The sequence below is a fragment of the Melospiza georgiana genome, chromosome 22 (genome assembly GCF_028018845.1).
Source record: "Melospiza georgiana isolate bMelGeo1 chromosome 22, bMelGeo1.pri, whole genome shotgun sequence".
NCBI classification, from domain to species: domain Eukaryota; kingdom Metazoa; phylum Chordata; class Aves; order Passeriformes; family Passerellidae; genus Melospiza; species Melospiza georgiana.
In genome coordinates, this window is record NC_080451.1 from 10,528,808 (window position 1) to 10,591,701 (window position 62,894).

Sequence of the window (62,894 nt, forward strand, 5' to 3'; positions counted from 1 at the left end):
ATCTAATTCAGCTCTCAGGTTTATATATTTCTTCTTGTTTTCATTTGAATACATGGTGGGAGAAGTGACCAGACATTCAACCTATGCCCAGCCTGCCTGGAGCAGCCTTCCCCCTGGAAAAAGAACCCTGCACCCAGTGGACCAGAGGAGGCTTTGGTAAGAGGAATTAGAGTTTAAAAAATTGAGGAATTGGAGTTTAAAAATTGAGGAATTAGAGTTAAAAATGTTCCTGCAGGTGTTCCCCCTGGTGATGTAAGGATGCTGCTGCTGCACCTCCACAGGGGAAGCAGCTGAGGTGCAGGATTCTCTCCTTGTCTGCAGTATTGCAGTGCACTCCTGGGGAGCTGTAAATGCACCTCCCAGGGGTGATAAATGCATCTCCCAGAGGTGATAAATGCACCTCCCAGGGGTGATAAATGCACCTCCCAGGGGTGATAAATGCACCTCCCAGGTGTTTTCTGTTAGGGTTGGGCTGGGGGGAAGGTGTGGGAGCACCTGAGGGTGATAAAGGTAAAATTGGGTGGGTCTGGCCTTGGAAGAAAGGAGAGAGGCATGTTCAGGGGCTCTCCAGAGATCCCTCAGAGCCCTGATGAAGGAGGAGGATGAGTCTAGCAAGGTAACAAAGGGTTTGTGGCAGGAAAATCTCTGCTGTGGATCAGCCTGGCAGCATCCTGTGTCCCAGCAGAGGATCTGGGGGCCGGGGCAGGAACATCCTGACTTGGATAAACTTGTTTGTCCAGGCCCACCTTGGGTGTAAGCCCCAAATTCCTGTTTGGGCTGACAGGCTGGAGCAGAGATGGGATGCTGAGAGCCCAGCCTGGCTGCTGGGCTCAACCTGGCTCCTAAACCCAGCCCAAGCTGGCTGCTGAGCCCAACCTGGCTGCTGAACCCAGCCCAACCTGGCTGCTGAGCCTAACCTGGCTCCTAAACCCAGCCCAACCTGGCTGCTGAGCCCAACCTGGCTCCTAAACCCAGCCCAAGCTGGCTGCTGAGCCCAACCTGGCTGCTGAACCCAGCCCAACCTGGCTGCTGAGCCCAGCCCCAGTGCGCAGTGCTGGGTTAGTGAGTCACCCTGGCTCTCCCTGGCTGCAGCAGCCTGGACTCTGCCCAGGCTGTTGGAGCTCCTGAGTCAGCAGAATGGCCCAGCCTGCTGTCCTCAGGCTGTCCTGGCTCTGCAGAGCAGGGCTGGCAGGAGCAGGGGCAGCCTTGCTTGCAGGAGCATCCCTGCATCCAGCCTGGCCTGGGCTCTGCTCACACCCAGGGCTGCAGGGTGATGCCGTCTGCACCACAATTCACAGCTCTGGCAATTCACAGCTCTGCTCAGCTGCTGGTGGAGCTGGGAGCTCCCCAAATACCCTCAACAGGGCAGTGTGGGCAGCGCTGGTGCCTGACAGGGGAGCACAGAGCAGCTCTGGCAGAACATTTTGGCTCCTGCTCGAACCTTTGGGCTCAGCCTGCTTTATCTGAGCAGGCTGAGAGCCAGGGAGGGAGTGGTGTAAAGGGAAGGGATCATGCTCCAAGCCCGTGCACCAAGGTGTGAAACACGTTCTGGGCATGTGAAACACGTTCTGGGTGGCACAAAGGTGCTCTCGTGGCCACTGGGACGAGATTTTCACAAAGAGATGTCTGCGACACACCAGCTCTGTGTTTGATCTCTGTGGAAACACCTGCTCCCAGATCCTGCCCATGGGAGAGCCTGGATGTGGGGTTTGACACCTGCCCTGCAGCCTGAGTGCTGAGCCCTGAGGATGGCAAGGTTTGATACCCTGGTGCAGAGGAAATTTAATTTCACTGTGAGCAAATGAGAGCCCAGAGTCCCAGCTCCCTCTGCCTTGAGTGCCAGCTCCCTCTGCCTTGCGATCTGCACACAGAGCAGACTCTGGGGCCTTTGGAGTTTGGAACTGGGTGCTCTGGGAGGGGGATGGAGGCTGTGCAGCCCGAGGATCCCAGGTGAGCTGTGCTGGGGCTGCTCCTTTGCTCTCAGGTGTTGCACAAGAGGCCCTTGGGCAATCCCTGGCTGCTCCTGAGCCTGTGGGGAGAGGGGAAGCAGCTCCTCTGTCCTGCAGGCTGTCTTCTGACATGGTGCTGTGCTTCCAGGAGCTGAGGAATGCTGGATCACCCGGAGCCTGTGCAGTGTGTGACACAAAGTGCCCTGGACAGGTGAGCATTGGTGCCTCTCTCCTCGGTGCCCCGGTGAATTCTCTTTCTGTGCCCCCTGTGCAGTGCACTGAGCACTCCAACGCTCCAAACAGGTTTGTATATCTTGAACTATTATTCAGCATTTGGGAACACTTTATTGTTCCACTGTCTTGCCTGAATGGTGGTGTGGGAGACCTGGAGCTCATTGAGACAAATACAGATTACAGACGAGCCAGCTGTCCTTATCTTGTTAACATTGGTCATTTTTAGAGGCCCTAACCAAGGTTTGGGGGTGAGGGACAGGACAACTGTTGATTTATGAGTTTCTTCTCCCTTTAAAGCTTTTCCTTCAGCACTGCTGCAGCTGCTCCCCTGACTGTGTGCTTGTCCCCAGCCCCTGGCCCTGTGTGAGTGAGGAGAGAGGAGGATTCACCCCTGTGCCAGCTGTGAGTGTTTCTTTGGCAGTGTCTTAGCTGGTTGTTGTGAGCAATAGTCGAGGAAGCAATCAGCAAGTATACTGCCCTAGAAGTGCTGCACATTGTTGGGCTTGGGCAGGAGCTGCAGCGGTGCCACGGGATGCCAGTGCCCCACAGAGGAGAGGAGGAGCAGGAGAAGACGAACTGCAAGTTTTGGTCTTTATTTGTCCTTCCCGAGTGCCTCTGGAGGGCTCTGCTGCACCTTTCCTATGCAGAGCTCTCCTTTTGCTGCCCCTTTCCTGTGCAGAGCTCTCCTTTTGCTGCACCTTTCCCTGCATCGGGGCTGTCCCATTCCTGCCCCTTTCCTGTGCAGAGCTCTCCTTTTGCTGCCCCTTTCCCTGCATCAGGGCTGTCCTGTTCCTGCCCCTTTCCTGTGCAGAGCTCTCCTTTTCCTGCACCTTTCCCTGCATCAGGGCTGTCCTATTCCTGCACCTTTCCCTGCATCAGGGCTGTCCCTTTCCTGCCCCTTTCCCTGCATCAGGGCTGTCCCATTCCTGCCCCTTTCCTGTGCAGAGCTCTCCTTTTCCTGCCCCTTTCCTGTGCAGAGCTCTCCTTTTCCTGCCCCTTTCCTGTGCAGAGCTCTCCTTTTCCTGCACCTTTCCCTGCATCGGGGCTGTCCTATTCCTGCCCCTTTCCCTGCATCAGGGCTGTCCTATTCCTGCCCCTTTCCCTGCATCAGGGCTGTCCTATTCCTGCACCTTTCCTGTGCAGAGCTGTCCTTTTGCTGCCCTGCCCTTGTTCTGTTCCAAATCCCTTGCATGAAGCACCTGCAGTGGTTTATCACGACCTTCCTCCACCCTTTGGCTCTCGTTCTCAGCTTTTCTGTCTCACCTGTGCTGAAACCACACCTGTGGGCAGCCCCGTCCCTTGCACAGGGGATTGGGCTGGCACTAAATCTGTACCCCAAAATTCCTAACATTTGGCCTGTTTTCTAACTACTGAATGGAAGAGGTGCAGTCCATACCTTGCTGTTATAGATAATGAGAATGTTGGAGAAATATCGTTGAAAATTGCACAGAGATCAGAGCAAGGGCACCTCTTTGCATTCTGTGTGAATGCCCTCTGCCACCCCTCCCTCCATGCATGGCCAGGTCCTAAATGTCACTTTTGCTGTTTGTTGGTGGCGTGCTCTGTTTCGTTGTGGAATGCACAATATTAATGTCTTAATTTTTCTCCACACAGCCGCAGCGTGAAGTAATATCTCATATTAATCCCCCTAATTTAAATTTGAAATTAATGACTATCACAACACTCTGAGCATCCTTTAATCCATTGATTGCTGCTGGCTGGGTTCCAGCAGTGCCACTAATTACATTCTGCCTGGAAAAAAAAAAAAAATTCTCATTGCTGGTGGCTTTTCTTCTGAGGGCTGCTGGCTGGAATTCCTGTGCCACCTCTGCAGCCCGAGACACTTTTTGATGGTCCAATCACAGACACACTTGATGCATTCTACAGCAGCGGATAACTATTACTTACATTTTGGTTTCCTTCTCCTCAGAAGGAAAAAATCCCAAGAGAGGATTTTTAGTGAAAGGATGGCTGCGACACGGGGGCTGGGGATGGGACAGCAATCCCTGTGCCAGCAGTGACCTCTGCTGGGGCTGGGCTGCCTGGGGACACTGGGAGTGCTGTGCTGATATGCAGAGGTGCTGTGGGCTCTCAGCGTTTTAAAATTTTCATTTAAAAGCCCCAATGCATATGACCAGGTTCCCAGTTAATGGAGAACTCTGCCTCAGCCCAGCTTCCTACCCAGCTGCAAAGTAAAACCTTGTTAAAAAAAATAAATTAAAAGGTTATATCAGTACATTCTGCCTCACTGAGGAGGTAAATTTGTGTAGTTACAGCTCACCCAGTGCTTTATAAGATGCAGAGTGCAGCCTGTGTGTCAGAAAGGTCTTTTAGTAGTTGGTGGGGTGAATTCCAGTCATTAAAAAAGATTTTTCTGTGTCTTCTCACCAAATACCATGTTGCTTCATCTCCCTGTGCTGTAAAAAGCAAATGAAGGCGAAATTCTGAAAGGAGAATTTTCATTGTGTGCACTGCTGTGTGACAAACCACTTCCTCAGATTTTTTGTTCCCCAGCTGTAGACAATGCTGCCTTTGAACTGAGATGTGTCTTTGGGCCCTTCCCAGATATTCCTGGGCAGCTGCAGATTCCTCGGGGCTGGAGGAGGAATTGAGAGGAGGATTTGCTCGGGCAGAGGCAGCTGCTGCCCTGCAGGGAGCAAGGAGGGGACAGCAGTGCCACAGAGATGCTGCATGTGGAGCTGCTGGGAGAATGGGAGGCCACGGGGACCTTTAGTGAGAGTTGTTTGCCTTTTGTCACTCAGTTTAAAGCACAAACTCGGAGTATGGCCTGCTGCAGAGCGGTGACTTCTGTGTGCAAACTCCCCATACTCCTATTTTAGAGAACAGGGAGAGACCTGGCAGAAAATCCTCTGCTCTCCTATTTCTGATTGTTCAGGCAAAGATCCATTTCTCTGGGTTTTAGTTCAACAGCTTATGATGCCCTGGCAAGCCACTTTTTAAAGAATATTTTAGAATATCTGAATCACAGCCACAAGTCGGTGGAAATGCAAGTTCTGGATTTATCTTGGTTCTCTATCTGGCAAGACTTAATTAAGCTGTGTTCTGGAGCCTCATCCATCACCCAAAATAAAAGCAGCACTCACCAGGCAGGGTGTTTGCTGATGTGGTTTGTCTGGATGTCTGTGGTAGGTTGGGCTTGTGCTATAAAAGTGGGGAAAAGGGAAACCAGGAGGAAGCCAAGAATGTGTGAGAGCAACAACTGGGAATGCAGCCCTGACAAGGCTTTGAGGGTGATTTTTTTGAGGGGTCAGATGGTTGCTAAAGAAAGCCTGCAATAGTGATAAAGTTAAAAGAGCTGTTGGTGTCAGATTGTGTGCAGGGCAAATGCAAACTGCTGCAGCTTCCTTTTTCTATAAAGAACATGCAGGGGGCATCGCGCTCCGAAATAAATTCCTAAAAGAGTAAAGGCTGCTTGACTGAAGTTTAACCGAGTGGTAATTAATGTGTGTTGGAAGAAGGTCTTGTTTCCAAAGGCAGCAGTTTGTGTGTAAATCAGTGAACAAATCCCGGTGGCTCCGGCTCAGCAAGGAGAGCTGTGCGCTGTCCTTGGGCAGGAGGCGTCCGTGGCAAAGGAAGGGGACAGCAGCAGCAGCCCGGGGCTTTGTTCCTTGTGCTCCCGGGGCCGGGGCGGCAGTTTTGATTGAAAGAAGAAAAAAGGGGAAAAAAAAAAAGGGGGAAAGGGTTTTCTGCGCTGCGGGGCTGCGGTGGGGGCGCTCCGTGCGCCCCGGCGGGAGCGGCTCCCGATCCTTGTCCCGATCCCCGTCCCCGTCGTTATTCCGATCCCGGTCCTTGTCCCATTCTCGGTCCTTGTCCCGGTCCCGCTCCCGGTCCTTGTCCCGCTCCCCGTCCCGCTCCCGGCGGGGATTCCCTCGGCCCCGCGGGGGCCGGGCCGCTCTCACATGACGGCGGGGGCGGGCCGGGTCCCGCCGCTCCCGGGGCTCCCCTGCGGCTGCCGCGCCGCCTCCGCGGCCGGTGCGGGCTCCGGGAGAGGGCTCCGGTCACGGCGGACACAGCGCTGCCTTCCCGGCCGGTGCGGGCTCCGGGAGAGCGCTCCGGTCACCGCGGACACAGCGCTGCCTTCCCGGCCGGTGCGGGCTCCGGGAGAGCGCTCCGGTCACTGCGGACACAGCGCTGCCCTCCCGGCCGGTACCGGCTCCGGTCACCGCGGACACAGCGCTGCCCTCCCGGCCGGTGCCGGCTCCGGTCACTGCGGACACAGCGCTGCCTTCCCGGCCGGTGCCGGCTCCGGTCACTGCGGACACAGCGCTGCGGCCGGACCGGACCGGACACTCCGGCAGAGCGCGCCCGACCCGCGGGGCTGCATCGGACTGAACCCCCGCTGTCCCCTCGCTCCATCCCGCTGTCCCCTTGCTCCCTTCGCGGTGCCCTCGCTCCTCTCCTCTGTCCGCTCTGTCCCCGCTGTCCCCTCGCTCCATCCCTCTCCATCCCGCTGTCCCTCGCTCCTCTCCTCTGTTCCCCCCGCTGTCCCCCCGCTGTCCCGGCCATGCCGTCCCCGCTGCCGCCCACCCGGGTGCCGCTGGCGGAGCGTGTCCCGGTGCTGCTGTCGTGCGCGCTGTCGTGCGCGGGCTCCGCGCTCCTGCTCTGCTCCCAGGCGCTCTGGCCCGAGCTGCGGACGCGCCCGCGGCAGCTGCTGCTGCACCTGAGCCTGGCCGACCTGCTCTCCGCCCTCTCCTACTTCTACGGCGTGCTCAGGGACTTCCAGGGCACCTCGTGGGACTGCGTCCTGCAGGGAGCCCTGTCCACCTTCGCCAACACCAGCTCCTTCTTCTGGACCATGGCCATCGCGCTCTACCTGTACCTGAGCATCGTCAGGGCCTCCCCCGCGGGCCAGGGCTTGCTCTGGGGCTTCCACGCCGTCAGGTGGGTGCTGTGTGCTGTGCTGGGCGTCCCCTGAGTCTCTGTCCTTTCCTTCTCCTCCTCTTCCCCTCAGATTCCTTTTGAACAGGGATTTTGGTGTCTTTAAGCTAACCGACCCTGCTTGTTTCCCCTTTCCCTTCCCAAGTGAGCAGTTGGAGACGTGGAAAAGCTGGAGGTTTTTTTTTTGTTCAAGGTCACTTAGGAAAATCTCTGGCAAGTTCTGATGACTGGAAATCCTGGCTTGGCTTTCCCTGCGCTCTGATGTTGTAGAAATAACATAACAAACCCTGTGTCCGTGATACCTGCCTGCTGCTGCCCAAGCTTCTGTGTTTGGGATCTGTTTCCACAGGTCCCCAGCTCCCCTGTCAGCCTGGTGTGCGGATCCTCCCCTCTGCCCAGGCAGGTTGCTGTAATACCACACTCACAGGAAAATGTTCCTCACATGTGGGGAAACTGCCGGGGAAGCGCTCTGAAGCTTGTTTTGGCATGTTTGATTGAAAGCAAGACAAACCAGTCCACAGCGTAGCTTTATGTCTCAGTTTCTGCTATTTAGGGCACTGGTTTTCCACATCATGTTTAGTAAAAGCTTTCATTATGCAATTGGAGCTTGTGGAATCATGTGCTGTGTCCACGCTGAGCAAAACAGTGATCCCTTAGTCCCCCGTGCTGCCAAGCTTCTGTAATAAATTATAAGAGCAGTGATCTGCTTTAAAAGGGAATAAATAAAAAAAAAAAAAAGCCCTCAGGACAAGTAGAGAATTTTCTTTGGTTTCTTAGTCAAATATTTGACACTTTTTAGTTTCAAACAGTAGAGCTGAGTCCAGGTGAGGATGGGCAGGGAGGCTTTGAGGCTGAGGGTGAGCCAGGGCAGGGAATTTCAGTCCTGGGATTGCTGCTGGTGAGGGGCTGGGGGGCTGCACAGGGCCCTGGGCTGTTGCTGGAGCTGGGCAAGGTGCCCTGCAGGAGAATTAATAACGGGATAGTAATGAGAATTAATAATGATGTTATCCCATCTCCAGCAAAGCAGAGTTGCACTCTGAGAGCTGTGATGAGGATGGGGTGCTGCTAAAGAGCCACGTGTTGCTAAATGGATGTAAAACCCAAGTCTGGCTCCTTCCTGGGCATCCTGGCTCCATCAGGCACATCAAAGGGCTCAGGCAAATCTGGCCTCGTTGTAATTTTCCTGTCTGCTAATTGCCTGTGTGGCTTTTGTCTGCGCTTCAGTTTCTCCATCTGGTTTAGTGCTCCTCAGCCTTGTCAGCTACCGAGTGTGGAGAGAAACAGAGGCACTGAAACAGAGCTGGCTGCAGTCTGTGCACTCCCAGAAAACTGGAAAAGTCCTGGGAGGGAGAGAGATTGCTCTACCCCGGCACAGAGGGAGAGATGCTCTGGGGGGGTTTGTTCAGTTTATTTTCAGTTCTTCACAATGAAAATGAAATGCCATCTTCAGTCCTTGCTATTGATCAGCACCATCTGCTCTGTTTAAAGGCTGTTGGGCACCTGTGATCAGGTTCTGCTTTGCAAATGCCTGTTGTGTGCAGAGCCAGTGTTTAAAGGTGTTTCTGCTTTATGATGTGTCTGAGAAGCCAGAGACAACAAGTGAGGACGTGTTCTGTGCCCATCCCCTCGTGACACATCACCCTGCCTTCCTTCCCCGCGCCTTTGTAGCTACCAGAGAAATTAAATTCTGAATATAATCCTTGGGGATGGAGCTGGCTAAATACACGTTGGAAGCCAGGACCTGGAATTTTCCTGAGGGAATCAGGGTGTCTCAGCGGCTCAGACCCGTCAGGCAGGTTTGTGCCACAGGGATTCCTGTGGGAGCACCTCCACCGATGCCAGCCTGCAGAGCTGCACCTCTGCCGTGCTTCTAAACCTGCTGAGCTCGGAGAGCGAGCCTGCAGCCAGCTCTGGCAGCCCTTAGGCAGCTGCAGAATGTCAGCTCTGGCAGTGCCAGTGGCCAGGCTGCCTCACTGCTGGAAAACATCACCTTTGTTGGGAGAGAAATTCATCCAAACTCGGGGTGAGGAATGCAGCAGGCAGAGCCCACCTTGGGGTTGTTTCCTGCTTGGCTTTTGGTGCCAATTGCTGACAATGTTTTGAAGGGTTTTCATTTAATGATCAGGCTGTGCAGATCATTTTAGCCATAAATATATTACTTTTAAAAATCTATAACATATGCATGCTTATATATTAAAATATATTAAATACATATATATGCATGGTTATAAATGTGCGTATATATATTCATGTTATATATTAAAATATGTTTTCTATATATATACACATTTATAACTATCTATAAATGTATCTATTCTATCTATAATGCACATCTATTCATGTTATATATTAAAATTATGTTATATATATAAATACACATTTATAACCATGCATATCTATTCATGTTATATATTAAAATATATGTTTTATATATATATATATGTGTATATATATATATATATATATAACATGAATAGATGTTCCTCCTGGACTGCCTGGGACGTGCAGGATTTTTCCCTCCTCACAAATTCCTGTCCCAGAAGGAGCTGCCTGCAGGCAGGATGGCTCCTTGGCTAACCTGTGCAGGCAGGTGACAGCAGCTCACCTGCTTGTCAGAGCCCTCAGGGGGGAAAAGCAGTGCAGCACAAATCAAAATGTGCTTATTGGGCAATCTGACCCCAGAGAACCAGGGCAAGTCCAGCTGAACGCTGCTGGAGCTGAAGGGGCCTCGCCTTGCCTTGCTTTGGTGTGGCTGTGCAGAGATCTTCTGGGCTGGAGGATGTTTTTATTCACAGATCACCAGGAGCTGTGTTGGAGGAATAAATGCTGCTGTGTCCGCCTTGCAGGCTGGGTTTCCAGCTTTGCACAGGAATGGGGAGTCACCTTCCCTTCTCTGCCAGTGTTTGCAGCCAGGTGTGCTGTGGAGAGGCCCAGCTACAGAACTGCTCTTTGGGGTTTAGGGGGATATTTCTGCTCTCTGTTATCTGGGATCCCTTTTATTCCAGTGCTCACCCACACCGTGGATGACGATCTGTCCTGGTTCAGTTCCTGCCCTCCCAGCTTAGTGAAAGCCCTGACATTTGGCAGCCCTCCTGAATCTGTGGAGCTCCTGAGAACAACCAAACCTCCACTCTCGGTTCTCCTTTCCAGCTGCTGACATGGAGCTGAATTCACAGAAATGTCTGATTCCTTCCTAGCTCCTCTCTGATTTCCCTTTGTTGGTAATACTTCTGCCTGGTGTCAGTGTTAAATATCCATCTGATCCCAGAATATTCCAGTGAAATTAACTCCTGTTAATGCAGCAGTTTTGTTCTTCCTCTCCCCAGTTTTCTCCTGAAGGTTTTTAAGTCCCTTTCTCAGTGGTGAGTTGTTTCCTCTGTGTCTGTGCTTACCCTGTCCTGCCTTACATCCACACTCCATCATTTCACCTGGTTTTATCATCATTCTTTTGCAGTTTCAGCTCACTGATGAGATCATTATTTGTAAAATCGTGTAAAATTAGTTTCTCCATTCACTTCCTTTTTCTTGCTGCCTTTGTGCCTTTCCATGGTTTCTTTTAGGAAGTGCCATTTCTCTGTAATTCTCTACCTTAGTGCAGCAGAATGAGAGCGGAATGCCTTTGCATTTGCAGTTGTTTTCTGAGAAACCCCCAGTTTCACCAAAAGGGCTCCTGGGCTGTGTGGAAACTTTCCTGGTGGTGGTGGTGACGTTTGGGATGTTTTTAGAAGCCTGCTCTGATAACAGAGTGGGGAGGGCTTCCTGCAGCACCCCTGTCCTTAAATAACAGCCCTGGCTTGGAATAGCACTGCCTGTTCTGAGCTGGGCCTGAGACAAAATGTTCCACACGGGCTGCACAGTTGACTCTGAAGGTTTTTACAGCCTTATATTTATATTTGCTTGTTTTGTCAGTAGGTGAATCCAGACATTATTTCAGGGTAGGAAATGGGGTATTTTTGAAAGCTAATACCATGGGATTATCTCTGGTGCTGCAGTTGGAGTTTCAGATAATCTGGTCAAGGCAGCTGCTCTTTGCCCACCTGGTCTGGAATCTGATTTTTGGGGGCAAGATCCTCCCCATGCTCCCTGCAGCTGCTCCAGGCTGTCAGGGGAGGGCTGTTTGAGAGGAAGGCAGTCATGGGTTTGTTTTCTGTGCACCTGGGAGAGAGGAGGGCAGTGCTGGAAGCTGGGGTGGCACGGGGCACACTCAGATGCAGGTCACACACTCAGCTGGGTGCAGGGGACACACTCAGATGGATTCAGGGGGCACACTCAGCTGGGTGCAGGGGACACACTCAGATGGATTCAGGGGGCACACTCGGATGGGTGCAGGTGACACACTCGGATGGGTGCAGGTGACACACTCGGATGGATGCAGGTGACACACTCAGCTGGGTGCAGCTCACACACTTGGATGCAGGGGGCACACTCAGCTGGATGCAGGGGGCACACTCAGCTGGGTGCAGGTGACACACTCAGCTGGGTGCAGGGGACACACTCAGATGGATTCAGGGGGCACACTCGGATGGGTGCAGGTGACACACTCGGATGGGTGCAGGTGACACACTCGGATGGATGCAGGTGACACACTCAGCTGGGTGCAGCTCACACACTTGGATGCAGGGGGCACACTCAGCTGGATGCAGGGGGCACACTCAGCTGGGTGCAGGTGACACACTCAGCTGGGTGCAGGGGGCACACTCAGCTGGGTGCAGGGGGCACACTCAGCTGGGTGCAGGTCACACACTTGGATTCAGGGGACACACTCAGCTGGATTCAGGGGGCACACTCAGACGGATTCAGGAGGCACACTCAGATGGATGCAGGGGACACACTCGGATGGATGCAGGGGACACACTCAGCTGGGTGCAGGGGGCACACTCAGCTGGGTGCAGGTCGCACACTCAGACGGATGCAGGTGACACACTCAGATGGATGCAGGTCACACACTCAAATGGATTCAGGGGACACACTCAGATGGATGCAGGGCACTCCTGTGGTGGAATTTCAGTTTGGGCTGCTGGGATTCCTCTGCCCTTCCTCACGGTTTCTTGAGGGCAGCCCAAGCTGCTGAGTGACTTCATTCCAGTGTGTCACCACAGTTATTTTTTTTCTAAATGCTTCCCTGTATTTGCCTCTGCCATCAAGTGAGAAGCCAAAGTCACAGCTCCAAGTTTTGAGGATGTGGCTCCTCTTTGCTTTCTTAGCTTTTTACTGTTGCTCCCAGTACTTTTCCCTGCCTCTTTGTCCTTCAGAAATCGTATTTTTGCTCCCAAAATACTGACTCCATCTCCACTTAAAAGCAAAGCAAGAAAACACACCACTGGCAGAATGAAGTTGTGGATTTCTTTGAGTGCAGAATTTTGAAATGGGAAGGTGAGACTTGGCTGCTTGTGCTCTGAAAGCTCAGGATCAGCTGGCTGCAGGAAAATCACATTTTACAGTGCCCTGGCCTGTGATTGTGTTCACAGGGGTTTTTGGATGAGGAAAGAGATGGAGATCTGACTCCATGTTTCAGAAGGCTTGATTTATTATTTTATGATATATATTACATTAAAACTATGCTAAAAGAATAGAAGAAAGGATTTCATCAGGAGGCTGGCTAAGAATAGAAAAAGAAGGAATGGTAATAGAGGTTTGTGGCTTGGACAGAGAGTCTGAGCCAGCTGTGACTGGCCATTAATTAGAAACAAGCACACCAGACCAATCACAGATGCACCTGTTGCATCCCACAGCAGCAGATAACCAATGTTTACATTTTGTTCCTGAGGCCTCCCAGCTTCTCCTAAGGAAAGGATGTTCCATAAAGCGTGTCTGTGTGACAGCCCCTGCCTCTGGCACCATTTCCTGGGGTCTGGGGGCTCCTCCCTGGCTCAGCCCCCTCTCTGTGTGTCCCCCCAGCTGGGGCGTCCCCCTGGCCATCACCGTGGCTGCTGTGGCCCTCAGGAAGATTGGCTACGACGCCTCCAACGTCTCCGTGGGCTGGTGCTGGGTCAACCTGGACGCCGAGGACCGGCTGCTGTGGATGCTGCTGGCAGGAAAGCTCTGGGAGATCCTGGCCTATGTCACCCTGCCCGTGCTCTACCTCCTCATCAGGAAGCACATCAACAGAGCTGTGAGTATTTCTCCTCAGGAAGCACACTAACAGAGCTGTGAGTATTTACTGGGTGGTCCTGTCCCCCCACACTCTGCATTTCTTGCTCCTTGCCCAGGCAGGAGGGGTTCACAGCTCTGAAACGTCCCTGATCCAGCAGCACCATCACACAGTGACTTAGCACAAGCTAAGAATGCAAAAGCCCTTTGAAAACGAGCAGGGGGTGTGGGATGCTCATGAGGGAAACGCTACAGTAAGAATTGAAACAGAATGTGAAGGACAAACTCAGCTTTAATCAGTTTTCTGCAGTTCCACTTGTACCAAGGTTGGAATTCTCAAGCCTCAGTGCTTTCAGTGTCTGCAGTGGTAGTTTGTGTTTGTGGATGTTATTTTGTCCTGCATTTGGGAGCCCAGGCACTGGATGGCTCTGGGCTCCACACAGGAGACTCGCTGTCCTGGCAGGGTTTGGAGTTCAGAGTTCAGTTGCTCTGTTCCTTGAGAACACAGAATCCAGGCATCTAGGGCAGCATTTGCATTACACACAGATCCAGATGAGAGTGGCAGAGGGAGCTGCACCCAGACATTCCTTCTCTCTCAGCTGGGTTAGGGAAAGGCCCACGTGTGGGTGGGTGTCCTTCTGGAAATTCTGTGTCTGCTTGCGGTGGTGGTGGGGATGAGCCCAGCCCTGGTTAGGGCAGGATCCTGCAGATGATTTGGGAGGATGAGGTGATTTTCAGCAGCCCTGAGCGCCCAGGGAAGGGAAGGGAAGCTGGGGAGGGTTTGCTGGTGCCTGTCAGCATCACCTGGCGTGCAGCAGGCAGGACACGGCGTCCCAGGCTGGGCACAGACAGCAGCGTGAGCTGCTGGAAACCTGAGCGGGCTCCTGCCCCTGCCAGGACTGCTGGGGATGGGCTGGGACAGTGCTGGGCACGCTGCTGTCCCTGAGCAGGGCTGGGACAGTGCTGGGCACGCTGCTGTCCCTCCTGTCCCTCCCCGGTGCTGGGGACATTGCTGTCCCTGAGCAGGGCTGGGACAGGGCTGGGCACGCTGCTGTCCCTGAGCAGTGCTGGGCACGCTGCTGTCCCTCCTGTCCCTCCCCGGTGCTGGGCACATTGCTGGGGCAGCTGGCCCCGCTGTCACCGGGGATCAGAGCGGCACAGGGAGCTGTCACTGCTCGCCTTCAGCAGCAATGCCGCTGTCCCCAAGGGCAGACTGTGCGCCCTTCAGTGCAGCCCTGCTCTCCTCCTGAGGGTTCCGTGGCTCCGGGCAGGGCCCTGGGGCTGTGCCGCATCTACAGCTCCTGCTCACCGCTGTCGCTGTCGCTGTCCCTGTCGCACAGCACGCTGCCCTCTCCGAGTACCGCCCCATCCTGCCCGCAGCCCCGGCCCTGCGGCCCCGCGCCAGCCTGGCGGACAAGAAGCTCATCCTCATCCCGCTCATCTTCATCTTCCTCCGCATCTGGAGCACGGTGCGCTTCGTGCTGACCCTGTGTGACTCCCCAGCCGTGCAGAACCCCGTCCTGGTCGTGCTGCATGTGAGTGTTTGCTGGGAATGCGCCCCTGGGCAGGTGTGGTGCCCACCTGGGCACCTGGCTGGGCACGTTTGGCGCATCCCCGGCTGGGGCAGGGCAGGGTGGGAGCTCCCAGCGCGGCTCCTCTCGGTGGCACCGAGTGTGGCAGGAGCAGCTGCTGCCCCCAGGCGATGCCGGGCTGCAGCAGAGGCAGCAATGCAGCGGGAGCTGCTGCAGCAGCATCTAGTGGCTGCAGAGGAAAGCTGCACCGGCGGGGATGGACAGGGGGATGTTGGACGTCTGTCCTCCAGCCGGGCTCAGCCTGTGCCTGCCCTACACCGGTGCCGCCACACAACGGCTCCCGGTCTGCTCTTGGGTGCTTTTTGGGGAAAAATCCCTAATTTCTGAGTTCCTTGTCCTCAGAGGGGGTGGCCGCGGCCCTGCATCAGCTGTGGCAGGCGTGAGCTGTTCTCTGGGGTGCCCCGGGGGCATCCCTGCTCATTGCTGCGCTCCTGCCCTCGCAGGGCATCGGGAACACGTTCCAAGGAGGAGCCAACTGCATCCTGTTCGTGCTGTGCACCCGGGCGGTGCGGGCGCGCCTGCTGGCCCTGCTGTGCTGCAGCCCCTCTGCACGGCTGCCCTGGCCTGGGCAGGGCCCCCCCGGGCCCTGGCAGCGCCCCCAGACCCGCGGGGACGGCGACAGCGACGGGGACAAGGACAAGGACCTGGATGTGCCAAAGCCGCTGCTGCCCAGCACCTGAGCCGGCCCTGCTGCTGCTGCTGATTCCTGCTGCCACGGTAATTGCTGTGAGCCTTTCTTCATCCCAGGGCAATTGCTGTGAGCCTCTCTTCATCCCAGGGCAATTGCTGTGAGCCTCTCTTCATCCCAGGGCAATTGCTGTGAGCCTCTCTTCATCCCAGGGCAATTGCTGTGAGCCTTTCTTCATCCCAGGGCAATTCCAGTGTGAGCCTCTCTTCATCTCAGGGTGATTGCTGTGAGCATCTCTTCATCCCAGGGTAATTGCTGTGAGCCTCTCTTCATCTCAGGGCAATTCCAGTGAGTCTTTCCTCCTCCCATGGTAATTCCAGTGAGCCTTCCTTCATCTCAGGGCAATTCCAGTGTGAGCCTCTCTTCATCTCAGGGCAATTCCAGTGTGAGCCTCTCTTCATCTCAGGGCAATTCCAGTGAGCCTTTCTTCATCTCAGGGCAATTCCAGTGAGCCTTTCTTCATCTCAGGGCAATTCCAGTGTGAGCCTTTCTTCATCTCAGGGCAATTCCAGTGTGAGCCTTTCTTCATCTCAGGGCAATTCCAGTGTGAGCCTTTCTTCATCTCAGGGCAATTCCAGTGAGCCTTTCTTCATCTCAGGGCAATTCCAGTGTGAGCCTCTCTTCATCTCAGGGCAATTCCAGTGTGAGCCTCTCTTCATCTCAGGGCAATTCCAGTGAGCCTCTCTTCATCTCAGGGCAATTCCAGTGAGCCTTTCTTCATCTCAGGGCAATTCCAGTGTGAGCCTTTCTTCATCTCAGGGCAATTCCAGTGTGAGCCTTTCTTCATCTCAGGGCAATTCCAGTGTGAGCCTTTCTTCATCTCAGGGCAATTCCAGTGAGCCTTTCTTCATCTCAGGGCAATTCCAGTGTGAGCCTCTCTTCATCTCAGGGCAATTCCAGTGTGAGCCTCTCTTCATCTCAGGGCAATTCCAGTGTGAGCCTCTCTTCATCTCAGGGCAATTCCAGTGAGCCTTTCTTCATCTCAGGGCAATTCCAGTGAGCCTTTCCTCTTGCCATGGTAATTCCAGTGAGCCTTTCCTCTTGCCATGGTAATTCCAGTGAGCCTTTCCTCCTGCCATGGTAATTCCAGTGAGCCTTTCCTCTTGCCATGGTAATTCCTGTGTGAGCCTTTCCTCCTCCCATGGTAATTCCAGTGTGAGCCTTTCCTCCTGCCATGGTAATTCCAGTGTGGGCCTTTCCTCCTGCCATGGTAATTCCAGTGTGAGCCTTTCCTCCTGCCATGGTAACTCCAGTGAGCCTTTCCTCCTGCCATGGTAACTCCAGTGAGCCCGTGGAAGGAGGATGGAAGCAGGAGCTGAGCTGCAGGGCTGTCTGCCCCACGGGAATGGGGCACCAGGCAGAGCTGAGGAGGAGTTGGTGGCTGTTTATAATGGGAAATGCCACGTGCACGCTCATCCCATCAGTGCTGCACAGGTTGGGTGTTTGGTGCCCCCAGTTCTCCCCACCAGGGGATACCTCTGTGGGCAGAGGTGACTCCTGTTCTCCCCTGGAGCCTTGGCATTCACTCCATAATTATATCAGTATATTTATATAATTATATCCGTCTATTTATATAATTATATCAGTATATTTAAACCCTGTGCAAACACCCCTGAGCCCATTCCATGGGGCTGCTGCATGGCTCTGCTCCTCCCTGGAGTCCCTGAAAGGCAGATGGAAGCGTCTCATCTGTGCCATGGATGACTCCAAGAGTTGTTTTTTCTCCCTTCAAAAGGCTTTTATAAACTTCTGAAAGCCAAATAGCAACCTTGATGGCTCAACCTCCTGTGAGTCCCACAAGGCTTGCAAAGAGGAGATGTGTGAAACTTCTTGCAGAAAGGTAGGATAGGAATGTTTAAATTTTATGAGATTCAGTATCGTGCTGTGCTCCGTTTGTTGGAGCCAGCCCTGAAGAGAGAAAGAATTGTCACCAGCTTGGCTTAGGGGAAAACAAAACAGCAGAAAAAACAACACCAGAAAGAATCCAAACAGGTTCCATGTCCTCAGTTCGCCTTTTCCCATCACAGAGCTGTGAGAAATGCTGTGGGAGGAATGGGCCAGGGTCACAATTCCAGCTCAGGAGTGTGACTGCCACTGTCCCTGCAGGTTTGGGGTGCTGGCAGTGACTGTCACTGTCCTGCCACTGTCCCTGCAGGTTTGGGTGCTGGCAGTGCCCTGCAGTGACTGCCACTGTCCCCGGGGTGCTGTGACAGCCCTGCAGTGACTGTCACTGTCCTGCCACTGTCCCTGCAGGTTTGGGTGCTGGCAGTGCCCTGCAGTGACTGTCACTGTCCTGTCACTGTCCCTGCAGGTTTGGGTGCTGGCAGTGCCCTGCAGTGACTGTCACTGTTCTGTCACTGTCCCTGCAGGTTTGGGGTGGTGGCAGTGCCCTGCAGTGACTGTCACTGTCCTGTCGCTGTCCCCGGGGTGCTGTGACAGCCCTGCAGTGACTCTCACCGTCCTGTCGCTGTCCCTGTCCCTGCAGGGTGCTGTGACAGCCCCCCAGAGGGAGCTGCAGCCCGGGGAAAGCGGCGCTGGAGATGCTGAGCCCTGCCCGGCTGTGTCAGGATGCTCTGGAGCACGCTGCCCTCCCGCTTGTCTGCCCTCCTCCCCAGCGGGAAGCTGAACCCTCGGTTGGGGTGTTGTTTTCTGCCTGCCCAGGCTGGTGTGGTGAGTTCTGAGGTGAACAGAGCCCGGCCAGGAGGCTCCAGGAGCTGCCGAAGGACTGACCTGGGCAGGGCCCTCAGTGATGGTGAGAGCCCCGGCCTGGCTCTGCTCTGCTCTTGGACTGGGACAGGACAGGGATTATTCTGTGGTGCTGCTGGATGGCGCCTCTGGATGCTGAACCTGCTCCCTGGTGTTTGTTTGGGGATGCTGATCCCTCTCCCTGGTGTTTGTTTGGGGGCTGTCACCATTGGGGTTTTGGGGATGCTGATCTCTCCTCCCTGGTGTTTGGGGCTGTCACCATTGGGGTTTGGGGATGCTGATCCCTCTCGCTGGTGTTTGGGGCTGTCACCATTGGGGTTTGGGGATGCTGATCTCTCCTCCCTGGTGTTTGGGGCTGTCACCATTGGGGTTTTGGGGCTCTCCTGAGGGAACCAGAGCCCTGTGGCTCCCCAGGGATTGGGGATGTGCTCAGGCTCCAGCAGGGACAGCCCTGCCCACAGCAGGGCAGTGCCTGGCTCACAGCTCAGCTCCTGGGCTCGGTCTGTGCCTTGGATCACACTGGGCAGGGGCTGGGGCTGTGTGTGCCATTTGGAGATGATGTTTTACCTCATTCACAGCTCTTTGCTTGTGTTTTTAGAGTATTTTCTCCGAGTTTTACAAAATAAAGGTCAGTTTCTTTACCAGGACAGTGCCCAGAGTTGCATTTGTGCAGCACAAACAGGATCTGCTCTGGTTCTGGCTCCAGAGCCCAGCTCTGCTGCTGTTCCCTGCACAGCCTTCTCCGGCACTTTTACTGTCCTGCAAACTGAGTTTGCCTCTTAATCATTTTTTTCCCCCCAAAGACATCAGGGTTTCATCGGACCCAGCCTTGAGCACACATGGTGTGGATAAATAAATCATCAGGTGAGGGTAAATAAATCATCAGGTGAGGGTAAATAAATCATCAGGTGAGGGTGAATAAATCCCTGCACACCAGGAGCTGGGTGAGGGCAGGGGAGTCATGGGGAGCATTGAACATCTCCAGGCACACAGGGGTGGGGAGCAGATGTAAAACCTTGGGGTGTGCTGCAGCTGAGATGGAAAACGTGCTTGTAAATGCTGTAAAATCAGCTCTTTGCTGGTTCCTGGCCCTGCCCTTTGCCAAGTCCAACAGGATCCCAGCTGCTGGAGGTGTCACAGCCCTGCAGTGCTTTGAAAATCCAAGAGTTTGATTTACTGCCCTGTCTCCCCTCACCAAGCTCCTCCAGGATCATCCCCGTGCCAATGACAGCCACAGAGATGTTCCTGCCACGCTCCTGCTGTGTTCAGAAAATGTTCCAACTCTTCTGCTGCCACAAGCAAATACTTGCTGTGATGAGGGGGTTCTGATGACAAACACATGTGATCTCTTTGATTCCTGCATGTTTTCAAGATTATTTCTTCAAGTTCAGGAGCAGAGCTTAAAGACCATGATAGAGAATTCTCCTTCCCTGCATTTACTGAGTGTCAGAGCAGCTGTCAGAGCTCCCAGAGGGTGATACTGCCTTTGAAGGAGTGGAAATTTGCCCTTTTTGCAGTTTCCCCTGTTCTGGGGCAGAATTTTCCCTCTTGGCTGCAGACCTGTGAAGGTGAGGGCAGCAGGAGCAATGTATATATTGCAATGCCCTGCCATGGCAAGCTGTATACATTCATGAATGAGACAGGGCAAATCTGAACCAGTGTCGTGAGCTGTTTATTCAGCACCTGTTAGGACAATGGAGACAGGACGTTAACAGCTCTCTGATCTAAAGGGAATGCCAAGGGGGTGTTGCATTACAGCATAGCATAAAGCCATCTCAGCCTAGGTTTCAGCCAATCACACACAGAGCAAAACATATTGACAAAAATTCTATCTAATCATATGAAACACACGTCATGATAGGTAACACAGTGGCTCGTTCATGAGAGACAAAGCACAGAGACTCATTCACACTGACCTTCTGAAGATGTACATTAAATAACCTTGTTGCAATCTACGAAGACGCGTTACAAAAGTCTATTGTGCTGTTTCTCACGTCTGCTCCACTGCTCACAAAACTTTTCGCTGCATTAGCAATGCTCACAAATCTGCCGTCAGAAGCCTGCCTTTTTAACCACCTTCTCAAAACCCTCGGACTTTATGAATCCCAGCAGTCCCCATCAGGACACCTGGGAACAGCAACCTCAGGCTCTGAGAAGGAAGGCGAGGAAAGAGAAGACCAGCGGGGCTGGATTTTGCGGAATTGCTGCTCGGTGGGAATTGCAGCAGGCCCTGCCCTGTCCGTGCCATGCTGGTGCCACGTGGAGCAGGAGGTGCTGCAGCCAGCCAGGGGCCGTGCAGGGCACGTGGGGCGCAGGAGGAGCTGCTCAGGAGGCGCCTTTTTCTGACTGCCCAACAGGAACGGGCAGAGCAGCAACGCAGCGGGTCCTGTTCTGTTCGTCCTGCTGCTGGGAACGCCTGCGAGCCTTCCCCTGATAAACTCTGGGCTGCAGTGGATGATTAACCGGGCTCCAAAGCCGTCCCACAACAGAGGAGAGGCAGCAGCACGTGCTGCACCCTGCCCGCAGAGGGGAAGGAGCTGCTGTGGAGGAGAGAGCCAAGGAGCAGCTCTGGGAGGATGAGCCCTGGGGGCTGCAGCGCTGCCTGAGCCAGCTGGGCTGCGAGGTAGGGCAGGGGCAGCGTTTGGGGCACATTTGTGCAGTGCATGGGCTCGGTGGGGCTCAGCTGCAGCTCCCTGGGCTCCAAGGTAGGGCAGGGGCAGCATTTGGGGCACATTTGTGCAGTGCATGGGCTCGGTGGGGCTCAGCTGCAGCTCCCTGGGCTGCAAGGTAGGGCAGGAGCAGCATTTGGGGCAGATTTGTGCAGTGCACGGGCTCGGTGGGGTTCAGCTGCAGCTCCCTGGGCTCCAAGGTAGGGCAGGGGCAGCGTTTGGGGCACATTTGTGCAGTTTGTGTGCACGGGCTCGGTGGGGCTCAGCTGCAGCTCCCTGGGCTCCAAGGTAGGGCAGGGGCAGCATTTGGGGCACATTTGTGCAGTTTGTGTGCACGGGCTCGGTGGGGTTCAGCTGCAGCTCCCTGGGCTGCGAGGTAGGAGAGGAGCAGCATTTGGGGCACATTTGTGCAGTTTGTGTGCACGGGCTCGGTGGGGCTCAGCTGCAGCTCCCTGGGCTGCGAGGTAGGGCAGGGGCAGCATTTGGGGCACATTTGTGCAGCTTGTGTGCACGGGCTCGGTGGGGCTCAGCTGCAGCTCCCTGGTGCCACAACTGCTGGGCACCACTCTGGCTGTGCCACCCCAGGAGCTGCAGCTCCGTGGGCTCTGCTTGTCCATGCACAGATGTGGGGGAAATTGGCTCATTGTATCAGCTTTGGGGAAGGTCTGCCCCTTCTCCCTGCAGAGATGAGCCCGTGCCCCTCTCACTGGGCAGCACCTCTGGTGGAAGAACATCTGTCACTGGTACCAGAGCTGGGCGAAAGTGAAATTGCAGCCACGGGAGAGTCAGGCAGGGAAGGGGATGGTCAGTCACAGCCTTACCCCGGCTGACAGAGCCTGGCAGGGTTTGGAGGTGTCTGGGAGAGTCACGGGAGGGGTTTCTCTGTGCAGGGCAGTCCCATTTCCCCGTGGCTGCTGGGAGAAGCCGTGCTCAGCATCTGTGATCCGCACACCCAGCAGCATGAAAGGAGGGCAGCGGGACAGCTCCGAGGGCACCCAGGGTGCCAGGGGGGTGAGTATGGTGCCCGCCTGCCCCCGGGGACACGGGGGCACCTGGGGGCACCTGTGACGAGAGCAAAGACCCTGATTTTGGGCTGAGATGTTTCTGTTCTTGAGCCCAGTTTGTGTCTGTCTGCAGTGCTGCACCGAGTGATTGATCGCAGCTCTGCCACCCCGTAACTTCTGTGGGACTTTTCCTTCTGTGGAATTTTCCTCCTGTGCCACTTTCTCCTTCTGTGGGACTTTCCCCCTCTGTGTGTGAGTTTTCTTCCCTATTTTCCAGTCGGTTTTTGCTGCAGGTGCTCCTGGACGGGGCTGCCTTTCCCAAAGAGGAGCCTTGCCCAAAGCACAGCTGGGGAACGCCAGAGGTTTATTGGGAGTGCTGGGTGTCAATGATTTACACCAGCGGCTCTTGTGAGCTCCTGGGATCTGGTTAATGGCAGCAAGGAGCTGCTTTTCTTCACCCACGAGGGAATGTCAGCAGCCTCCTCCCAGAAAATGGACCTGGAAGCCTGAGCCGCCTTCCAAACCTGAATTTTGACACCTTAAACCCTGCAGGTCCCTGGAGCTGGGCTGCCAGGGATGCTGAGGGACAGAAAGGAGCACCAGCAGCTATTTGGACAAATGTTCAATTAGGGCAGGGACGGAGAACTCGTGTGGGACCTGAGCTGAGAGCTGGGACAGAAATCCTGGCAGCCATCAAGGCCATTAGGGCTGGAGAGGGTGGCAGCAAAGGAGATTAAAATGAAAAATGGCTTTATTGATGTAGCAGCAGCGAGGTGCATTAGTGAGCCGTAAAACCCAGCCAAAGAAAACCCCAACAACCCAGCTCTGTCAACACAGCCCGGGGCTGAGCTGCAGCTGGACTGCCGGGAAAAGGGAATTGTTCTGGAGGTTTGTGAGCCTGGGGAACGTGTGCCCACGCCGGGGCGCTGATCCTGCTCAGATGGCAATTCCCTCCCCTGGCCCAGGGCAAAGTGCAGCTCCTGTGCCCCCAGCCAAGCCTGGGGCTTGCCTGGATAAATTCTGATTGGCTTCAGTGGCAATCAGTTGGATCCATAAATAGCTCCATCCCAAAGCGCAGAGGAAGAAAAAACCAACAGGAAAGGGATTTGGCCACTTAATGCAAAAATCACTTCTTTTTAAGGCTTTCCTGTGCCAATATCCTGCATTATCGCACTGCCCAATTTGCACGTTGGAAAAGGATAATTGCACACAACCTTTTTCCCTGCAGGGTGGTGTTTTAAGAATGGTAACTTGGAAAAAAAATTAATCATCCAAATGATTCATCAATAGCAGCAAAGCAGAGCGAGTTACTCTAATGGCTGTGGGCATATCAAGCAGAACAAAGTGAGCTGTAATGGAAACAACCCATTGGGCTTTAAATGCAGCAAAATGAAGGGAAAACACAGAAAGCAAGGCTTGGTGTGTTTCATTGTTTTCACTGGATGTTGTTAATGCCTAAGAGCCACTGCCAAGGGGGTGCTGATGGTTTTTCTCTCCCTCTGCAGAAGATGACGCTGCCCCTGGCCCTGGTGGCTCTGATTTCTGCCTTTGGCTCTTCCTTCCAGTACGGCTACAACGTGTCTGTGATCAACTCCCCTGCCCCGGTGAGTGGCCGAGGGCCCCACGCAGGGCTGGGGTTATGCAAATTCAATGCATTGGATTATTTGAAAAATAATTATGAAAAATTATCTGTGGGGGTTTGTGGGGGGCTTGTGCTCTCTCTGTGCGCCTGGGACACAGCTCTGGGAACCAGGCACATCCTACAGGGCAGGACAGCCTGCAGGAGCACAGCTTTTCATCTTCCTCCTCCATCCTCCTCCTCCTCCCCAGGCTTCTCCATCCTCATCCTCCTCCTTCATCCCAGGCTTCGCCATCCTCCTCCTCCTTCATCCCAGGCTTCTCCATCCTCCTTTTCCTTCATCCCAGGCTTCTCCATCCTCCTCCTCCTCCTTCATCCCAGGCTTCTCCATCCTCCTCCTCCTCCTTCATCCCAGGCTTCTCCATCCTCCTCCTCCTTCATCCCAGGCTTCTCCATCCTCCTCCTCCTCCTTCATCCCAGGCTTCTCCATCCTTCTCCTCCTTCATCCCAGGCTTCTCCATCCTCATCCTCCTCCTTCATCCCAGGCTTCTCCATCCTCATCCTCCTCCTTCATCCCAGGCTTCTCCGTCCTCCTCTTCCTTCATCCCAGGCTTCTCCATCCTTCTCCTCCTCCTTCATCCCAGGCTTCTCCATCCTCCTCCTCCTTCATCCCAGGCTTCTCCATCCTTCTCCTCCTTCATCCCAGGCTTCTCCATCCTTCTTCTCCTTCATCCCAGGCTTCTCCATCCTTCTCCTCCTTCATCCCAGGCTTCTCCATCCTTCTCCTCCTTCATCCCAGGCTTCTCCATCCTCCTCCTCCTTCATCTCAGGCTTCTCCATCCTCCTCTTCCTTCTCCCAGGCTCCTCCATCCTTCTCCTCCTTCATCCCAGGCTCCTCCATCCTCCTCCCCAGGCTCCTCCATCCTCCTTCATCCCAGGCTTTCCATCCTCCTCCTCCCCAGGCTCCTCCATCCCTCCCTTGCACTCATTCCCAGCTCAGCCATCCCATTTTTCCTCAGGACAGTTGTTTTATGGCAGGGTTTTATGGCAGAGCTTTATGGCCCCGAGCTGCTGTTATCTAACCCTCCCAGCACGGGGATTGTCCCTCTGTGCCAAATCTGCTCTGTGCTTCCTTGCAGCACATGCAGGACTTCTACAACAGCACCTACCTGGAGAGGACAGGGGTGCCCATGGACAGGGGCTTCCAGACCCTGCTCTGGTCGCTCACAGTGTCCATGTTCCCCCTGGGTGGCCTCTTTGGGTCACTCCTGGTGTGGCCCATGGTCAACAGCTGTGGCAGGTGGGTGAGAGGCCCTGTCCCCCTTTGGGAGAGACAGCATTGAGCTGGTGGGGACCCCACCGTGCCCAGCCCTTCAGCTGCCTGAAATTCCCTCTCACACCTTGGGGCAGGTGGAGAGCAGCTGGGCTCAGCCCCAAGGGTTGTGTCCCACAGGGAAGGGATTTATGGGGTTCTGGTGTGGGTTGGGCTCAGCCCCAAGGGTTGTGTCCCATTGGGAATGGATTTATGGGGTTCTGGTGTGGGCTGGGCTCAGCCCCAAGGGTTGTGTGCCACAGGGAAGGGATTTATGGGGTTCTGGTGTGGGTTGGGCTCAGCCCCAAGGGTTGTGTCCCATTGGGAAGGGATTTATGGGGTTCTGGTATGGGTTGGGCTCAGCCCCAAGGGTTATCTCCCCATAGGGAAGGGATTTATGGGGTTCTGATGTGGGTTGGGCTCAGCCCCAAGGGTTATCTCCCATTGGGAAGGGATTTATGGGGTTCTGGTGTGGGCTGGGCTCAGCCCCAAGGGTTATCTCCCATAGGGAAGGGATTTATGGGGTTCTGGTATGGGTTGGGCTCAGCCCCAAGGGTTGTGTCCCATAGGGAAGGGATTTATGGGGTTCTGGTGTGAGCTGGGCTCAGCCCCAAGGGTTATCTCCCATTGGGAAGAGATTTATGGGGTTCTGGTATGGGTTGGGCTCAGCCCCAAGGGTTATCTCCCATAGGGAAGGGATTTATGGGGTTCTGGTGTGGGCAGGGCATGGAGCCAGGGGGGGAAATAAAGTCCTGGGGTCAGATCAGGCCCAGCTTCTGCTGCTCAGGCTTCCTGAGAAACTTCACTTTGTTCTGGAGGCCTTCATTGCCTGCAGGGAAAACGTGGCCGTTGCCATTTCCTCCCTGAGCAGTGTTTGGCACGATGATTAATTGATTTTTGGACAGAGGGGATCTCTCTGCAACTCAGCAATGCCCAGCTGAATGCTCTCTCCTGCTGCTCCCTTGCAGAAAGGGCACTTTGCTGATAAATAACCTCTTCTCCATCGCTGCTGCAATCCTCATGGGGACCTCAGAGCTGGCAAAAAGCTTTGAAGTGATCATCCTTTCCCGCGTTCTCGTGGGAATATTTGCTGGTAAGTGGGTGGTAAAGGGGGAGCAGTAAATATTTCCTTGGCTGTGTAAAGGTGTTTTATTCCCCCAGCAGATGCTCTCACAGGTATCTCACTTTGGGATCTGCATGACAAGGCTGCACTTTAGCCTGGTGCAGAAGGACTGAAGATCTTTGGGAGATAATGGGGCTGGAATTTGAGCTGCAGGGAGGAGATGAGTGTCTGTAAATGCAGCAATAAACATCTGCTGGGCACTGCAGCACCAAACCTGCTGAGGACAATCTGTCTGCCCAGACACCTTGAAGCAGATAGTCTGCTCCTTTCCTTTTTAACAGAACCGGAATAATCCATCAAAAGCACTGCCAGATCCAATAATCCAGTCCTGGAACTGGCTGTTCTTCCTGCAGCAGAAAAGAAATGTTAAAAGGGAGAGCAAAGGGCTCCGAGCCCCTGGGTTCCTGCAGAGGGGGGGAATCCAGGATATCTGTGTGTTCCTGCTGGATTGGCAGTGCTGCAGCTGCAGGAACAGAACAGACCATGCTGGGTGCCCCGAGCTCAACCAGGCCTCCAAGGGTCCTAAGAGCATTTAGACTCAATTAATTGGCTTTGGGCTGGTGAGACTGGCACACTCCATGGTTTGTTAATGAGCTGGGCTGGCTTGTAAAAGCAATTTCCTGCCTTAGCTGGCCAATTGTAATTGCTGCATGCACAGATCAATTGCTTTCCTCAGCCAGTTTCTTGTTTTCCTTTTTTTTTTTTTTTTTTAATCCAAAGGTTTTACCCTGGCTTTTGACTCCCCCAAACCTGGCAGCTGCCCTCAGCACGGAGCTTGGGGTAAATGCTAAGGGTCCCGTTGAATGTGATCCCTCTCTGCAGTTATTTATAACCCACAAATCCAGCCTGGCTGCCCTGGCTCGTCCTTCTCAGGCTGGCCTGGCCTGAACTGGGGCTGGGGAGGACCCAGGGCTGGCACCCCCTGGCACTGGTGGCTCTGGTTGCTGTGCCTTTTAGGTGTGACAGTGGTCACAGGGTGAGGGGAGAGACGAGAATGTTGACTCTGTGCTTTAGAAGGTTTGATTTATTGTTTTATGATATATATATATATATATATTACATTATAACTATAGTAAAAAGAATGGAAGGGAAAAGTTCACCTCAGAAGGCTGGCTAAGAATGGAGTGGAGTGGAATGGAGTGGAGTGGAATTGAGTGGAATGGAATGGAATGGAATGGAATGGAATAGAATAGAATAGAATAGAATAGAATAGAATAGAATAGAATAGAATAGAATAGAATAGAATAGAATAATAACAAAAGCAGCTGGCTCAGACAGAGAGAGCCAGCTCTGCCGTGACTGGTCACTAAATTTAAGCATTTACACAAGAGCAATCACAGATTTACCTGTTGCATTCCACAGCAGCAGGTAACCATTGTTTGCATTTTGTTCTTGGAGCTTCTCAGCTTCTCAAGAAGAAAAAATCCTAAGAAAGGATATTCATAAAAAGATGTCTGCGACATTTAGGCCTTTGAGCTTTCAAATATCAGCCTGATCACCTTTGGCTCCTGCAGCCCAGGGGCTCTGGAAAGGTCAGACGAGAGTTGCCTGTGGTCATTTGATTCCAGGAGTTTGGGAGCTGCAGGATTGGCAGCACAGGGGCTGGCTGGGGTCACTGTGGGCAGCCCTGAATGTTCCTGAAAATAAAAATAAAAGTTCCCGTGTCCCTGGTGCCCTTATGAGAGCATGAGCACCCATTGCAGCCAGGCCCTCAGCAGGGAGGTTCTAAATCCAACACAGAGCCATTTCCTTCCACTTTCGCAGCAGCGTGTCTGGGTACTGACTTCTCCTCTCGCTTTAGAGGAAGCAAAAGGTTCCTCTCTTGTGTCTGCAGTTAGTTTCCAAACCTGGAGCAGCACAGCTGTTCTTTGTGTGCCTTGTGCTGCTCCTGGCAGAGCCTGCTGGGGAAAGCTGCGTTCAGGGGGGTGAACACTGAACACTCAAAGCAAGAAACCCCCAAATATCTGCTGGCAAGGCAGGCAAGGCAGGCTCCTGCTCGCCCTGTCACACTGCACAAGGGCTTTGCTGCCCAGAGCTGATAACCCAGGCACTCCAAGCAGAAGGGTTTGGCTGTGGAGCTTGCACCTTGTGGTTCTTCAGGGGTCTCTTTTGTGGCCTGTGGGCAATCAGCAGCTGGCTGAAGGCTGAGCTGCATGTCTGACACTGCTCCCAATTTGTCTAGGTAGTGGCAAAGAAGCCAAGAAAATAGGAAAGAAACAAAAAGAGAGCAAAAGAGTCAGCTTCAGTGTGCAAGCTCGTTCTAGAAGTAGTCTGCTGGGAAAGGAACCCCCGGTTGAATTTCCAATGTGTTCATGCACTTGATTCAGTAACTGGCCAATGTAAAAACCAATCCTTTTGTACAACTCTTAACTTCTAGGCCTGGCTTCCAACGTGGTTCCCATGTTCCTGGGAGAAATGTCCCCCAAGAACCTGAGAGGAGCTGTGGGGGTGGTGCCCCAGCTCTTCATCACCATCGGCATCCTTGCGGCTCAGATCCTGGGGCTGCAGGGCATCCTTGGCAATGCCAGAGGTAAAGCCGTGGCCCGGGGCCTCTCCGGGCTGCCCAGGGTGAGCATTTCCCTCTCTGATTGCTGTCACCTTGCTGCAGGGTGGCCCGTGCTGCTGGGGCTCACCGGGATCCCGTCCCTGCTGCAGCTCCTGGCGCTGCCCTTCTTCCCCGAGAGCCCCAGGTACCTGCTCATCCAGAGGGGCTCCGAGGAGCAGGCACGGACAGGTACAGCCCCACCTGTGCCCTGCTGCCAGGGCAGGGGCTGCCAGGGCACGGGGCTGCCATGCCAGGGGGCTGCCAGGGCACGGGGCTGCCAGGGCAGGGGGCTGCCAGGGCAGGGGGCTGCCAGGGCATGGGGCTGCCAGGGCGTGAGGCTGCCAGGGCGTGGGGCTGCCAGGGCACGGGGCTGCCAGGGCATGGGGCTGCCAGGGCAGGGGGCTGCCAGGGCAGGGGGCTGCCAGGGCACGGGGCTGCCAGGGCAGGGGCTGCCAGGGCACGGGGCTGCCAGGGCAGGGGCTGCCAGGGCACGGGGCTGCGAGGACGTGGGGCTGCCAGGGCGTGGGGCTGCCAGGGCAGGGGGCTGGCTGTGGGATGGAAAAGGGAGCTGGGAGGGGATGGGGCTGGCTGTGGGATGGGGATGGATCTGGCAGTGGGACAGGCTGGCAGCACCACAGGGATGGAAAAGGGAGCTGGGAGGGGATGGATCTGGCGGTGGGACAGGCTTGGCAGCACCACGAGGGTGGGAAATTCTCCACTGATGGGGGTGGAATTCTCAGGACACCACTCCTCTCCCTGGGCGTGGGGACGCCCAGGTGCCCAGCACGCTGCCCGGGTGCCCACCCTGCTGCGTCCTGCTCTGAAGCAGCACAGCTCTGCCACCCTGGGGCTGTCCTTGTGCTCTCCCCACCAGCTCTGCAGAGGCTGAGGGGCTGGCAGGACGTGGACGAGGAGATCCAGGAGATGTACCAGGAGGATCGCTCCGAGAAGGAGGAGGGGCAGTTCTCTGTGCTCAGCCTGTTCACCTTCAGGGGCCTCAGGTGGCAGCTCATCTCCATCATCGTCATGATGGCAGGGCAGCAGCTCTCGGGGGTCAACGGGGTGAGTGGGGGGCACAGACAGGGGCTGGGGGCACAAACAGGGCCGGAACTTCAGAGGGGTCCTGGGGGCAGTGCTGGCACAGGGCAGTGCTGGCACAGGGCAGTGCTGGGGGCAGTGCTGGGGGCAGTGCTGGCACAGGGCAGACCCCTGTTCCAAGAGCCCCTTCACCCAGGGCTGGGCCAGTTCCAAACACAGGACAAGGTGCAGGCTCAGTGCCCTGTTAATGATCACTGGAGTGTTTCTGGAGCAAAGGGCCCACATCCCAGCCAGTGTCTCCAGAGATGGACAGATTCCATCCTGGGGCTTCAGTGCACCAGTGCCAGCATTTCAAGCAGTCCCCATGCCCTGCCTCAGGCCATGCAGCACCTGTGCTGTGGTTCTGCTGCAGGTTTTCTACTATGCAGACAGGATCTTCGAGTCAGCAGGGGTGCACAGCAGCAGCATCCAGTACGTCACCGTGTCAATAGGTGCCATCAACGTGGTCATGACTCTGCTGGCTGTAAGTCTGTGCTGGGGCTCTCTGAGCTCTCCCCTGCCCCTGTTTAAATTAGGTTGTGCTCGTGGAATCCTGCAGTCACAGAATGTTTGGGTTGGAAGGGACCTTAGAGGTCATCTCATCCCACAAACCTTCCACTGGAGTGTTGTTTGCACACTCTGGGAGGTGTTTTCCACGACAGATGCCCTGCGGTGTCCCTTGGACAAAAGCATCTGCAGCAATTGCTGAGCCCCTGGGGTCTGCCCCTCTCGTGTCTCTCCCAGGTTTTCATTGTGGAGTCCCTGGGGAGGAGGATCCTTCTCCTGGCTGGCTTCGTGCTGTGCTCTGCCTCCTGTGCAGTGCTAACCCTGGCCCTCAACCTCCAGGTGTGTATGATGGCTCAGCTGGTCCCCCCATGATTTCTGTGCCTGATCCTGGCGCTGAAGGGTGACCCTGCCCTGGAACCCACCCAGACCTCACTGTGAGCAGCTCCCTGAGCGTGCAGGGCACGTTCAGCCACCCCTCAGCTGTGCTTCCATCCTCACAGAGCTCTGTGTCCTGGATGTCCTACCTCAGCATAGTCTGTGTCATTGCCTACATCATTGGGCACGCCATCGGACCCAGTAAGTGCCCACAGCCTCCCTGGCAGCTGGGTAAAGCCAGGTGCTGCCCTCAATGTCCAGCCAAAACCTTTGTGGGGCTCATCCAGGGGGGCTCAATGTCACCCCTGTGTGGCCGTGCCCTGCGCAAGCCATTTAATTGCCCCGTTTTTTCCTTTAAATTGAATCCTTGTTTGATTTGCTGATGGCTGAAAGCACTGAGGTGAGCGGTGTAGTGAGGAGCTCAGGGTGAGGGGGGCTCCCTGAGGGGTGCCCTCAGCTGCAGCTGCCCTGCAGGTCCCATTCCTGCTGTGATGATCACCGAGATGTTCCTGCAGTCGTCCCGGCCCGCGGCCTTCATGGTGGGCGGCTCTGTGCACTGGCTGAGCAACTTCACCGTGGGGCTGCTCTTCCTCTACATGGAGGTAAGGAGGACAGGACGTGGGCCTCTCCACCCCTGTGTGCTTGCAGAGAGGCTCTGGGGAGTGTGGATGCATCTGCTGGTTCCCAAATCCCCTGGGTGGGATGTGTCGTGGGCAGGAGGCTGATGCTGCTCAGCACTGTCTCATCACACCTGCCTGTTGCACGGGCTTTAAAAGAAAGCAGTTTGATTGCCAGGCCTCATCCTGAGCTCAGGAGCTTGGAAAAGATGGCAAATTCCCCATCTTCCCCTGCAGGATGTGCCTTGAAGGGACAGTTTTAGGTTCTGAAATCTGGATGTCCAGTTAAACTGCCCCCAGCAGCAGGGACCACAAAGTGCTGCAGCCCTGACTTCACCCTGGGCAGAGGCAGCTGCTGAGTTCTGTGTGAGTTACAGAGCAGACCCTCAGCCTCCTTTCCCAGTGAGTTTCCAATGAACCCCTGGTGCTGGTTGGAGAATACAGAATCTAAAAGCTCCCCAGCTTTGAGTCGTTCAGGCTGAACCACGAGCACCTCACCGTGGCAGCATTTCCACAGGCAGGGCAGGCCCAGAGCAGGCGTTCCCAGCTGGAATGTGCCCTGAGCCCTGCTCTCTCCTGTCCCTGCCCTAGGCTGGGCTGGGGCCCTACAGCTTCCTCATCTTCTGTGCCATCTGCGTGGCCACCCTGCTCTACATCTTCTTCATCGTTCCCGAGACCAAGAATAAAACCTTCATGGAAATCAACAGGATCATGGCCAAGAGGAACAAAGTGGAGGTGCAGGAAAGCCAAGAGCCTAAAGATTCCTACCCCCTGAGCAGGCAGGAAGAGAAGAAATCACTCTCCAGCACTGAGATGTGAGCCAGCTGCGTTTGGCCTGACAGGATCTGTTCAGCAGGAAAACAAATCCAGGGATTCCTCCTTTGATGCTGATCTGACAATCACAGAACTGTTAAGGCTGGAAAAGATATTTAACATCAAATCCAAAGCTAATGCTGCCAAATCCTCCTCTTGTTCCAAGGAAAAGGAAATGTCCTCAGCCAGCTCAGTGTGTGACCAAGGAGCTGGTGAGTGTCCCTGGTGTCCTGGTGGCACATCCAGGGGACACACGGCAGCCCTTGGGCTGGCTGTGGGGCAGTTGTGTGCAAGGAGTGCCCCAAACTCCTCTGAGAACTGTCACTTGTGTGCTTGAGGGTCCAGCAAGGGAAATTAAATTCCATTTGGTATGTCAGTGTGTGCCCTCTGTTCTGACAAAAGCAGAACTGTTGAGCAGCTTGGCATGGATCTTGTGCAGTAGATGGAGAATCCCTCACTGATTTACTTTAACCTTAGCAAATCAGTTTATATATTTAACAATCAGTTTATATACACAATACACCTGTGCTCAAGCTTGTGATATATGAGTGTTGGAAAAGCAGCTGTTTCCATGCTCTGTGTCTGCATCCACTACAGAAAAGAAGCAAAGTTGTGCCACAGGCCAGGGCACAGGGAGTGCACAGGACCTGTCCTGGGAGCTGCCCTGCCACAGCTCCACATCTGCTCCTGTGGGACACGACTGCAAGGGAAGGGAGGTGAGCTGGTGCTGACATACAGGACGAGAGACAAGCAGGGAGGATGGAGAGAAACTGAGACTGGGAAATGAATGGGAGAGAAATTTTATTTGAGAAAGCAGCTCCTTTGAGCAGAGAGCAGCTCTTTGGCATGAAAAAACAAATCTGTGTATGGGGATCTAAATCAACCCCCTGGACTGTGCCAGATTCTGCAGTTCATTGCTTTTATCTCACGGATGGAGGTTTTGGTCTCTTGGAAAAACGCCCTGGAGCACCAGGAGGTGCATAGCCAGCCTACAAAGCAGGAGGAGCAACAAGCAAACCAGCTCAGCTTTTCTGATTTTCCCAGGCCACAGCTGGGGCTGTGCTCACTGGCAGCTGGTGTCAGGCTGCAGCAGGACCCCCCCGAGCAGGGCCATGGGGGTCTGTCCCCAGGCTATGACATCCCCCGTGGGCTGCCCTGCCCTGCACAGCGCCAGCGCCCGCACCTCGGCGGCGCTGAGCACCCTGCTCCACAGGCTCAGCCGGCTCAGCCAGCCCGCCAGGCCGTTGGAGAACGTGCCCAGCAGAGGGTCCCTGGCCTTGCCGAGCAGCAGCGAGCCCCCGGCCCGGGTCACGTAGCCCTTCTGGATGCTCCTGGCTTTGCCAGCGGCCCCGTTGAGCCAGAGCGTGGCCGTTCCCTCCGGGGCTGCCCAGGTGACGCAGAGGTGCAGCCAGCCCTGTGCCCCGTGCTGCAGGGGGAAGCTGAGGAAGTGCCCTCCCAGCCAGAGCCCCAGCTCTGCGCCCACGGTCACCTCCAGCTCGTGCTCGCTCTCCCCGGTGGAGTAGGACAGGACGGTCTGGCTGCCCTGGCGCTGGGCTCTGCTCCAGAAGCACAGCGTGAGGGCTTGCAGGGACACGGCACGGAGGGGATGCACCTCCACACAGCTCTCAACCTTTTCCACGGGGAAGTAGAAAGCTGGAAAGGTGCTGGAGTTGGTATCTGAAATAACCCAAAACCAGCAGTTACATTTCCTGTGAACCAGCCAAATCCTGGAGGCCGGCACCCACAGAGCTGGTGGGGCTGTGCAGTCTGAGCTCCCAGCTATGCTGTGTGTTGTGCCAGCAGGGAAGGGCTTTGGAATGATGAAAAGCTGAGCTGAGCTCCTCCACAGAAACATTTGGGCAAAAAATGGTTTTCCCTCTTTCCTCCCTTTTCTCATGCTGTATAAAATAGAGGTGAGGGTTATTTATCCTGGGGGAACTGAGCTGAGCATTTTTACCGTTTGTAAAAATGTGCTCCCATGTGGCAGGAGAGAGCTGCCGCTGCTGTGGGAGTAGCTGGCTTAGGGCTGGCCTTGATGATGGTGAAGGATTTCCATCAGCAGGCCCAGATATGGCACAGAATTCTACCTGTGTGTGCCAGTGCCAAAGCTGTCACTGGTTTGGGCCACCAAGCTCAGCAGGGCTCTCCATCCTCACAAGGTGAGGGGACTCAACCTGTGTCTTACCTGTGTGGCTCAGTCCATTCAGCAACTCTCTCTTCATGTCCTGGAGCTGCATCTGGATTTGGTCCAGCCTGAGGGTGAATTCCTCTGGATCACACTGTGCTGGAGCAATCAGAGAGCTGCACTTACAGAGGGCTGGCACCCGCACAAGCTGCGTTTTCCAACTGGAGCAGAAGCTGTTTCAGACTGCAGCTCCTCTCCTCAGTGTGGCTGCCCAGCCAGAGCTGTTCCTGCAGCTCCATGCACCAGACACAGCTGAGCTGAGGCTCCTGACGTGGTGCCAGGTGGCACCAGCTGCCCCGGAGGTGTGACACCGCCAGGGCAGGGCCGGCACACACCTTGAACCAGGGGAGGCGCAGGGACAGCTCCGCCCGAGCAGGGACACTGCCCTCCCAGCCAGGCACTCCAGCCTGTCCCAGCACAGGGCCTGGCAGTGTCACAGCCTCCCCCAGGGTCCCCTGGCCCTACCCTGGCCCCGCCGGGCTCGGAAGGATGCCTCCACCACGCGGCCCCGCAGCGGCTGCGCGTGCCGGTAATCGTTGCGCAGGGTGCGGTTGTGCCAGTCCAGCAGCGTGTTCTCCAGCAGCTGCACCTGCCATGGCACAGGGACAGGGGACAGGGACATTGCTCAGGGCATGGGGACATCACACAGGGCACAACGACACAGGGACATCACACAGGGCATGGGGACAGCAGCTGTGCCCAGACCTGCAGTGCAGAATGGGACAGGGACATCACAAAGGGCACAGGGACATCACAAAAGGCACAGGGACATTACAGAGGGCAGAGGGACAGCAGCTGTGCCCAGACCCGCAGTGCACACCCTGCAGCTGGGGATTGCACTGAGGATCACACAGGAATCCTCAGGGTCTCTTGCTGAGCAGCAGCTGGGGAAGGAACAGGACTGAGGGCCCTTATCAGCCAATTCCTGATAAGAGCTGGGGGAGTTCTGAGCTCCTGCCTGAGGACAGCAGGGATGGAGATTCTGCTGCTATTCAGTGCTTTTCTCACAAGTGCCCTCCAGCCTTTCCCCTGCCAAAAAGAGTATTTCTATTTCAAAGAGAGCACACTGTGATCTCCCACTACTGTGGTCTCGGTTTTATCTTTTTCTTCTCCTGGAAGAAAATGTTTCTGATGCTTCTTTATTATTTATTAACTTTAAAGCATTACTTTCAGTGTGAGTCTAGACACAGAAAAACCCTGAAATACCTTCTAAAATCGGCGAGTTATTCTGTAATTATGTTAATGTTATGAATGGCTCTTTTTTGGTGGGTTGTTTTTTTGGCTTGGTTTTTTTTTTCAGGGGGATTCTCTTGCAGTAGTTTTTGCCTTGTTAATCTCATGGGTCTCTTCCTTTTTTATAGTGCTGAGCTTTGCTGAGCAGAGTTTTGTGACCAGTCACCAGAGCTGGGTGACAGCTGCACAGCCCGGCCCTGCTGCCATGCAGAACAACAGGCACCTGGAACTCCAGGAATCCACCCCAAATCTCTGTGGGAGAGGTGCCCCAAGAGCTCTGAGTTCCCTGGAGGGCAGAAAGGGAACAGCCAGAGGGAGGAGGAGCTGGGGAGAGGCAGCACTGACCTGGGTGTGGGACAGGACAATGGGCGAGTGGAAGATGGTCCAGATGACGCTCTCGGAGCACGGAGGGGTGGTCAGGGAGCCCTGGTACCTGTAGAAGTGGGAGAGGTTTTCTGGCAGCATGGCTTGGATGTCCAGGGAGCTGAGAGTTGTGGAGTGACCTCCAAAGGAAGCAGAGATGGTATCAGCAGTTAATGGGGAAGTGCTCTTGGAGCTGGGGCTGGCAAAGCCCTCTGGCCCATCAGAACGGTGGTGGAGCTGGGAGGGGATGGAGAGGCACGAGAGGCCCTTTCTGGGCCTGTGCTCTGTCAGACAGACATGTCTGGGTCCTGGGGGTGCTGGGCAGCGCTCTCAGTGCTCTGCCAGTGCCTGGGGTGCTGTGCAGGCTGCAGGAAGCTGCCATTTGTGCTGCACACACCTCCAGGAGTGCATTTATTGCAGCCCTGAGCACCCTCCCCGCAGCTCTGGGGTGAAACTGTGCTGGGCTGAGGATGCTCTGCAGCACAGCAGCAGGAAAAGGGCAGTTCCCAGAGTGTGCACACACAGGCTGGGAGCTATCAGGGACAGAGGAAGGCACTGCCAGGTCTTACCTGCAAACCTGATCCTCGCCAGTTTGGAGATGAATTCGCTGTAGTAGGTGTTCTCAAAGTGCCCATCCTAAACACAGCACAGACACTTGATCAATGGTGTGACCTGCCTGTCCTTCTCACTGCTGAGCACTTGGGGGGAGACAAAGAGAACAAACACCACCACAGGTCTCCTGATGGGCTGGACAATGGTCAGTTTGTACAGCTTGGGCAGAACAGTGAACAGGATTCTTTTTTACTACTGTAAAATCCAAGTGTTCCCACTGGCAAAGCAGAGCAAGGCTAGGAGGCACAGCAGGGAAATCCCACCTGATATTCTCATATATGGGAGATATATATATATAAAATACTACTTAAGGGGCAGTTTTCTGGGGCTCCCAAGGGGTTTTGGCTGGTGCTGTGTGAAGCCCAGATGGCCCAGGGGAAGCAGCACAGCCCCTAAAGAGGTGCCAGAGCCCATCTCCTGGGCCAGCTGTGCAAACCTCGTGTCTCAGGGAGGTTTTGCCCAGGCAGTGCCCCTGCCCCAGCCTGGCTCTCACCTACCGTGTACAGGAAGGCCAGCACAGCCAGCCCCTGGGGCTTGTCCTTGGCTTCCTCAAAGCTGGAGTAGTTAGCAGCGTCGTAGTGGACAATGTGCAGCTGCCAGGAGAGAGAGGGGGTCATTCAGCAAGGAGTGATGAGTGGCTCCTGCATGCTTAGAGGGACACACTGGCGGGACAGACACCCTCCCAGTTTGTGCTGTTTGTGCCTCAGAGCAGGCCAAAAAGTTTAACAGGTTTGTGGTGACTGTGGGGGAACACCTCTGAAGGACACGAGTGCTCTCACCATGGCTTTTCCTGGAGTTTTCTGTGCCAGCACTGTCAGACTCAGCCCTGGCATTGCCCTGCTTTCCCCGTTATCTCCCTGCAGGCTCTGTGGGGTGCAGCCCCCTTTCCCATTGCCCTGCTTTCCCCTTCCCTCCCTGCAGGCTGTGTGGGGTGCAGCCCCCCTTTCCCATTGCCCTGCTTTCCCCTTCCCTCCCTGCAGGCTCTATGGGGTGCAGCCCCCCTTTCCCTCCCTGCAGGCTCTGTGGGGTGCAGCCATCCTCCTCATTTCCCTGCTTTCCCCCTTCCCTCCCTGCAGGCTCTGTGGGGTGCAGCCCCCTTTCCCATTTCCCTGCTTTCCCCCTTATCTCCCTGCAGCCTCTATGGGGTGCAGCCCCCCTTTCCCATCTCCCTGCTTTCCCCCTGGCCTCCCTGCAGGCTGTGTGGGGTGCAGCCCCCTTTCCCATTACCCTGCTTTCCCTTTCCCTCCCTGCAGGCTCTGTGGGGTGCAGCCCCCTTTCCCATTGCCCTGCTTTCCCTTTCCCTCCCTGCAGGCTGTGTGGGGTGCAGCCCCCCTTTCCCATTGCCCTGCTTTCCCCTTCACTCCCTGCAGGCTCTGTGGGGTGCAGCCCCCCTTTCCCATTGCCCTGCTTTCCCCCTTATCTCCCTGCAGGCTGTGTGGGGTGCAGCCCCCTTTCCCATTGCCCTGCTTTCCCCCTGGTCTCCCTGCAGGCTCTGTGGGGTGCAGCCCCCCTTTCCCATTGCCCTGCTTTCCCCCTTATCTCCCTGCAGGCTCTATGGGGTGCAGCCCCCTTTCCCATTGCCCTGCTTTCCCCCTTATCTCCCTGCAGGCTCTATGGGGTGCAGCCCCCCTTTCCCATTGCCCTGCTTTCCCCCTGGCCTCCCTGCAGGCTGTGTGGGGTGCAGCCCCCTTTCCCAGTGAGCCCCAGACCCCTGATCCCCACGAACCTCAGCGAAGTAGCGCATGCCGTCGATGGTGTGCTCCGAGCCGCTGCTCTCCAGGTCCAGCCCTCCCCAGTGCAGGTGCATCTGCACAGCTGTGTACACACCTGGCAGCCCTCGGGAGATGTTCATGGTGGGTGGCAAGTCGATCTGAACTGAGGGAGGACAGGGTTGGAGGCAGCAGGGGGGGCAGCCTTGCCCATCCCTGTGGTGGCACCTCCTGGAAGGAGCAGGCACCGTCACCACCCCGGTGTGGGAGGGAAAACGGTGAAATTTAAAACTTTGTGTGCTTAAAACCTTTCCTGGGCTCAGGCTGGGGCAGGCACAAGCAGGGCTGGGCATCCCCAGCTGTGCCTGCAGACCCCTTCTCCCCCTGAGAGCTCTGGCATTGGCAGCGGGCACTAATGAAAGCTTCAATGCTCGGCTCACCCAGCTCAGCACATCTGGCACAGGTCTGTTAACCACTTCCTATCCAAAGCAGAAAAGGGGAATGGGAATCAACACAGGCTGTGGCCTCATCTGTTACCACAATTCCCAGCGAGGCCCAGCCATTCTGGGAACGCCCTGCAGGTTTGAAAAGGCTGTGTCACTGCTGAAGGATTTGTGGAGACAAACCTCTTTTCTTCTCCTTGCCAAGGAGAAGTCACAAACCCTTTGTCTTCCTGCTGATTCCCTGCCAGAAATCATAGATTATGTTAATATATCTAGGAGTGGAAGTGGAGAATTGCCTCATCTAAATGAAAGCCCCCAGCATGTTACAAAAACTAGCAACTATCCTTGCAAAATGCAGCACAACATATTATTAATTAGTCATTGTTTGGGTTTCTGAGGAGTTTCTTTTGTTTGCGAACTGTTTATAGACAGACAAGACGAAAGCATGTTTCCTTTTAATATCCCAAAGGCTCTAGAGCGGGAGGGATAACACAATCTACCTTTTTCACGAGTTCCCTGCTGACTGCCTGCCATAACGAGGGCTATTTACTTCAAGCACCTCACCAGGATTTCTACTTTCTACAAAACACAGCCAGGGAATTGTGCTGTGAGTTTGTTACAAGCTTGAGGCTCCTCTAAGACATTCCAGGCAAATATTTGCTGCGAGCAAAAGGCAGGGAGCAGCCTGGCCTGCTTCTGCTTTTCCCCCACGTGGAGTGTGAGTGGGGAGTGTGAGTGGGGAGTGTGAGTGCTCCATGGAGTGTGAGTGCTCCATGGAGTGTGAGTGGGGAGTGTGAGTGGGGAGTGTGAGTGCTCCATGAGTGTGAGTGGGGAGTGTGAGTGCTCCATGGAGTGTGAGTGCTCCATGGAGTGTGAGTGGGGAGTGTGAGTGGGGAGTGTGAGTGCTCCATGGAGTGTGAGTGCTCCATGGAGTGTGAGTGGGGAGTGTGAGTGCTCCATGGAGTGTGAGTGCTCCATGAGTGTGAGTGCTCCATGGAGTGTGAGTGGGGAGTGTGAGTGGAGAGTGTGAGTGGGGAGTGTGAGTGCTCCATGGAGTGTGAGTGGGGAGTGTGAGTGCTCCATGGAGTGTGAATGGGGAGTGTGAGTGGGGAGTGTGAGTGGGGAGTGTGAGTGCTCCATGAGTGTGAGTGGGGAGTGTGAGTGCTCCATGGAGTGTGAGTGGGGAGTGTGAGTGCTCCATGAGTGTGAATGGGGAGTGTGAGTGCTCCATGGAGTGTGAGTGGGGAGTGTGAGTGGGGAGTGTGAGTGCTCCTGCTCTGCCAGGCGGTGCAGAATCAGCTGGGCTGAGCAGGGAGAGTGCAGCTGAGCCTTCCCCAGCACTGCTGCTCTGCAGCTTGGCCCCTGGCCATGCCTGCCTGCAGGGACAGCAGCACAGCCACCCTGCCTGCCCAGCCCTGGCCATTTGGGGTTTGGCTCTGAGAGCCTGTAAGGAGAGTCCTGCTGTAAATCCCCCTGCTGTCCCTTTCAGATCTGCTGAGTGCTTTCCCTGAGAGATTCTGCTGCCCTGTCCCATCTCACTGAAGCCAGTAGAAAAGGCCAGCCTGACTCACAGGAGCTGTCAATAGCACAGCCGTTTGTCTTTGTGCTTTAGGAAACTGCCCCGCATCAGAAAAGCATTGTTGGGAAGTTAACAAAAGAACGGGCAAATACACACATGTGGTCAAAAAAGCTAAACCTGCAAGAATTAATGTCTAGGCAGGCAGGGCAGTAGTGCTGACAGAGAGCTCCGGGCTGAACGCTGACTTGGTGCGGCCACACAAAAGGAGTTTCAGTGTTCAGGGGCACAATCACAGCAGTCTTCCCCTGCCGGCACTCCCCTCCCTGCCCTCACCCCGGGTTTCTCTCCTTGTTGCAGGCAGGAAGGAAGAGCTGCTGTGCAGGACTCGGGAGCTGACAGCTTCATGCTGCCATCACCTTCCCCAAGCACTCATCCTCTCTCCCCTGCAGCCATTAGGAAATTCTCTCACTGCTCATCTGTAGTCCAAAGGCGTTATCCCAACAGCACCAGCTGATGAATTATTTAGGCAATGAATTACAGATTGCAGCAGGGGGATCTGGGATCTCCTAAATGATAAGCATTGCCCTGAAACTGGGTAGCCAAAGGCTGGGTTTGTAACATGTGCTGTGCTTCAGTATCCTTTCCTGAGCCCCAAAACACCAATCCTCTGGTGAGGGAGGGATCCCCCTCTGTCTTGTACTCAGGGTGACCTATATCCAATGAAACCTGGGATGCAAAGGTTCCATTCCTGTCACAGGATTCATGCACAGGCCAAAAGATGCATTTTTCTGAAAGCAGAGGAGTCAGTCTGAATGCAGTGTGCCCCAATACCACCCACTGCTGAACCCCTGTTGTCTTGCAGCACATTAGAGGAGAGGATCAATCTGGAATTCTCCAGCTGCATTTTATTCCCTTTTCATGTCCAACAGAGAAAATACCTTGCAGAAACCTAACTGCCTTTTATTTGCCTGGTTTATTTATGTATTTCTGGAGAGCTTTCCTGCCTGACTGAGGAAAACAGCAAACCTAAGGGAGCAGAATGAGGTGAGAAGGCAAAGCAAGGTGAGTTCAGAACAAGGGCATTGTCTGGGGATGCATTTCCAAGCTGAAACACAAGATGTGTTCCTGCAGTGCCCCAGCCTTACCAGAGTGGCCATTGTTGGTCATCCTGAGCTGCCCCTGCAGGGGCTCATCGTAGCCACCGAGCTCCAGCTGCAGCGAGGGGTTGTACCTCACCTTCCTCCTCTGGATGTCAATGGGGGACTGCTGCTGGCCAGCACAGTCGGGGAAGTGCTGTGCCCAGTGCTCCTCGTCCAGCTCCCCCTCTCCTGCAGGGGGGAAGGAGGGTGACAGGGATGTGCTGTCAGTCAGCAGCCAGAGCACTCTCCTCATGTGCCAGCAGGAAACGCCACTCTAATAATTATGGGAACGCCAGGAGCTGCAGCCATTACGGGTTGCTGTGCCTTCCCCAGAGTGGAAATGCACATTATCGTGTCTGCAGGACAGCTGTGCTGCAAAGTGGGAAACCTGCATTGCAGCAGAGGCTCGGGGATGGCTGGAGGCTGAGCCCCCACCAAAGGACGAGGGTGTTCACATGGAAATGGGGATTTAAATGGGTCCCAGCTGCCAGAGGTGTGGAACTGGCTTCTTAACCAGTGCGAGTGAATAGGATCAGGGCAATGGGCAGGAAGGCTCAGCTTGGGATCAGGAACTGACAGCAATTAGCTATTTTTAACTAGGGAGAGAGCAATTGCAATATTGCAACTCTTCAATATCCTTTGTTTTAACGTAGCCCGCTGAAGATCATAAAAGGATTACCACTTACTTCAGTGAGCTCTGCAAACAAACCCCTGACACTAATGAAATTTAGATAAAATTTCACCAAAAAAAAGAGTATAAATACCAAAATAAGTACTTAGTGCTCTGTACTGCCTGGGATATGACAATAAAACAAGAAGCAGGCAGTATTTAAAGCTTTTCCTTGCAGGATCATCCAAAGGGCAGCTTTTCTTCTAACACATTCTAAAGGTTTCCCCAATTGTTTGAACCTCGTTGTGCTGCCAACCCTGACAATGTGTCCTAACCACACAAAGGAGTAAAAGGAGGTGACATTGAGGAGAATCACTTTCAAGACATGGAGGCATCGCTGAAGTGGAATAAATTGGCTGCTCTGTGATCTCTCACTAAGGGACAGCCGGGAAGGGAAGGGAAGGGAAGGGAAGGGAAGGGAAGGGAAGGGAAGGGAAGGGAAGGGAAGGGAAGGGAAGGGAAGGGAAGGGAAGGGAAGGGAAGGGAAGGGAAGGGAAGGGAAGGGAAGGGAAGGGAAGGGAGCCTGCAGCCCCAGAGCAGCCCCGTTTTTACCTTTGTATGTCCAGGACACCTCGTGGCAGTGGCTGAGGAGCACCAGGAGCAGGGGGAGCAGGAACACTGCCATCAGCATGTCTGTGTTGTACCTGCAGCACAGCCGAGGGGGAGATTGGTTAAAAACCCCTCAGAAACCCCAAACTCTGGCTTTCTCCAGGCCTGGCCTTTCCAGCAGCCCTCCTGCCCTCCTCCTCACCCCCAGCAGGACAATGGGTTTGGCCAGTCAGCTCTGCTGGCCTTTGGCTGAGCTGTCCCCACAGAGGGGACAGGTGCCCCGATGGCCAGAGCTGATGGCCCCGGGTCTGTCTGACCCCTGCACAGCTTTTCCTGTGCATTCATTGCTGATGAATGGGTTGAAAAGCTCCTCGCTGCAAGTATGGGCACAGCAGAGCTTTGTAAGCAGAAACAGGCAGCCCGGACCTCAGGGCTGCTCCCCTTTGCACAGCAAGGACCAAGGCACAAGGCATTCACTGGCTTTCAAAAGTGCAGAGCGTTCACAATCCTGCTAGAAATCAAAACTGCAGACACTTGGCTCCTCTGAAAATTAGAGACTGGGTCTAAAAGCACTCCACAGCCCTGAGCCTTAGCATTCAAAGCATTTTGCTTTCAACACCTTCCCTCATCACTGGAAATCTAGTTTTGAATGGGAGAGATTTGAAACCTTTGAAAAATTCAGAGCTCTCAAAAACTACTTAGAGTTGAAAGGTGCAGGAGACTGCAACCCTGATGGCTTTTCAAAAAACATGCAGGAATTCAAATAAAAACTAGCAGGTGACAGGTGTCTAAATGCTCCTGTGGACTTCTCTGTCTCTTCACACACTTGATTTCCTTAAAAATGTGTCCCAAGCAAAGACTTGTGTATGGTCCAGTAAAAGTCATTTGGCAGAAGAGGGAACAGACCAGGGATTCTCTCCCTGCCTTTTTGTATCCTGTCACCAGGCAAATGCCATTCCCTTTGAAAATCCTCCTCCTCCTCCCTCGGGAATGACACTGCTGGCAGCCCTTTCTTCCCAGCTCCTAAACCCGCGGTTTCAAAACAAAAGGGGAGCAGAAATCTCCCCAGGAGTGGAACTTTTACCTTCTGTGGAAAAGAACTAGAGATTGCAACAAAAGCAGCATAGCTGGGCTGTTGGTTTCAGGTGACAGGCAGCAACATTAACCACGAGGCAAGAAAACTCAGATCAGTGAAATCTCAGCACTCCGTGCCCAGCGTCCCTGCCCCTTGTGATAAAATTGGCAATTATTTTCAGGAGCAAGGTGATTTTCAGCCACCCAGCAAGGTGGCAGCAGCTGAGGTGAGTCTGGGGGTGAGGGTCAGGCTGAGCTGCACACAGGCAGGACCTGGTGGGGCAGTTTGGGGCAGTTTGGGTGGCAGTTTGAGACAGTTTGGGGGGCAGTTTGAGGCAGTTTGGGGGGCAGTTTGGGCAGGACATGCCCCAGGATTCTGCAGCACAGGCCGTCGTGCTCATTCTGTGATTCTATGAATAATAACAGCAATTCACCAGTAAGAGGCACAGGTGAGCTACAGGTGCCATGGGAAGTCAGGTTTCTGTGCTGAAGAAGTTACGGGTATTTTGCTCAAAATCTTATTCTCTGCAAGTGAATTGTCAATGTAAAAAGGCCTTTCCTGGGTTGCTGGTTTGTGCAGTGCATGTTTAATCTTTGGGAACTGCTGTAATATTGAGCTGATTAACCAAATGTGTTTTTTCCCTCTCTCCTCTGAAGAAGTCATTTATTCTGACGGTTGCACTGAACTGTGTAAGGACCAAACCAAGCAAACCTGCCCTGCAATGCACTTCTTAATCCTTGTGTATCCAGTTGTGTAAATAGGCTTTGAAATTAGCTGAGGGCGAAATCTTGAGGGTTTATACCTCTTTGCACTTGAGGATTCCACACAGCAGCTCAGGAGGGTGTGAAGAAGAGTCAGGCACAGGGGATCACCTCTGCACTGGAGAGCTGCACTGGAATTCATTTTTAATGGAGCTTTTGCAGCATTTGTGACATTTCATTGATATCAGCAGGGGCTGTGGGTGCTCAGCCCAAACCCCACATCTGTGTTAGCTCAAATTCTTGTCATTATTGTCCCTTCTAACCCAAACCATTCTGTGAGGACACAGCAATCTGTGGAAAGGATTTACTAATTGCACAAAGCATGAATTTCTTTTGGAGTTAGGACAGAACAATAATTTCAATTAAGTTCTTTAAACGTATTTGGAAATTGAGCTTCTAACTAGGAGCTGAATGTTATGGAAGTCCTCCTGTATTAGTATTGCCCACATCAACCACTGGTTACTGGTTCCTGGGGCTTTTTTAGTGTATGGTATTAAACCTGGCTGGCCTGAGGCTTGTCTTGGTCAGCTTTTTTGCTGCCTGGATGCAATTTCAGGAGAATAATTTTCTCCATAATAATTTTCTGGAGAGAAGAATGGACAAAGTGCCTGGGCAGCATGGCAGCACTGTGCCTGAGGTGAGCTGGGGGTTCTCTCACAGGTGGAGACTGGAGCAGGACTCATCTCTGCCCCGAGATTCAGCCAGTGAGAAATTCTGATGTTGTGTGTGTCAGCCATGGATATTCTTGGCATGATTTCTTCCCAGCAGCAGGGAAGTTTCACACAGACCTCGGCCTTGCCCCTCCTGCCTCCACTGCAGTAGGAAATAAGCCTTTTATCCCACATCGTTGGCTTCCATGCTCTTCACTTTTATCTCTACAGTTTCCCCTGACTCTTTGCCATCTTTTAAATCCTGCTTCTCCCAGGCTATTCTCTCTGTCCTCGCCGGCCTAAAGCTCAGCTCAAGTCTGACATTCTGAGAATTGGTGGCCACATTAAAACCTTGATGTGGCATTGAAGTGGCTGGCTCAAACCTCAGTCCTCCTTTGACCCAGAACTTGAAAGGGTTAACTCCTCTGCCTCTGAATCAGCAGGAATTCCATCAGGGCTTGCAGTGAGAGCTGCATCACTCCCCAGCCCAGCAAACATTTGACCAGGAACAGGCTGTTTGAAGTGAGATGGACAGAGTGCCTTCAATCGGGCCATTCAGGTTTTTGTGAGTGAGTCTGAAACCTCTTCAAACAGAGCTCTCTCTGCCGAGGTTGTGCTGGATGAGTGAAGGCATCCAGAGCCTGCACAGGCTTTATGAAAGGCAAAGATCAGCCAGTGCTGGCAGGCCCAGACCCATGAGGAAAGCTGACAATAGCTGTGCGGATTGAAACACGAGATTCTTTTATTCAACAATTCCTGTAATGTTTCTACATCTTATTTCCAAAACTGGCCCTCTTTTCTTTGATATTTTGTCCAGGCTCTTTTTTTTTTGTTCCCTTTTTGCCCCTGGTTTTCAAGTACATACAGAGATCACAGAGGCAGAAAAGCGCTGGAATTCATTTCTCCAGTTCACACAATCCCTTTAGACCTCCTTCATCTTATACAATATTTTGATGTATTTGACTAAATTTAATCATAGAATCAGAATGGTTGGGTTTGGAAGGGACCTTAAAGAATATCTAGTCCAACCCTCTGCCATGGGCAGGGACACCTTCTTCCCTTCTTCTGATATAAATTCAGACACCTTTATGATTCTGCTGAAGCTTTGTGGAAGAAATGGGCTTTGAGGCAGTCAGAGACAGACACCAGAGATCTACACCAGTGCTCCTAAAGGCAGGATTTGCCCATTTGAAAGCAGAGAGGTTTCCTCTGCGAATTCCATTTCACGGTCTAACAGATCTCAGCATTAGCTACCTGCACTTCATTGTCAACCTAAATTTTCTTTTGCTCAGTTTCAGCCAATTACTCTTAGTTATAGCTGTAACCCTTGGATTATCTTAAAATAGTTTTCCCTTTTTAATGTTCACATCACTTCTGGGGTGGTTGTCACCTCGCTGCACCACGGGCAGGAGCAGCCTTTCACTGCCATTTCCCCAAGGTGGAGAAAAGGACAATGTGATGCTATAAAAAGGAGAGAACATGGTCAAATAATCCCTCTTCATTTTCATTTCCAGGAAATGTCATTACAGCCCTTGTGATGTCTCTTTAGGGCTGTTCTACAGACTTTGCTGAAAGGGGATTTCATGTTCTGGATCTCTGCTTGAGACTTTGGAGGAAAGCAAAGCGTGAAGGCAGGATTAGGATGGGGGAGGCCAGATTTGCCACTGCATTGTGTGTGAGGAGCTCTGGAACGTGGTCTGAGTGTGGGGATGGAGGAGCTGTGTGAGAGAGAGCCTTGGGGAAAGGTTTCCATCATGCCAGGGCTCTGTGCTGTGCCCTGGCTGGGACAGAGAAGGAATGGCTGGGTGCCAAGGAAGCCTGGCAGCATGTGCCAATACCTGCTCACGGTGCAATCAGTGCTTTGTACCTACCCGCACTGCTCCCCTAAAAATGTTCAGTTTGCTCCTCATCTCCCAGGTTATGGCAGGCAGGGGAAGCACAGCTGCTGCTCCATCCCTCTGAAAATGGACATTAGCAGTGCACAAACAAAGGAGCGGACCCCAAGGCCCCGAGCAAACAAACAAACCCAGTGCACAGAACAAGTAAGGGCTCTGGAAAGTGCTGCTGCTCACTGCTGGGTAAGCACTTTTCCTTTCTGCATTGTGTGTTGAGCAGCTGTGACATCCAGTGGCCAAACACAATACGGTTGGGTCTGGTACAGACCTCTCCATACGGGCTAACAATAACAGAGCCCTTCCACGGCACTTTTCATCTTCAAATGCTGCACAAGCACGAATGCATTAACCCCTGCACAGCTCAGGGGTGAGCAGTGCAGCCATCCCACAAGGGCAGGGGACAGCACTCTCCAAAGGCATGCCAATCAGCTCTCCAGGCCGTGGAGAACCTGCTGCAGGAACACAGGGCAGGACCTTCAGCCCCAAGGCAAGGAGCTGAGAGATAAGGGATCAGAGTGCTGCAGCTCGCTCAGCACCTGATGAGGAGGCCACACCTGAGGGATGGGTTGTGCTTGTTTTCCCAAGAGCAAAAATGTCCCCGGAAAAAGAGAGGAAAGGATGGGGAAAGCTGAGAGATCCCAGCAGGAGCAGAGCTGCTTTGGAGGAGATCCTTTGTCAGAGGCCTGGCCTGAGGGAAAAGCTTCAGCAGAGAATTTCTGAAAACATCAGAGGACATTGCTGATAGATGTGGAAGGCAGGGAAGGCAGCACAGATGTGGATTTGGATTAAGAAATGCAGCGGTGGAATGGAAGAAATGTGACTACAAGGAGATGCCACCTTAAACCTCATCAGTGCCCAGTGTGTGCCTGCTCAGCCCTGCAGTGGTTTCGTCTGCAGGAAGGTCATTGCAGGGACCTGCAGAAGGAGCAGAGTGCCCACAGTCCCCCTCTCCCAGCAGCTCATCACCACTGCCCTCTGAGGAGTAAGAGTGGCAATGGGAGCTGGAAGTGTTTCCCATGAGAATGAGGTTGATTTTTAAGGCAGGAAGACAACATGAAGGAAATTTAAATCCTACTGTCTGTGTTGTACCTGTTCTGTGGCAAGAGGATCCTGCTTGATAACTCTTGTGCTTTACATAACTATTTTGCACCCATTAAGGAAACAAATTAGTTGTTTTTGGACTACTTTATTTATTTTTTTTCAGGTTATCATTCAAAAAGCCCCCAATCTTAAACACCAAAAATCAATTCCTAGCTTTCTTTCCCCTTTATAGTGGAATATATTTCGAAGAGAGGGGGAAGGCCCTGCTGAGCAAGGAGCCTCAGACATTGCCTGAGAGAGGCAATGCAGGACTTGCACTCTGGCCTCCACAGAGAGGACTACTGCATGGTTTCAGCATGGTTTCAGCATGGTTTCAGCAAGCAGCTGTGGCCTTTGGATCCTCTACTCCTGGCAATTAATGTCCAGCTGGTTCTTTCAGTCTCCCTGCAGATCACCATATCATATCATCAGCTCCTGGGAAATGTTCTCTTTGGTGTCAGCACGCTGATTCATGCACTGGTTCCCTTCCAAATGGCCATTGCCCGTGCCCTGAGAGTGGATGTGGCACTTGTAAATGTAGGTTAGCATTTCCACTAGGAAAGAACATCCTGCCTGCTCCCGAGTGTCTCGCACAGCCCTGGAGTACTCAGGGAGGCTGGTGATGGAGCCACAGTGCACAGACCACACTAACCAGCACGGACTAACAGCCCTTCCCCACGGCCCTAGAGAAGACAGCATAATGAAGATGGAAGTTAAGAGCATTAAGCAAGCTGGAAGTGCTGGGAGTTAAGAGCATTAAGAAAGCCATGAGGTCTGTCACCTCCAGCCATTTCACTATTCATGTGCCCAAAGGTGCCTCACTGCAGGGTGAAGCTGGGAGGCAAAGGCACGGCAGAAAATGGGATGGAAAGTGAGGGAGAAGGATGTAAAGTCAGAGGAGGCTCTGAATGCCTGGAAGAAAACATCTTGAACAGTCATTCCACCATGTAATAGATACCCAGAAAGAACATTAGTCAGACTCTGCCATTACCTTTGCAATGAACGTTCCTTAAAAACACCGGGCTCTGCAGGGTCGATGAGGAGCAGGGATCTGAGTGCTCACGTCTGCATCCAGCGGCTTCCCTCTGGAGATCCCACCTGGGCTGAGGTGAGGGGCAAAGCTCCCCGAGATGCAGAGCTGCCCTCCCCAAGGAACCTGCTCAGAACACAAGCAGGCTGGCACTGCCTGCAGTGGAAGCAGCAGGGGAGGGAGGTGCCCTCGCAGCCACCCAGGCACATCTTCAGCTGTTCTGGGAGGCACTGGGGGGAAAGAGAAGGCCCAGAGCGTGCAGGAAGTGCTTTCAAGGTGCTCTGAAAGCTCACGCCCTGGAATGTGCCCTGCACTGCTGGTGGTTATTAGCACTTGGATGCATCGCAAACAAGTCCTGATCTGTGGTGGTTCTGCTCTGCCTCGGCACCCTCGGCTGCCTGGAGCAGTGATTTCACACTGCAGAGCTCCCAGGGCTCCTGCCCGACTGCTCTGAACTGGGAAAGGCTGCCCTGGCTGCCTTCTGTGCTCCAAAACATGTGCATTTATCACACTTCCAATTTTACTGCAAAGCACAAGGAATGCGAGGCCTTGCAGTGCAGGGATTTTGCTCCTCAGGGTCCTTCTCCATTTCTGGCTGCTGGGTGCCTGAGAGCCAGGCCTGTGCCATGGTTTTCCCCTCTGGTGTGTTAGTGTTCCTGCTGGGAACACTGGCTCTATGTGTCCCCAAACTCTGTCCCCAGTGTCCACCCCATTAACCCTACGGGCCCCTTCCAAGCCGTGAAATATTTTAAGTGTGTACTGAATATTTGATAAAAATTTGGTAACAAGCTTGGATTCCCAAAGAAACTCCTTCTTCCTAGAAACCTCATAGCCTTGGGGATGCTCTTTAAAGCGAGACAAAAGAAGAAAAATCAGGCAGGATACACGAGTGAGCAGCAGCACTTTTAATACCAGCTCCGAGTTTAATTTTAACATGCATGGCACACCGCAAGTTTAAATCTGCTGATCCAGGACAAAATTATACCAACACCTGAACAGTGCCAGGCTTGTGCTCGTGGGTGCCTGCAGCCCCGGTGTCCCCAGCTGTGCCTCCTCAAGGGTCCTGCTGGCATGGGGAACGCAGCTCCAGCGCAGGAAATCTGCTTTGTGCTGCCTCTGCGCCCACAGGGCAAGGAGGGTGAGGCAGGGGACAAGTCCTAAACCCCTCCTAATAAATTCTGAGGGAGAGCTCAGGGCAGGGGGGTTTGCTTTAAACCCCACCTCTGCCCCCCACCAGGCCCATTATGACCTTTCAGAAAACGTTTTGTCCCCAAAGAGCACCCTGCTGTACTTCAGCATCAGCCTTTGCTGTCTACCACAATGTTTAATTTCCCTCAGCCTCAGGCTTTCTTGTGCTCCATTTTCCTTAGCTCATTACGAGACTCGACACCTCTGTGTGATTTTCCTGCATGGCAATAAAGGCGAAGATAGTGAAGCATCTGTAATCCAGCAGTTAAAATGCAGCATAAAAATGCAGCTTTAGGATTTCCAGCATCTGGAATGTGTTTTTACAGGGAATGTGCCCTCACACCAGGAAGGGTGAGGCTGCAGGACAAGCCAGGGCTGCTAAGGGGTACAATAGTATTATAAGGGGTACAATGTGTTTTGGAGTGGCTGGCACTTCAAAAAAATCTACCAGTTTAATTCCAAGAGCTTTTCCTGCCCAACAGTGCCTTATCTCAGCTGGGTAGGACCCAGCATCATTCCGCCCTGATTGGTGGCTGTGCAGCCACAGGGGTGTGCAGGGAAGGGACAAACCCCACACACAGCGGGCACAGGGGACACAGGGCACTGCCACAAACCAGCCTGGCTGGCACAGGGCTCGTCCCTCTGCTGTCCCAGCCGGGGTCACAGCGGGTCTGAGGGCACTTGCAATGCCTCAGTCCAGCTCAGTCCAGCTGACTTCCTCTGCTCTTTATTAGACTTTAAGCTTGTCCTGAGGGGATGTTCTCAGGAAGGAAAGAAAAATGTGCCCAGAAGGTACATCAAGCACAGGCTGGCAGGGCAGGGCAGGGCTGAGGAGCACAAATTTCACTGATCTGTGAGCAATAAAACGGCTTTGTTGGGGCAGTCAGGGTGAACTGGGCACTGCCACATCCTCACAGATGGAACACAGAATGGCTTGGCTTGCTGGGACCTGAAAGCTCAACCCATCCCAGCCCTGACACAGGCAGGGACGCCTTCCACTATCCCAGAACACTGGGCAAAGTTTGTGTTCCTGCTGGCACGCTGCTGTGGGGTGTCACAGCCCAGCTTTTCCACACTGGGCAAAGTTTGTGTTCCTGCTGGCACACTGCTGTGGGGTGTCACAGTCACCATCAATGCTCCTTGTCCCCCTGCCCCAGGAAGTGTGATGGTTATTCACTGCAAAATCAGAGTGAGTATTTATTGCGTTTGTAATTAGCCTTTCCCTGGAACTATTACAAACACACACATCCGTTCCAGCCTTCCTCTTTCCAGGTCTCCCTGGGACTACCCAGGCCCAGCCCTGCCATCTCTCCTCACCAGGGAGATGCTCCAGCCCCAAATTTTTGGCCAACACCAGACCCTCTCCTTGCCTTTCTTGCTCTGAAGAGCCCAGAACTGGGCACAAATGTGAGGCAAGGCTGAGGGAATTGGGATTGTTTTACCTGGAGGGAAGCCCTGGGCAGCCTCCTCACGACCCTCAGTGCCTGAGGGGAACTCAGAGGAGGTGTGCAGGGACTGCCTACAAGGGCGAGCAGTGACAGCACAAGGGGAATGGGTTCAACCTGACAGAGGGCAGTTTTAGATCGGAGATTAGGAACAAATTCCCTGTGAGGGTGCTGAGGCTCTGGCACAGGGCACTTTGGATGGAGGATAACTCTGAAAGCATGCAGGGATGGACGGGGTTTGGAGCAAGCTGGGGCAGTGGCAGATGTGGATGCCCAGCGTCGGTCTCCTCACGCCATGCCTGTCCCTCAGCTGCGGCAGTGGCAGATGTGGATGCCCACGGCAGGTTTCGGACCCGGCTGATGCCCAGTGTGGCTGATGCCCAGTGTGGCTGATGCCCAGTGTCCATCCCCAGCCCAGGCCGCCATGCCCGTCCCTCACGGCTCCCCCCGCACTGCCCACATGGTCCCGCCCGCTCCCCCCACCCGCATGCGCCGCGCCGGCCCCGCCCCCTCGCACGGGGATTTTCCACGAGGCCCCGGCCCGGCCGCACGTAGCGCACGCACGCGAGCCCGCCGCTGGCGCGAGGCGGTCTCAGCCAATCGGAGCGCGGCGGCGGACGGCGCTGGCCAATGGGCGCGGCCGGGGGGCGGGCCCTGTGCGCGAGGGCGGCTATAGGCGGGCGGGCACGGAGCCGTTGGGTCTCAGTCAGAGCCGGGGCGGCGACAGCGGAGCGGCTGCGGAGCGGGACTGCCGGCACAGCGGTGAGTGCGGCGCCCGCAGCGCCCCGCGGGCCCGGGGGCCGCGCTTCCCTTCTCCGGGTAGCGGCCGCGTGGCGGAGGGCCGGGCCGAGGCTCGGTGGTCCCCAGAGGGTGCAGGCCGCTGTGTGTTCCCGCAGCACCGGCGGGGAGGGGAGGCCTGAGCCACGGCAGTGTGCGGGGGCGGGGGTAAAAAGCGGGGGGTATGGGGGATCAGGGCGGGGGCAGAATCAGGGGGATGTGGTGGGTCAAGGCATCCTCAAACGCAGAGTTTAACCTTTTCCTTTTAATCATTAACAGTCGCTCTCGGATTGCGTGTGGTGATTTGGACCTTCCCCTCTTTAGTGGATGTCCTTCAGCTTCCCATCTCAAATATTTAACGTGTGCTAGCAACGCGTCTGTGCCTGAGGTCCATTGGGGTATTTAAGTGCTGGTTGTCCCCGGGCAGCGCTGGTGGGGGGAAAGCACCTGGACGTGCAGGTGTGGATAAGGAGCTGCTGTTGTAACCATCTCACCTGGTGCAGCGCTGCCAGAGACGATCCTGAGCTCTCCTGCCCCGTTACTCGCCTGCTGAGTCACAGGGTAGGGCCATGGCTCGCCGGGCCTGGCAGGAAGTACTGAAGTTTGTCATGCAAACCCACAGGAGATGAGCCAACGCAGTTTCAGGCCTCCATCTTACCAAACACAGGGAGAGAAAGTGGTTGGACGTGTCTGTGATTTGCTCCCTGCCAGGCATCCTTTAGAACCCGTTGGATCGTGTTGTAGAGGTGCGTTAGCAGCCCGTGCAGTGCAGAGGAGCAGGGGTGGAATGTGCCCATCTGTCCGGTTTCTAGGAGTGCTTTGGCAGGGGAATTAATACGTTGGGATCTGATAGAGTGCACTGAAAGGTCTCGGCTTTTTTCAGAGCACTGGTGGTATGAGAGTTGGGGTCATGAGGACCTTTAAGTGTCAGGAGAGTCTTCCACTGATAAATGTGGCAGGCCTGTAATTGGACACTCACTAGGGCAGTTATTTCTATGGCTAAACTTTAGCGTTGCTTTTTAAGTCTCCATTCAGTTTGCAGTGCTCAGCCTTAACCCCATATTGATTTTAGAGAAGACTGGCTGCAAGACAGCACACAAGGACAGGGTTTGGTGGTAGGGTTGGCTATAAAGAAAATATATTCTGATTTAATTGAAATAACTTTCAGTTGGAGTAATCTCCAGTTACAAGTACTGCATTCCCTGTGCAGGGTCAGGTGAGGAATAAGTGGTGATTTCTTAGACCTGAGCTGCTAGTGAAGGTCCTCAGAGCTGGCAGGGGCACACCAGGCAAGCTGGAGTGTGTGCCTTCCCCTGAAGGGAGACAGTGACCTTGTCAGCAGATTATGCTGCAAAAAAAGGTTTAAGGCAGTGTGCTCGTTAAATGCCACCGGGTGTTTGCGTGCTTGGAGAGGACAAAGGTCTGGGCAGGCAGTGCTGCTGTGACCTCTCTGCCTGCAGTCAGCATTTCTGGGGTTGGACCTGGGCACACAGGGGCTGACCCTTGTGCTCTAGGTGAGTTCACTGATTCCATTGTGGTGAGCTAAACAGCATCAGTTTTATTTTATAGCTCAAAGGGAGACTTGTTTCTTGAGCACATGAGTGGGGAGTTTGCAGAAGGAGCAGGAAGGATTTCTGGGGTGATGCCGTGCTGTGAAATGCCTCTTTCTGCACAGAAGGGAGGGACTTGTGGTCCTTTGTCAAGGAAGCTTGAGCAATGTCTGACCTGGCATTTCCAGTGGCAGTTCTTGCAGTGTGTGTTCCTGAAGGTCAGCAAGCAGCTCCAGCACTGCTCTGGGGGGTCCTGGGGACTGGCTGTGCTCTCAAAGAATGAGCCACCTCAAGTTCTGTGGCAAAGCCAAGGTTCTAAAAATGAAAGTAAGGTTTAGCAGGTGCCAGCCTGATAAACTCTGGAAGCCCTTTTTGGATAAGGGGACAATCTTCCTGTTAGCCACTGCTCGGTGCATCTGCAGAGCTGAATGTGGGTGTGGGTGGGACTGATAAGCAGAGCCTTGCAGGGATTTATTTCTAGCTTGTGTGTTCCCTGGTTGAAGCTAGGTAGTGGCAGCATGAAGGTCAGCCTGAAGAAGCTGTCTTGTTTCACATTTTAGTGCTATCGTGTGTCAGTGTGGGGGTCTGGCTGAAATCTTAGACAGCTGGAAGGGACACGGGGAGCAAAGGCTGCCTGTGCCTGTGACCTGGGGAGGGCAGGGTGTGCAGCCACCCCCTCGCTCACAGACTGGGAACCAGCAGCATTGCTAAGGTCATGTTTTTCTAACTTTGCACTAACTGTGGAAGGATTCATGACCATTTCTGTAAACAGGGTTGCCACCCACATTGGCTTGCCAAAAAAACAGCTTCCAGATAGTTCTGCTTCTGAGGCTGAGCTTTCTTCTGTGCAGATGGGCTGGGTTTGGTGCCAGTCAGTGGCTTACAGGCATGTGTATGACTTGGTTTTTAAAATGTAGCTGGGCTTATGTAAGAATTCCCTTACTGCAGTTTTCTGAAGTGGATAAATGTGAGAAGGGAGAAAGGAAGTATTCAAAGGACATGGGAGATTTTTATTCCTTTTAAGATGAAAAGTTAAGAGGAAAAACTATTCCTGTAAATGCTCAACAGGGTGTAACTATTAATGCAAGTTTTTAACGAGAGCTGTGGCTGCTTCTCTTTGGTCATGGGTTCCGTTTGGCTCTGAGCAGCTGCTGTGCATACTAAGAGCACTCTGTGCATGCTGAGAGCTGTTGCACTCGGGTCTCTTATCAAAAAGAACTCTGAACTGATAGCAGAGAGCTGCTGTTTTGGGAGCTCTTCGCTGCTCTGACATGATGAGGTGAAGTTCCTTTAGATTTGTCATCTGCTCCTGCTGCTGCCTAGGGTCTGATGATGCACTTCAAGTCATTTGGAATCATCAAGAGATTGTCCCTTGCGCATGAGGAAGTGATTTTTTTTTTTTTTTTATAATAAAAGTCATGGGACACTGGAAGAGCTTTCCCAGAGAAGCTGTGGCTGCCCCATCCCTGAGAATGTTCCAGGCCAGGCTGGATGAGGCTCATCCAGCAAACCTGGTCTGGTGGGAAGTGTTCCTGCTCATGGCAGGGCATGGGATGGGTTCAACTTCATGGTCCCTTCCTACCCAAACCATTCAGTGAGTAACTGTAAGCTCCTTTCTCAGGTACTAAAGATGTCTATCACCAAGATCCATGCCCGTGAAATCTTTGACTCCCGTGGCAACCCCACTGTTGAGGTAGACCTGTATACCAACAAAGGTGAGTCCTCAGCTGCAGCTGTTCATCCCTGGCTTAGAGCTGATAGAACCTGAGCAGGCAGAAGTGTACAGCCAGTTCTGTTCTAGCAGTGGAGCTGTGCTGAATTCTTCCTGCACACATAAAACTTGTTGGGACTCGCTGTGAGCCTTGCAGAAAAAGCCTCTGCCTCATTCTGTTGGATGAGTTTGCTGAGCTCGAGTTCCTGGCCTGGGCAGTGCAGGGTTTTTTGGAGGGTGCTGCTTCTTGCAGCCCAAACTGTGGGAGAGCTGTTCCAAACCTGCCCTCCTTCCCCTGCCCCAGCATAAACTGGGACAGCACCTGGAAACTGTTCTTGAGCAGCTGCTGATGGCCCTGCTCGTCTGTGCTCCCCACACTCTGTATGAGTACTCTGAAGTTTAATTCTCAATTTGTCTGCAGTGGCTTTCTGTAATGACAGAGTCTTCTGCTGCTCAGCTGAATTTTGGGTAATGGTTTCTCCTCTGCCCAAGTATTCAGGCATGACTGAAGAACATGCCTAATTGGGCTTTCACATGTAACATCTTATATTTTTAATTATTGTAGGACTTTCCCTTGGTTTGTTAGCTGTTCATCCCACATCTGATAGGATCTGACAAAAGCATTGTGCAAGCTCATACCAATGTGATTTGGTGGAATGAGCAAACACAATGGCTGTAATACAGTGACTAAAGAGCTGATCTTTCTGCCTCAAAAGATTAATGCAGTCATTTAATGAGACTGCCCCCACTAAGCTCTTTGATTTAGTGGGATAAGGGAGAGGCTGGAGGCTGAAGTTGGCACCTTGAACCCCAGGCAGAGCAGGCTCCAGAGTGCAGATTGGCTCCAAGTTCAGCATCCTTGGCTGGACGAATGGGCTGTCTGGGTGGCTCTGCTATTGCCAGAAGAGCTCAGAACTCCTGTTAACAAAATAGGTCTCCTAATTGTCCCTTTTATACCATATCCTAGAAGAATTTAAGAGCTTGCCTTGCCTGAGCTCAAAAGCAGATCCAGTGAATGAAGCTATCCTTTTTGGAAGGGGAATGGAGGCCTTCCTTAACTCTTGACATGCCAGTGGAAGAGGAGGAGTCAGTTTGCTATTGGTCAGTGAGCGTGAGGGAGATGCTGTCATGAGCAGAAAGCCCTTGTGGGATCACTGTATGTGAGCAGAGGTGTGGTTTGCAGGGCTGGGATGCTGTCTGGCTGGGGGATGGTTGGTGTCTGAGTGTGCCAAGGTGTTTTTCCTGTTGTGGACAGGTCTGTTCAGAGCTGCTGTTCCCAGCGGTGCCTCCACTGGAATCTACGAGGCTCTGGAGCTCCGTGACAATGACAAGACACGCTACATGGGCAAAGGTACAGCTGGGGCTGGGCACCCTGAGTGCCCTGGGACAGGCACTGGCACTGCTGGGCTCCTGTCCCGCTGTCTGTGCTGCACGAGGCCTGGCAGCTGGGCAGGACAGACAGACAGCCGCTCCTGTCAGGCGTGGGCTGAGCTGGGCAGAGGCAAAGCAGAGGGGGCAGGGTTGGTTTGCTGGGCATGGCCTGCAGGGTGGCTGCTCCAGCAGTGCAGCTGCCTCGTGCTGCAGGGCAGGGCACCTGCATGGAGCTGGGCACACCCAGCCAGGTGACTGTCCCTGGTACAGGGTGTCCAGGTGTACTTTGTTACCCTGCTCCCCTTGTGCTGTGTGTTGGTGCGTGGCACAGTGCAGAGGGCTTTACCAGTGTGGTCAGGGCATCTGAACTGCCAGCACCAAAAGCCTCAGTCATCCTGCTGTTAGTCACAAGGGCTTTTCATAGATCAAATTTTCCCAGAGCCCCTAAATCTGTCAGCTCTGAGACTGCAGGCTCCTTAGATCTCCCAGCATGTTGAATCCTGAACCTGAGGTTTTGTGCCAGCTCTGTCCATTGAATGTGCAGCTCTGCTGACCTGCCAGTCAGGTGAAAAGAAGCTGAAATATCTTTTGCCTATTAAGAAGAAACAATTAAAGTGGAGAGCTGAATTGAACTTGGAGAGCCTTGTCTTAGAAGATTCATGGCTGTTAATGCCTTAACAGAGAGCAAATGCCTGGATGACTGACTGTCCCAAAAACCTGAGGCTCTTGTGCTGTTTACCCAGGGCACTTTTCTTGCAAAGAATAAACGTGTATTTACCTCACTGTGCTAAATGTGTGTGTGCTTAGGCCTGTTAAGTCTGATCCTATGGGCAGTTCTTAATGGCATTTAATTAGACTGTGGTTAACAGGCTGTAGCTGAAGGGCTTTGTCAGCTGGGAAATAACACAAGTTATGAAGAAATAATTATCAAATGGGAAGAGCTGCAGATAGCTGCTAGGCCTTTTGTAATAGAAGTCTGCAGACTTAGACCATTTGGAAAAGCAATTAATATTGTTTAGGATGCAGTCAAATAGCATTCATCATTCTGAAGCTTAGGTTTTTGGAAGTCTTTAGACACTACACAGCAAATAAAGTGATGTTATAGCAGTGTTACAAAATAGTGTCAGGTAGTGGAGTGCCTGATGCTGCCTGTGTAACTGCTGGGGAAACCTTTTCCCTCCCCTTACTCCTGGATTCTGTGAGTTGGTAGGAGAGCTCATCCTAAAACCTCCCTAAATGCTGATGTTCAGGCCCTTGAGGTTTGGGCTGGCAGAGTTACACAGACCTGGGCTGGAGCCCAAACACAGCCTTGCACAGCTTCCTCTGCTCTTTGAGCCTTTGTCTCTGGCCCAGTGCTCGGTGCCAGGCCCCTGCTGCCTGTCTGTGTCCTCTGCTGCATCCCTTGGGTTGGCTGAGTCTCCATCTGTCCTTGACTGGGGTGTCTGTTTGGCTTCTGCCAGGTGTCTCCAGAGCTGTTAAATATGTTAACGAGTTCCTGGCCACGGCACTGTGCACACAGGTAATGGATGTGCTCCCAGTGCAGCCTGGCACTCGGATCAGTCTCTCCAGTGCATGGCCTGGCACACTAACTGGCATTCCTGGACCAGTCCTAGCCAATGCATCCCTCATGTGCCCTCCAGTCCAGCCAGGGCCTCTGTGTTCACACCTGGCCATGAGCTCAGCTTGGGCTGGGGCAGCATGAGGTGGTTTTCCTGGATGTTCCTGAGATCCCCTACTAATCCCTGCATAACCTGTGTGTTGACCAGTGTCTGATCTGCTTGTTCCTTCCAGGTGTCTCAAAAGCTGTTGAGCACGTCAATAAAACGATTGCACCTGCACTGATTAGCAAGGTAGGAGCAATCTGTCTTCTCTTAACATCTCCTACAGCCAGGCAGGATCCAAACCTTCCTCTGGTGGGGTGGCACCTGGGGGGGGTCAGCCTGTGTGTTGGGGTGCATGTGAACAAACTGACCACAGCACTGGTTTTACTTAATTTACTTAATGAGTGCACATCTAACACGTAATGGAACCTTCTCCAGCAGCCTGGTGTTGTGGTGTGCAGAAACACTGCAGCCCTGGGAGCTGCAGGGCTGCAGCTGGGATACACTGATGTATGCTTCAGAGAGTGCCTGAATGATGAGGAGGGGCCAGCTTTTATCCAAGCAGGGCCATTGGAGGGGAATCTGAGAGCATCTAGAACAGTCTGCTTGAATGAGATTCCTTTGTGCTTTGTGGACACCAAGCCTGGCCTACAAAGGCTGGTGCAGAACTCGGTGATAGTGGGTGAAGTGATGGCACATGAACTCAGCTGTGAGCCCTGGGCTGCTGCTGTGTGATAGTGACAGGGATTGGTCAGGTCAGCTCTTGGGAAGTGTCCAGTGCCATGCTGGGTAGGTGAGGGCTTGTGGGCCTGTGCCTGGTGTCAAACAACAGTTTGGTTGCTTCTCTCTGCAGAATGTGAACGTTGTGGAACAAGAAAAGATTGACAAGCTGATGCTGGAAATGGATGGGACTGAGAACAAATGTGAGTGGGCTTTGTGTTGCACTGAGGGGGTAAAAGATAAAGATGAGTCAATTGAGTTCTATTTACCAGAGCCAGCAGCCAGTGTATGGCCTTGTGCTGTGCACTGACATAATTCAAACCATGGGCTGGTATTGCTGAGTCTCTCTTTATAAGGACGCTTGTCTAATCAATGTCTTCCCATTTCAGCCAAATTTGGTGCTAATGCCATCCTGGGTGTGTCCCTGGCCGTGTGCAAAGCTGGTGCTGCTGAGAAGGGAGTTCCCCTGTACCGGCACATCGCCGACCTTGCTGGAAACCCAGAGGTCATTCTGCCGGTTCCTGTAAGTGCCTGGGTGGGGCAGCCTGGCTCTGCCTTTAGCCTGGATCAGGCTCTGGGGACGAGCAGAGTGATGTAAGGGCTGGTACCAGTTCCAACCTGGCCTTTCCTGCTTCCTCCAAGGCCTTCAACGTGATCAACGGGGGCTCCCACGCTGGCAACAAGCTGGCCATGCAGGAGTTCATGATCCTGCCCGTGGGGGCTGACAGCTTCAAGGACGCCATGCGGGTCGGGGCAGAGGTCTACCACAACCTCAAGAATGTCATCAAGGAGAAGTATGGCAAGGATGCCACCAACGTGGGGGATGAGGGTGGCTTTGCCCCCAACATCCTGGAAAACAAAGAAGGTGAGAATGAGCTGAGTGTGGGAGGAGGTGGAACTGATAGTCTGGCCAATACAATGACAGGCAGGATCAATAGGATCAAAGGTGTAGGACTTCCTGCTTTGTCTGTACTCTGTTTCTTACCCTGGCAGACATCCTCAGGTGCTCTGCTGATGTGGTCAGGTATTCCCTTGCATATCAGTTTGTGCGGTTGGACAGGATGGTTTTTACTGCAGTGCCTCGTTGCTCTCATTCCTGTAGCAGCCTAAGGGAATCTTGTGCCCTTGCAGTTGAAAAGTGGTGTGGGAACTTGTGTGCACTGAAAGTGTTCCAGAAGTCAACATTCAGATATCAGTGGAGTTGTTTTTCTGCAGACAGAGGGAATACAGTTTGTGCCCTGCCTGGCTGTGTGTGGGAGGGCACAAAGGCTTGCCTGGAAGCTGAGGCAGTTGCTGCTTCCATGGCCAAACAGTTCTGTTCAGGAACCTGTGGGAGAGGCAATTTGTCTGTGGGAAGCAGAATATCTGTTCCTACAAACACTGGAGGAGCTTTCTGTGCCTCTCCACAAGTGGAGCTGCTCACAGGCAGTAGGACATGGGCTCAGATCAGTTGATTTTTGCTTTACAATTGGTTGTGTTATTGTGGAGGGGACTGGTGACCTGCCCTGCCTTTTCTGAACACACTGAGACAGCACCAGAGCTGTCCCAGTGTCACAGGCAGCTCTGCTGGGTCTGTGCCCTTGCAGACATCAGGGAAGATGACCTTGAATGACAATTACATTCCAAAGAATTTTTATTGCTGGCTGCAGCTGCTTTTGCAGTTTGTGCTACATTAGCATCTTACAAAACACAACCAAACCCACACAAAAAGAACCCAAACAAAAGGCCAACCCAACAACAAAAGAAAACACTTGATCTAAGCTTCCTGCTGCAAACAGCCCAGCTGCTCCCCTGCAGCTCATTGGGGTCACTGGGACTCTGCCAACAGCAGCACAGTGGGCAGCATCCAGAGACTTCTGCCGAGTGGTTCTGTCCCCTCTGTGCAGGTAACAGTGCACGTGGGGAGCAGGTGGGTGCCCAGGGGAGTCTCCTGTGCAGAGGAGGCCCTGTCTCCCTGCTGCCAGGCTCTGGATGCTCAGCACTTGCATGGTCAACACCTGCTCTGCAGCTAAAGGGGATTAGAGTGCAGGCACTGCTTCCTGCCCACATGCATAAAGTTGAAAGAGGATGTGGAATCATCTAGTATTAAGCTTTCTGGGCTGACATGTAGTCCTGCCTGAAGAGATTAGGAATCCCATAATGGTGTCTCAAGGGTATTACAAGCTAAAAGCAGTATTAAAGTAATATCTTGTTCCAGTCGGTTCAGAAGTGGGAGAATTTAAGAACCCTTTCCTTTGGGCTTCCTGAAGGGGTGATGGAGATGGTTTGTTTGCCCTGTGGGTGTGCTGCTGTTGGCATCCTGCAGGCCCTCAGCAGCTGCTCTGTCTGTGTTACAGCTCTGGAGCTGCTGAAGACAGCCATTGCCAAGGCTGGCTACACTGACAAGGTGGTCATTGGCATGGACGTGGCAGCCTCAGAGTTCTACAGGGATGGCAAGTACGACCTGGACTTCAAATCCCCTGATGACCCCAGCAGATACATCACTCCTGACCAGCTGGCTGACCTGTACAAGGGCTTTGTCAAGAACTACCCTGGTGAGTTGCTCATCCGTGGGAGTGGTGAATCAGGGTTGATTGCTGAAGGAGGGAGTTGGTGTGCAGCCCCTCTTACAGGAGAGACTGAGAGCTCCTGCCTCTCTCAGGGTCTCGGCAATGTTCTGGGAAGTGGGTGGCACATGCCTGCACTTTGGTGCCACTCATCCAAACAGGACCTTGGTGCTGGCATTGTCCTAAAGCTGCTGTGTCCCTCTGCAGTGGTGTCCATTGAAGACCCCTTTGACCAGGATGACTGGGGTGCCTGGAAGAAATTCACTGGCAGCGTCAACATCCAGGTGGTTGGTGATGATCTGACTGTGACCAACCCAAAGAGAATTGCCAAGGCTGTGGATGAGAAGGCCTGCAACTGCCTGCTCCTCAAGGTCAACCAGATTGGCTCCGTGACAGAGTCCCTGCAGGCGTAAGTGCTGCCCTCTGGGCTGGGCCAGGGTGGGCTGGCTGTACCTGGGGCAGATGGAGGGGCAGGGCAGAGCCCTGTGCTGCCCCTTGGCTGCTGGGCACAGGGCATGGGGCTGGCTGTACCTGGGGCAGATGGAGGGGCAGGGCAGAGCCCTGTGCTGCCCCTTGGCTGCTGGGCACAGGGCATGGGGCTCTCCCCAGGGTGGGCTGGCTGTACCTGGGGCAGGTGGAGGGGCAGGGCAGAGCCCTGTGCTGGCCCTTGGCTCCTGGGCACAGGGCATGGGGCTGGCTGTACCTGGGGGAGATGGAGGGGCAGGGCAGAGCCCTGTGCTGCCCCTTGGCTCCTGGGCACAGGGCATGCTCTGAGCTGCTTCTCTTGTCCTTTGCAGCTGCAAGCTGGCCCAGTCCAATGGCTGGGGTGTGATGGTGAGCCACCGCTCTGGAGAGACAGAAGACACCTTCATTGCTGACCTGGTAGTGGGTCTCTGCACTGGCCAGGTTGGTGTCTGCAGCTGCTGCAGTCTGGCTCTGCTTGATGGGATAATTTGGGGGTGAAGCCAAAGCCATGGTGCATGCACTGCCTCCAGGGGTGCAGGTTTGCTGTGTCTGTTTGCAGGGAGCTGATTTGTTAATGGACTGTGACAAGGGAACACCTTATCTTTTGCAAACTCACCTTTAATCAGCAATGTCAAAGGTCTTGGCTCCAGTGGCTGCACTGGGCTTTCCTGGTCCTGCAGCTGATAGCAAATGCACAACCTCTGCTGCTCCCAGGACCTGCTGTGTTTGCTTGGGCAGACACTGAGCCTGGTGCCCAAGCAGAGCTTGTGGTGATGCTCATTACCCTGAGCAAGTTTTGTGTTGGCACTTGGAGTTCTTCACTAACTT

At 53.8% G+C, this 62,894-nt stretch overlaps 4 protein-coding genes across 4 annotated transcripts in view; 3 read left to right on the forward strand and 1 right to left on the reverse strand.

Moving 5' to 3' along the window:
* The first annotated feature begins 6,708 nt into the window (after positions 1 to 6,708).
* GPR157 (G protein-coupled receptor 157) lies at positions 6,709 to 15,444 on the forward strand. Its single transcript, XM_058039164.1, has 5 exons — positions 6,709 to 7,085; positions 12,981 to 13,194; positions 14,513 to 14,707; positions 15,208 to 15,309; positions 15,358 to 15,444. Exons 1-5 carry the CDS (start codon positions 6,709 to 6,711, stop codon positions 15,442 to 15,444), a joined length of 975 nt encoding a protein of 324 aa, XP_057895147.1.
* A 5,106-nt stretch (positions 15,445 to 20,550) lies between these two features.
* Positions 20,551 to 32,153, forward strand: LOC131092571 (solute carrier family 2, facilitated glucose transporter member 5-like). Its single transcript, XM_058039338.1, has 13 exons — positions 20,551 to 20,781; positions 21,718 to 21,838; positions 23,337 to 23,435; positions 24,550 to 24,710; positions 25,691 to 25,815; positions 28,223 to 28,375; positions 28,454 to 28,579; positions 29,265 to 29,452; positions 29,841 to 29,951; positions 30,212 to 30,313; positions 30,475 to 30,550; positions 30,824 to 30,951; positions 31,558 to 32,153. The coding sequence occupies exons 2-13, from the start codon at positions 21,788 to 21,790 to the stop codon at positions 31,783 to 31,785; spliced, it is 1,548 nt and encodes a 515-aa protein (XP_057895321.1). The 5' UTR covers positions 20,551 to 20,781; positions 21,718 to 21,787; the 3' UTR covers positions 31,786 to 32,153.
* Positions 32,154 to 32,842: 689 nt separating this feature from the next.
* On the reverse strand, positions 32,843 to 41,025 carry CA6 (carbonic anhydrase 6). Its single transcript, XM_058039165.1, has 8 exons — positions 40,989 to 41,025; positions 37,899 to 38,047; positions 36,670 to 36,765; positions 36,130 to 36,196; positions 35,543 to 35,700; positions 34,430 to 34,553; positions 33,965 to 34,063; positions 32,843 to 33,456 (listed from the first exon to the last, which is right to left on the reverse strand). The coding sequence occupies exons 1-8, from the start codon at positions 41,008 to 41,010 to the stop codon at positions 32,843 to 32,845; spliced, it is 1,329 nt and encodes a 442-aa protein (XP_057895148.1). The 5' UTR covers positions 41,011 to 41,025.
* Positions 41,026 to 52,006: 10,981 nt separating this feature from the next.
* Positions 52,007 to 62,894, forward strand: part of ENO1 (enolase 1) — an 11,838-nt gene continuing 950 nt past the window's right edge. The window contains exons 1-10 of the mRNA XM_058039385.1: positions 52,007 to 52,087; positions 55,274 to 55,367; positions 56,619 to 56,714; positions 58,526 to 58,584; positions 59,189 to 59,258; positions 59,445 to 59,578; positions 59,698 to 59,920; positions 61,392 to 61,589; positions 61,809 to 62,010; positions 62,399 to 62,507. Of these exons, the coding sequence (XP_057895368.1) occupies positions 55,283 to 55,367; positions 56,619 to 56,714; positions 58,526 to 58,584; positions 59,189 to 59,258; positions 59,445 to 59,578; positions 59,698 to 59,920; positions 61,392 to 61,589; positions 61,809 to 62,010; positions 62,399 to 62,507 (1,176 nt within the window). The 5' untranslated portion in view covers positions 52,007 to 52,087; positions 55,274 to 55,282. The remainder of the gene's footprint in view (positions 52,088 to 55,273; positions 55,368 to 56,618; positions 56,715 to 58,525; positions 58,585 to 59,188; positions 59,259 to 59,444; positions 59,579 to 59,697; positions 59,921 to 61,391; positions 61,590 to 61,808; positions 62,011 to 62,398; positions 62,508 to 62,894) is intronic.

What these genes read in the sequence shown, in the direction of transcription:
- CA6 (XM_058039165.1), bottom strand. Translation starts at nt 41,010, where the DNA reads ATGACCAACAATGGCCACTCTG. An exon ending in TGCTGGCCTTCCTGTACACG is followed by an intron (nt 36,197 to 36,669) that starts GTAGGTGAGAGC and finishes TGCTGTGTTTAG; the next exon opens with GATGGGCACTTTGAGAACAC. An exon ending in CCGAGCCCGGCGGGGCCAGG is followed by an intron (nt 34,064 to 34,429) that starts GTAGGGCCAGGG and finishes TGATTGCTCCAG; the next exon opens with CACAGTGTGATCCAGAGGAA.
- GPR157 (XM_058039164.1), top strand. Translation starts at nt 6,709, where the DNA reads ATGCCGTCCCCGCTGCCGCCCACCCGGGTGCCGCTGGCGGAGCGTGTC. An exon ending in TGGGGCTTCCACGCCGTCAG is followed by an intron (nt 7,086 to 12,980) that starts GTGGGTGCTGTG and finishes GTGTCCCCCCAG; the next exon opens with CTGGGGCGTCCCCCTGGCCA. An exon ending in GGAAGCACATCAACAGAGCT is followed by an intron (nt 13,195 to 14,512) that starts GTGAGTATTTCT and finishes CCTGTCGCACAG; the next exon opens with CACGCTGCCCTCTCCGAGTA.
- LOC131092571 (XM_058039338.1), top strand. Translation starts at nt 21,788, where the DNA reads ATGAAAGGAGGGCAGCGGGACAGCTCCGAGGGCACCCAGGGTGCCAGG. An exon ending in TCTCGTGGGAATATTTGCTG is followed by an intron (nt 25,816 to 28,222) that starts GTAAGTGGGTGG and finishes CTTAACTTCTAG; the next exon opens with GCCTGGCTTCCAACGTGGTT. An exon ending in TGGTCATGACTCTGCTGGCT is followed by an intron (nt 29,952 to 30,211) that starts GTAAGTCTGTGC and finishes TGTCTCTCCCAG; the next exon opens with GTTTTCATTGTGGAGTCCCT.